The following is a 69,452-nucleotide window of genomic DNA, read 5'->3' on the forward strand; positions in this document are numbered from 1 at the left end:
GCCCTTCCAAAGCTGCACTGGTGCTGCTTGCAAGCTTCACACTGCACCAAAGAAAGGCTCACATGAACTCAGAAAGGGAGTTTATTTGGGGGGAAAAAGACATTTCTCCCGGACACTTCCAGCTTGTGGCCCCGCTGCTCTTTCTTCTGGAGGCTGCTCATCACTGAAGCACTGAGGGGTAGAGGAGAAAGATGCTGAGTGTGTCATGACATGCAGGTGCCTCCTGAAAATCCAGTGGCACATCCCAGCCCCCACCCCGTTTCCGTGCAAGGGATGGCTGGGCCAGGCACAGGCGAGGCCAAGCTCCAAGGGCACTTGTGTGCCCTGGCGTAGGGGGCAGCGAAAGGCCCTCTTTCCCCCAGGCCTTGGCACAAAGGGCTTGGCAGGAGCAGGGACCCTGCCTGCCTTGGGAGCCACTTACCGGCGAGCCTCCTCCTGCAGCTGCAGCCTCTGGCGGTTTTGGACCACCTTCTCCCTCCAGCGATCCCGGAGGACTTTGTAGGATTCCAGGAGCTGCAAGGTCTGCTTTGCTCGTGGCGAGAGATACCTGCAAAGGATCAACAAAGTCCTGCTGCTGCTCCCTGGGGGCCCCTTGGGGCTTCTTCTCTCCTCAGCCCCTGCACATCCCCACCAGCTGAAAGGAGGGCCTGTCGTCTGCTGTGCTCAGCAGCTGAGTGGCAGCACCTGCACAGGGTCAGGAGCCACCATGGTGCCAGGCCCTGCCTGGCAGCTGGCATGCCAGTGCACACTCACTTGTCAGGGGGCACCCCTCTGTGTGGGGAACAGTGCTGCTCAGGGTGGCGTGCAGGCTTCAGCACTCGGATCTGTATTGCAAGAGCAAGAAGAAGAAAAGGTTTCAGTGGGGAGGAGAGAACGGGGGAGAGAGCACTAGCCCACTCATAGAGGAGGCACCTAAGCCTTCCAGAGCCGTGCTCAGGCTATACAAGCAGCTGATGCAACGGGCTACAAGAGCTGGCTTCCTGGATGATACGCCCTGTTCTGAGGGCTGTCAAAGGCATCCCATAGGATCTCTTTTCAAGCAGGGTCCACACTGGGACATTGGGGAATTGTTGGCTGTTGCTCTTCCCCCTCCCTTACACTTCTGCTCTTGAGCCTCCCTGGCTCCTAGTCCTGTGTCAGCACAGTGGGAATATGGCTCTCTGCTGCCCTAACTGATCAGGGCCGAAAGATGCACCGGCATCTTTCCAATGCCTTCGAGGGCAAACCCACCCATTTCTGCGATTAACAAAGCCCCAGAAGACGTTATAGATGTTATATCAGTAGGCAGATGCTTGCAAGTGTGGATATAATTTGCATCATTGCTGGACACATGCCAAAGAGCCCACTGGGCGTTGTAGGGAGCCCGCGCTCAGGGCCCTTTCCGCGACATCCCATCACACACCTGTGCGGCAGCCCTGGGAGCAGCACGGGCAGCAGAAGTCCGAGGAGCAGATGGAGGATGTGGGCGGTGCTCCACTTTCCCCTCCTTCTGCCCCAAAGGCTCCTTCATGTGCCCCACTTGTTTGATCAAGTTGCTGAGAAGACACCATGAGAGGCAAGAGGTTTAGGACAGGGAGCATTTGTTCCCACAAGGAAAAGGATGGGATTCCCTGCAATCTCGAGGGACTCCTTCCTGGACAAACACTCCTGCACTAGGCATTTCCATTTGGCTCCCCAAGATATCCTGACGCTGGAGGAAAGCTATGGCCATGGGAGGCTCCCACGCAAAGTGCTACACGCTTGCCTTCCAGCAGGAGAACAGCCTTAAGTGGGGTGTGTGTCGGGGGCATTTTGGAGGCCCTAGGCCCAGCATGTGCAAAGGGGCCTGCTCTGGTGCAGAGGTCCAAACAAGCGCAGCCCTCGTCCCTTCCGCCTCCGCCAAGGCTCTCACCTGGCAGCAGGCTGCTTCTCGGGGCCTTGCCGCCTCCTGCCTGCCCCCCAGCTTGGCAGCATGGGCAGACACAGCTCCTTGCGCTGCTGCAGGAGCTTTCTAGGCTGCCACTCTGCAAGGAGGAAGGGAGGAAGCTCTTGAGCAGAGCCTGCTGAGCAGCACCTTTCCAGGTGGCTGCTGTGAGGCAGCGTGGGGGGACAGGGAACCAACGTGCCCCGCAGGCCGGCAGCTTTGGCCTTACCTTTGTTGGCCCTGGGACACTGGGGCACCTCAGGCTTTTTCTGCGTGCGTGGAGGGGCAGCAGGAGCAGCCTTGGCTTCTGGGCTGTCTTCCTCCAGAAGCTGAAACCTGGAAAGCAGAAGACAAGGCACGATTGAAGAAAGGGGGCTGTCTGCCCCTGGCCTCTTGCTGGCACTAATGCTCCTCCCTGTTGTCGGAGAACACCTTGCCTGCCATCTGCTTCTTGGAGGGTTTTTGCCAGAGTCTGTCCAAAGGCAGAGGACGTGGCTTAAATTCTTGTGAGCACTGAGCATGGGCAGTGCAGAGTGCGAGCAGCATCTAGGGGCCGGCCCTGTCAGCAAAGCTAAGGGCTGCAGAGGAAACGCACTCACCTGGGGAACACGTGGACTCGGCTAGACCTGGTTCCAGGAGTATCGATGTTTCCGCTTGGCTCAACAGGATCCGCTGGCCAAGGGACCTGCAAGACAACCCAGGCCCGTTGGGAGGTTTCTGAGGCAGCTCCCTGCCTGCTGACAAAGGCAGCAGCCCCTCATCCTGCTACAGGAGGAGCCTGCTGCTGCAAATCCCTCTTCTGAGTCCTCTGCCATGCACATTAGCCCCTAGTTGTGGAGCGGAGATGCTCCACAGCAAAGACTTGCAAGTGCTCAATAGTCATGCCAAGCATTTAATAGAGACAGGCATCCAGGAAGACAGGGAGTGTTTTCCTTGGGAGTGGGGAATTTGGCGGGGGGAAACACACTGCGGAAGGTGTTTGTGTAGCCCGCCACATGCAGGATGGCCACGGAGGCTTCCCAAAGCAATGGAAGTAGGCCTGGGAAGATGAGCAACTTACACTGCGAAGGGCCGCAAAGAGGCTTACCCTTCTCCTCAGCCGTTGGATGCAGCTGTCGTAAAACATCATGCAGAGCGTGTCTCCCTGGCAGCTCAGCACACCCATGTCCCGGAAGGCAAAGATCACATTCTGCTTGTTCTCCAAGTGCAAAGAGAATAAGTGGATGGTCTCTTCCACACAGGCTTCCACCACACGCCGTGGCAAGGACGTCACCAGGGACAAGAGCTGGTAGTTCAGTGGCTCAATTTGGATGTCGTCTGCAAGGAAGTCAAACAGTGTCAGTGCTGCAGCAGGTGCAATTTCCAGGAGTAGGTGAGAAAGACATGGGAGTGGCAGAGAGATGAAAGTGGGGGCAGGTCAGGGCAAGAGAGCCCGACTTGCTGCAACACTTGCAGCAGAAGACTCCAGAGAAGGTCCTTCCCAAGAAAGAGATCTCTGTGTGGGGGCTTGCGTGGGGGAAGCTCTGTGTGTTCCCCCAGCTGTGGAGGGCATTGCCTGCTTCTGGCAGCTCCTGCAAAGCGCAGGGAGCACACTCCCAGCCCGGGTACAGTGGCAAGGGGAAGCAGAGGGTGGTCCCTGCTGTCTCACCAGGGAGATTCACTTCGGGGCACGTGAGCCCACGCGGCCAGACCATCTGCATGCCCAACTTGAAAATGGGTGTTCGAACCCAGAGCACCTGTTCTGCACCCAGGTACAATGGCTCTTCAACTGTACAGAAGGTGCCAAGACCCTCCAGCAGGACACCCTGCACACGGAAAAGACAAAAACATGACGAGTAAGCACTGTGTTGGTGGAAAAGGGGAGGACTCTGCAAGCACGGGCAGGCTGCTCTGTGCTCTCCCTGCTGCTGCTGCTGCAGCTGCACGAAGGAGCACTGTGGAAAGCTTTGGAGGAGAGCTCCTTGCTGCGATGTTGTCTTCACCCTCCTCTGCACACATGGCCCTCCTTGTCCTCCAAGTATTTCCTAGCATCTCAGAGCACAAGAAGATGCCGGAGCTCTCTCAGAGCACCAAGGGAGGAAACTGCCTCTGTCTCTCTGCTTGATCTCTCCATTCTGGCCACAGCCAAAAGAGAAGGCCCACGAGGTGCCGACTGGTTTCTCCCACAAGCTCTGCACGTGCTTTCTCCCCAAGTTAGCTAAGGAGCTGCTCTGCCGCACGCTGGCCGGTGGCAGTGCGCTGCCATGGCGCTGGGGGAAGGGTCATTCCCAGGGCCCAGGACAGCCTGGGAAACTGCAATGCTGCAGGGCGAGGGGAGCAGGACGCCAGCCCACCTTGCCAATCACAAGCTGCTGCAGGATGTATCGGGAAACAACATCCCAAACCATGACAATCTCTGTGAAGCAAGGGAAAGAAGTGTCAGGCAGCTCCAAGCTCTGCGAAAGCTTCTCCTCCCAGGGTGACAGAGGCACGCACATTCAAATCAACCAAAAAGCCACTCCTCCAGCTGCGAGCTGGCCTATGGCACCGTTGCAGGCTGCCGGCCTCCCGCTGATCCCCGTGGAGGTGCAGAGAAGAAAGCGGGACAAGGGAAGGGTTTGGCAGAAGGGCAGCGGCCACCTGCCTCCTGGCCAAGGATGCCATCTCCAAGCTCAAGCTATGTTCTGCCCACTGGAGGCCCACGAGGATACAGGAGGAAGAAACAGAGCTTGCACCAAACAAGAAGAGAGGTGGCATTGGTGGCAGGCTCTTGAGAGACCCGTGGGAATGCCGGGACACCTGCAGCCCCTGGAGGAAGGACCCCTTCCCACCCAGAGCCAGTCCCCAGAGGGCCTCCCCCTTCCCACGCAGATCTGACCCCACACTGCAACTCCCTGAGCAGAGGGAGCTCTGCCCAAAGGAGCTTGGGGCTCAGGGCAGCAGCACGACCAAGAATCATGAGTCCCGCACAACACTCTGTCTCCCAAGCGGGACAGGATCCTCGGACCAGACTCTTACAACAGCCCCCAGCCCTCTGCAGGCTACAGCCCCGGAGCCACAGCTGCTTTGACAACTAACATGGTCTGCGGCACCTGCTGCAGCAGCGCCCAAAGCCCTTACCCTCAGCAGAGAGCTGCAGGAGCACAGGGAACAAAACAGAGTACGCCGGACTGATGATCTGAGTCCAGAAGCCCTCCATCTTGGCTTCCCACCTGTCCTTGGTTCGCTGGTCAAGCAGGGAAGAAGGATTCTCTTCCCGTGACCTCGCCAAGGACTCCTCTCTCTCCAACGAGCCCCTTGTTCTCAGCCCGTGAGGGAGAGCTTCCCCGAGCACTCTCACTGCCTCCTGTGTGCGCTCCTCGTCACCGAGAAGCTCCAAAGGGCAGCAGTGGAGCAGAGCACGGCGAGCAGTGACCAGCAGCGCGCGTGCCTGGCAGGGAAGTGACGGGGCCCTGCCGGTCGCTGGGGTCACCTCCTTGTGATGCAGCACAAGCCAGTGTGACCTCAGCGCGTGTCACCAGGGGCTGCATGAGGGGAGCGGCAGCTGAAACACCCAGCGAAGGCGGCGATTCCTCCCAGGGAAGGAGATTTTAGTGAGGTGGGGGGGGCTTCATCTCTTCTCCAGAATTACCACAGCTAGGACAAGAGGAAATGGCCTCAAGCAGCACCACGGGAGGTTCAGTTAAGACCGTAGGAGGAATGTCTATAGTGTAAGACGAGCCAAGCATTGGAACAGGCTGCCCAGGAACATCATGGAGTCACAGTCCCTGGCAGTGCTCAGGACGTGTGTGGATGAGGTACTTAAGGACATGGTTTAGCAGGTGTGGTATTGAACTGTTTATAGTTCAACTCAGTGATCTAAAAAGGTGTTTTCTAACCAAAACAGGTCTCTGATTCTATGATTCTAAGGTTTGGGCACTAGCAATGATCAAGGCGGAGCTGGTGTGGAACAGAAGGGGAACATGCCCTTCACACACAGTGTCTGCAGGTGTTTGCCCAGGCTCCTGGGCCCAGCACGAGGCAGCGGGTCCCACTCCATGGCTGTCCCCCATGTCCCGGCAGTGGAGGTTGTGCACGTGGCCTGGGCGCCGTGGTCCTCATGCCTGGTGTAGTGTGATGGCCAAGACTGGGGATGCTGGGGCAGATGTTTTTTCTGGGGGGAGCACTGCCGGATTAGGGGGTGTTTGTGGGGATGCTGGTAGTCTGGGGTGTTGGCCCATTTTGTGGAATATTTCCGTGCTTCAGGGATGTTCCAGTCTTTGTGGACTGGTGCCAATTGAAGCGGGTGGTTCCCATTGCAGTGTTGCTGGTGTTTTGAGGGTGCTGGCCCTGCTCCTTGGAGGCCCTGGGAAATGCTGCTCGAGACTGGCCCATGCAGCTCTGCAGTTGGTTTTGCACGGCTGGCTCCCATAGGCAGCGCCCGGAGCTCCATGGCTTTTGTGTGTACAGGTGCTCAGCGTGTTTGAAGGGAAGAAAGGCAGAGCAGGGTGGGAAGGTCCTCCCTGCGCTGGGGTCGGTCCCTGTTGCAAATGTCCCATTACATTTTTAGGTGTGAGGGGCTCTTTCTGCATGGGTCCTTGGTCTCAGTACAGGAGGAGAGTCAGACTTTTCCTGGAAAAGTGATGACTGCTTCTGCCACTCCGTGCCGCTCTGTGTCCGTGGAAGGGCCCCAGCTGCCATCTTGCGTGTCCTGGGCTCATCTCAAGTGGCTGAGGCCAGGAGCTGCAAGGCCCCCAGACACTCCGGTTGCTGCTAGGAAATGGCCTGTGGTGCTGGGAATGGCCCTTAGGCAGCAGGACAGATGGAGCACCTGGCCCCGGCCAGCAGCATCTCCTCCCTCTGTGAGACAGGGAGAGCTCATGTGCTCTGCATGGTGCAGAGAGAGGGTCCAAAATGCCTGTGCCCGAGCACTGCAGGATTTGTGTGGCCACACACTGAGGCAACAGAGCCCCGCTCTCTGCGGAGCGCCAGTCTCCTTCCCTTGCTTGCAACTGGCTGCACAACTGTTCTGAATGGTGGGCATGCATGTCTTAGGGCACGTGCACTCTGCTGCACAATCATCTGCCAACAGGAAGGGAGAAAGATCTTGGTGGGCTCGTCTGGATATGACGTCCCATTGCCAGGGGAGCAGGGCATGCTGGCGAGTCCTGAGAGGAAGAGTTAAGTTTCCAAATCCATTCCCTGCACCTTTCTGGCTAAGGAAGTCACCTGGGCAATTCCACCCCAAGAAGAGCCTTGAGCATATGGTGCTTCTTGAGTATCCGGCTCCTTTATCCAAGATGCTCTCGAGCCTGAAAGGGACTCAAAGGTGAAGAGCAGGACGAAGAATGGCAGCAGCATCCCTCATCGGAGGAGGGAGTTTAGGCCTTCCCACCTGCTGCACCCCGTTTGTGTAACTCACATATCATCTTCTTCCATTTTGCCATCCAGAACATAAGACGCTTTGTTTCCCACTGCGTATGAATTGGCATGTCTCAGAGCAGGATTTAGGCAAGTTTTTCCCCATGCTACGGTCTCCCGGAGCAGGGAAGGGTCTTTCTTAGAGCCAAGGAAGCTGCCCGCAGGTAGGAGCTGCCAGGCTGCGCAGGACTGCCCCACAGGCATGCCGACTTTGCTTTTGGCTACTGATGGGGGATAGCTTGTGCCTCGCAAGCACGTCCTCTCCCTGCAGGAGCCCGCCTGCCCTTGCTCAAGGCTTGTCCCAGGGTGCAAAAAGCAGTGTTGCAGCGCCCAGCGTCATCTCAGAAACAGCTGCCCTGGAGGGCCTTTCCAATGGCCTTTCTTCTTCCTTTTCTCTGGTCAAGACAGGCATGGCTCAGAGCGAGAGTGTCCCGGGATGGAGGCTCCACGCTCCCCCTGCTACCCTGTGCCCCCTGCCTGCCCTTCCAAAGCTGCCCTGGTGCTGCTTGCAAGCTTCACACTGCACCAAAGAAAGGCTCACATGAACTCAGAAAGGGAGTTTATTTGGGGGGAAAAAGACATTTCTCCCGGACACGTCCAGCTTGTGGCCCCGCTGCTCTTTCTTCTGGAGGCTGCTCATCACTGAAGCACTGAGGGGTAGAGGAGAAAGATGCTGAGTGTGTCATGACATGCAGGTGCCTCCTGAAAATCCAGTGGCACATCCCAGCCCCCACCTCATTTCCGTGCAAGGGATGGCTGGGCCAGGCACAGGCGAGGCCAAGCTCCAAGGGCACTTGTGTGCCCTGGCGTAGGGGGCAGCGAAAGGCCCTCTTTCCCCCAGGCCTTGGCACAAAGGGCTTGGCAGGAGCAGGGACCCTGCCTGCCTTGGGAGCTACTTACCGGCGAGCCTCCTCCTGCAGCTGCAGCCTCTGGCGGTTTTGGACCACCTTCTCCCTCCAGCGATCCCGGAGGACTTTGTAGGATTCCAGGAGCTGCAAGGTCTGCTTTGCTCGTGGCGAGAGATACCTGCAAAGGATCAACAAAGTCCTGCTGCTGCTCCCTGGGGGCCCCTTGGGGCTTCTTCTCTCCTCAGCCCCTGCACATCCCCACCAGCTGAAAGGAGGGCCTGTCGTCTGCTGTGCTCAGCAGCTGAGTGGCAGCACCTGCACAGGGTCAGGAGCCACCATGGTGCCAGGCCCTGCCTGGCAGCTGGCATGCCAGTGCACACTCACTTGTCAGGGGGCACCCCTCTGTGTGGGGAACAGTGCTGCTCAGGGTGGCGTGCAGGCTTCAGCACTCGGATCTGTATTGCAAGAGCAAGAAGAAGAAAAGGTTTCAGTGGGGAGGAGAGAACGGGGGAGAGAGCACTAGCCCACTCATAGAGGAGGCACCTAAGCCTTCCAGAGCCGTGCTCAGGCTATACAAGCAGCTGATGCAACGGGCTACAAGAGCTGGCTTCCTGGATGATACGCCCTGTTCTGAGGGCTGTCAAAGGCATCCCATAGGATCTCTTTTCAAGCAGGGTCCACACTGGGACATTGGGGAATTGTTGGCTGTTGCTCTTCCCCCTCCCTTACACTTCTGCTCTTGAGCCTCCCTGGCTCCTAGTCCTGTGTCAGCACAGTGGGAATATGGCTCTCTGCTGCCCTAACTGATCAGGGCCGAAAGATGCACCGGCATCTTTCCAATGCCTTCGAGGGCAAACCCACCCATTTCTGCGATTAACAAAGCCCCAGAAGACGTTATAGATGTTATATCAGTAGGCAGATGCTTGCAAGTGTGGATATAATTTGCATCATTGCTGGACACATGCCAAAGAGCCCACTGGGCGTTGTAGGGAGCCCGCGCTCAGGGCCCTTTCCGCGACATCCCATCACACACCTGTGCGGCAGCCCTGGGAGCAGCACGAGCAGCAGAAGTCCGAGGAGCAGATGGAGGATGTGGGCGGTGCTCCACTTTCCCCTCCTTCTGCCCCAAAGGCTCCTTCATGTGCCCCACTTGTTTGATCAAGTTGCTGAGAAGACACCATGAGAGGCAAGAGGTTTAGGACAGGGAGCATTTGTTCCCACAAGGAAAAGGATGGGATTCCCTGCAATCTCGAGGGACTCCTTCCTGGACAAACACTCCTGCACTAGGCATTTCCATTTGGCTCCCCAAGATATCCTGACGCTGGAGGAAAGCTATGGCCATGGGAGGCTCCCACGCAAAGTGCTACACGCTTGCCTTCCAGCAGGAGAACAGCCTTAAGTGGGGTGTGTGTCGGGAGCCTTTTGGAGGCCGTAGGGCCAGCATGTGCAAAGGGGCCTGCTCTGGTGCAGAGGTCCAAACAAGCGCAGCCCTCGTCCCTTCCGCCTCCGCCAAGGCTCTCACCTGGCAGCAGGCTGCTTCTCGGGGCCTTGCCGCCTCCTGCCTGCCCCCCAGCTTGGCAGCATGGGCAGACACAGCTCCTTGCGCTGCTGCAGGATCTTTCTAGGCTGCCATTCTGCAAGGAGGAAGGGAGAAAGCTCTTGAGCAGAGCCTGCTGAGCAGCACCTTTCCAGCTGGCTGCTGTGAGGCAGCGTGGGGGGACAGGGAGCCAACGTGCCCCGCAGGCCGGCAGCTTTGGCCTTACCTTTGTTGGCCCTGGGACACTGGGGCACCTCAGGCTTCTTCTGCGTGCATGGAGGGGCAGCGGGAGCAGCCTTGGCTTCTGGGCTGCTTTCCTGCAGAAGCTGAAACCTGGAAAGCAGAAGACAAGGCACGTTTGAAGAAAGGGGGCTGTCTGCCCCTGGCCTCTTGCTGGCACTAATGCTCCTCCCTGTTGTCGGAGAACACCTTGCCTGCCATCTGCTTCTTGGAGGGTTTTTGCCAGAGTCTGTCCAAAGGCAGAGGACGTGGCTTAAATTCTTGTGAGCACTGAGCATGGGCAGTGCAGAGTGCGAGCAGCATCTAGGGGCCGGCCCTGTCAGCAAAGCTAAGGGCTGCAGAGGAAACGCACTCACCTGGGGAACACGTGGACTCGGCTAGACCTGGTTCCAGGAGTATCGATGTTTCCGCTTGGCTCAACAGGATCCGCTGGCCAAGGGACCTGCAAGACAACCCAGGCCCGTTGGGAGGTTTCCAGGGCAGCTCCCTGCCTGCTGACAAAGGCAGCAGCCCCTCATCCTGCTACAGGAGGAGCCTGCTGCTGCAAATCCCTCTTCTGAGTCCTCTGCCATGCACATTAGCCCCTAATTGTGGAGCGGAGATGCTCCACAGCAAAGACTTGCAAGTGCTCAATAGTCATGCCAAGCATTTAATAGAGACAGGCATCCAGGAAGACAGGCAGTGTTTTCCTTGGGAGTGGGGAATTTGGCGGGGGGAAACACACTGCGGAAGGTGTTTGTGTAGCCCACCACATGCAGGATGGCCACGGAGGCTTCCCAAAGCAATGGAAGTAGGCCTGGGAAGATGAGCAACTTACACTGCGAAGGGCCGCAAAGAGGCTTACCCTTCTCCTCAGCCGTTGGATGCAGCTGTCGTAAAACATCATGCAGAGCGTGTCTCCCTGGCAGCTCAGCACACCCAAGTCCCGGAACGCAAAGACCACATTCTGCTTGTTCTCCAAGTGCAAAGAGAATAAGTGGATGGTCTCTTCCACACAGGCTTCAACCACACGCCGTGGCAAGGACGTCACCAGGGACAAGAGCTGGTAGTTCAGTGGCTCAATTTGGATGTCGTCTGCAAGGAAGTCAAACAGTGTCAGTGCTGCAGCAGGTGCAATTTCCAGGAGTAGGTGAGAAAGACATGGGAGTGGCAGAGAGATGAAAGTGGGGGCAGGTCAGGGCAAGAGAGCCCGACTTGCTGCAACACTTGCAGCAGAAGACTCCAGAGAAGGTCCTTCCCAAGAAAGAGATCTCTCTGTGGGGGCTTGCGTGGGGGAAGCTCTGTGTGTTCCCCCAGCTGTGGAGGGCATTGCCTGCTTCTGGCAGCTCCTGCAAAGCGCAGGGAGCACACTCCCAGCCCGGGTACAGTGGCAAGGGGAAGCAGAGGGTGGTCCCTGCTGTCTCACCAGGGAGATTCACTTCGGGGCACGTGAGCCCACGCGGCCAGACCATCTGCATGCCCAACTTGAAAATGGGTGTTCGAACCCAGAGCACCTGTTCTGCACCCAGGTACAATGGCTCTTCAACTGTACAGAAGGTGCCAAGACCCTCCAGCAGGACACCCTGCACACGGAAAAGACAAAAACATGACGAGTAAGCACTGTGTTGGTGGAAAAGGGGAGGACTCTGCAAGCACGGGCAGGCTGCTCTGTGCTCTCCCTGCTGCTGCTGCTGCAGCTGCACGAAGGAGCACTGTGGAAAGCTTTGGAGGAGAGCTCCTTGCTGCAATGTTGTCTTCACCCTCCTCTGCACACATGGCCCTCCCTGTCCTCCAAGTATTTCCTAGCATCTCAGAGCACAAGAAGATGCCGGAGCTCTCTCAGAGCACCAAGGGAGGAAACTGCCTCCGTCTCTCTGCTTGATCTCTCCATTCTGGCCACAGCCAAAAGAGAAGGCCCACGAGGTGCCGACTGGTTTCTCCCACAAGCTCTGCACGTGCTTTCTCCCCAAGTTAGCTAAGGAGCTGCTCTGCCGCATGCTGGCCGGTGGCAGTGCGCTGCCATTGCGCTGGGGGAAGGATCATTCCCAGGGCCCAGGACGCCCTGGGAAACTGCAATGCTGCAGGGCGAGGGGAGCAGGACGCCAGCCCACCTTGCCAATCACAAGCTGCTGCAGGATGTATCGGGAAACAACATCCCAAACCATGACAATCTCTGTGAAGCAAGGGAAAGAAGTGTCAGGCAGCTCCAAGCTCTGCGCAAGCTTCTCCTCCCGGGGTGACAGAGGCACGCACATTCAAATCAACCAAAAAGCCACTCCGCCAGCTGCGAGCTGGCCTATGGCACCGTTGCAGGCTGCCCGCCTCCCGCTGATCCCCATGGAGGTGCAGAGAAGAAAGCGGGACAAGGGAAGGGTTTGGCAGAAGGGCAGCGGCCACCTGCCTCCTGGCCAAGGATGCCATCTCCAAGCTCAAGCTATGTTCTGCCCACTGGAGGCCCACGAGGATACAGGAGGAAGAAACAGAGCTTGCACCAAACAAGAAGAGAGGCGGCATTGGTGGCAGGCTCTTGAGAGACCCATGGGAATGCCGGGACACCTTCTGCCCCTGGAGGAAGGACCCCTTCCCACCCAGAGCCAGTCCCCAGAGGGCCTCCCCCTTCCCACGCAGATCTGACCCCACACTGCAACTCCCTGAGCAGAGGGAGCTCTGCCCAAAGGAGCTTGGGGCTCAGGGCAGCAGCACGACCAAGAATCATGAGTCCCGCACAACACTCTGTCTCCCAAGCGGGACAGGATCCTCGGACCAGACTCTTACAACAGCCCCCAGCCCTCTGCAGGCTACAGCCCCGGAGCCACAGCTGCTTTGACAACTAACATGGTCTGCGGCACCTGCTGCAGCAGCGCCCAAAGCCCTTACCCTCAGCAGAGAGCTGCAGGAGCACAGGGAACAAAACGGAGTACGCCGGACTGATGATCTGAGTCCAGAAGCCCTCCATCTTGGCTTCCCACCTGTCCTTGGTTCGCTGGTCAAGCAGGGAAGAAGGATTCTCTTCCCGTGACCTCGCCAAGGACTCCTCTCTCTCCAACGAGCCCCTTGTTCTCAGCCCGTGAGGGAGAGCTTCCCCGAGCACTCTCACTGCCTCCTGTGTGCGCTCCTCGTCACCGAGAAGCTCCAAAGGGCAGCAGTGGAGCAGAGCACGGCGAGCAGTGACCAGCAGCGCGCGTGCCTGGCAGGGAAGTGACGGGGCCCTGCCGGTCGCTGGGGTCACCTCCTTGTGATGCAGCACAAGCCAGTGTGACCTCAGCGCGTGTCACCAGGGGCTGCATGAGGGGAGCGGCAGCTGAAACACCCAGGGAAGGCGGCGATTCCTCCCAGGGAAGGAGATTTTAGTGAGGTGGGGGGGGGTTCATCTCTTCTCCAGAATTACCACAGCTAGGACAAGAGGAAATGGCCTCAAGCAGCACCACGGGAGGTTCAGTTAAGACCGTAGGAGGAATGTCTACAGGGTAAGAGTAGCCAAGTGTTGGAACAGGCTGCCCAGGAACATCATGGAGTCACAGTCCCTGGCAGTGCTCAGGACGTGTGTGGATGAGGTACTTAAGGACATGGTTTAGCAGGTGTGGTATTGAACTGTTTATAGTTCAACTCAGTGATCTAAAAAGGTGTTTTCTAACCAAAACAGGTCTCTGATTCTATGATTCTAAGGTTTGGGCACTAGCAATGATCAAGGCGGAGCTGGTGTGGAACAGAAGGGGAACATGCCCTTCACACACAGTGTCTGCAGGTGTTTGCCCAGGCTCCTGGGCCCAGCACGAGGCAGCGGGTCCCACTCCATGGCTGTCCCCCATGTCCCGGCAGTGGAGGTTGTGCACGTGGCCTGGGCGCCGTGGTCCTCATGCCTGGTGTAGTGTGATGGCCAAGACTGGGGATGCTGGGGCAGATGTTTTTTCTGGGGGGAGCACTGCCGGATTAGGGGGTGTTTGTGGGGATGCTGGTAGTCTGGGGTGTTGGCCCATTTTGTGGAATATTTCTGTGCTTCAGGGATGTTCCAGTCTTTGTGGACTGGTGCCAATTGAAGCGGGTGGTTCCCATTGCAGTGTTGCTGGTGTTTTGAGGGTGCTGGCCCTGCTCCTTGGAGGCCCTGGGAAATGCTGCTCGAGACTGGCCCATGCAGCTCTGCAGTTGGTTTTGCACGGCTGGCTCCCATAGGCAGCGCCCGGAGCTCCATGGCTTTTGTGTGTACAGGTGCTCAGCGTGATTGAAGGGAAGAAAGGCAGAGCGAGGTGGGAAGGTCCTCCCTGCGCTGGGGTCGGTCCCTGTTGCAAATGTCCCATTACATTTTTAGGTGTGAGGGGCTCTTTCTGCATGGGTCCTTGGTCTCAGTACAGGAGGAGAGTCAGACTTTTCCTGGAAAAGTGATGACTGCTTCTGCCACTCCGTGCCGCTCTGTGTCCATGGAAGGGCCCCAGCTGCCATCTTGCGTGTCCTGGGCTCATCTCAAGTGGCTGAGGCCAGGAGCTGCAAGGCCCCCAGACACTCCGGTTGCTGCTAGGAAATGGCCTGTGGTGCTGGGAATGGCCCTTAGGCAGCAGGACAGATGGAGCACCTGGCCCCGGCCAGCAGCATCTCCTCCCTCTGTGAGACAGGGAGAGCTCGTGTGCTCTGCATGGTGCAGAGAGAGGGTCCAAAATGCCTGTGCCCGAGCACTGCAGGATTTGTGTGGCCACACACTGAGGCAACAGAGCCCCGCTCTCTGCGGAGCGCCAGTCTCCTTCCCTTGCTTGCAACTGGCTGCACAACTGTTCTGAATGGTCGGCATGCATGTCTTAGGGCACGTGCACTCTGCTGCACAATCATCTGCCAACAGGAAGGGAGAAAGATCTTGGTGGGCTCGTCTGGATATGACGTCCCATTGCCAGGGGAGCAGGGCATGCTGGCGAGTCCTGAGAGGAAGAGTTAAGTTTCCAAATCCATTCCCTGCACCTTTCTGGCTAAGGAAGTCACCTGGGCAATTCCACCCCAAGAAGAGCCTTGAGCATATGGTGCTTCTCGAGTATCCGGCTCCTTTATCCAAGATGCTCTCGAGCCTGAAAGGGACTCAGAGGTGGAGAAGACCAGGAGGAAGAATGGCATTCTGTGCTAGAACTGGAGGAGGGCTCTCCCTCATGGCTGTTTCTTCGCCAGCCCTAAAGAGCGATGCAGGCATCCTGGCAGCAGCATCCCCCATCCGGGGAAGGAGTTTAGGCCTTCCCACCTGCTGAACCCCGGTGTGTGTAACTCACCAAACATCTTCTTCCATTTTGCCATCCAGAACATAAGACGCTTTGTTTCCCACTGCATATGAATTGACATGTCTCAGAGCAGGATTTAGGCAAGGTTTTCCCCATGCTACGGTCTCCCGGAGCTGGGAAGGGTCTTTCTTAGAGCCAAGGAAGCTGCCCGCAGGGAGGAGCTGCCAGGCTGCGCAGGACTGCCCCACAGACGTGCCGACTTTGCTTTTGGCTACTGATGGGGGATAGCTTGTGCCTCGCAAGCACGTCCTCTCCCTGCGGGAGCCCGCCTGCCCTTGCTCAAGGCTTGTCCCAGGGTGCAAAAAGCAGTGTTGCAGCGCCCAGCGTCATCTCAGAAACAGCTGCCCTGGAGGGCCTTTCCAATGGCCTTTCTTCTTCCTTTTCTCTGGTCAAGACAGGCATGGCTCAGAGCGAGAGTGTCCCGGGATGGAGGCTCCACGCTCCCCCTGCTACCCTGTGCCCCCTGCCTGCCCTTCCAAAGCTGCCCTGGTGCTGCTTGCAAGCTTCACACTGCACCAAAGAAAGGCTCACATGAACTCAGAAAGGGAGTTTATTTGGGGGGAAAAAGACATTTCTCCCGGACACTTCCAGCTTGTGGCCCCGCTGCTCTTTCTTCTGGAGGCTGCTCATCACTGAAGCACTGAGGGGTAGAGGAGAAAGATGCTGAGTGTGTCATGACATGCAGGTGCCTCCTGAAAATCCAGTGGCACATCCCAGCCCCCACCTCATTTCCGTGCAAGGGATGGCTGGGCCAGGCACAGGCGAGGCCAAGCTCCAAGGGCACTTGTGTGCCCTGGCGTAGGGGGCAGCGAAAGGCCCTCTTTCCCCCAGGCCTTGGCACAAAGGGCTTGGCAGGAGCAGGGACCCTGCCTGCCTTGGGAGCTACTTACCGGCGAGCCTCCTCCTGCAGCTGCAGCCTCTGGCGGTTTTGGACCACCTTCTCCCTCCAGCGATCCCGGAGGACTTTGTAGGATTCCAGGAGCTGCAAGGTCTGCTTTGCTCGTGGCGAGAGATACCTGCAAAGGATCAACAAAGTCCTGCTGCTGCTCCCTGGGGGCCCCTTGGGGCTTCTTCTCTCCTCAGCCCCTGCACATCCCCACCAGCTGAAAGGAGGGCCTGTCGTCTGCTGTGCTCAGCAGCTGAGTGGCAGCACCTGCACAGGGTCAGGAGCCACCATGGTGCCAGGCCCTGCCTGGCAGCTGGCATGCCAGGGCACACTCACTTGTCAGGGGGCACCCCTCTGTGTGGGGAACAGTGCTGCTCAGGGTGGCGTGCAGGCTTCAGCACTCGGATCTGTATTGCAAGAGCAAGAAGAAGAAAAGGTTTCAGTGGGGAGGAGAGAACGGGGGAGAGAGCACTAGCCCACTCATAGAGGAGGCGCCTAAGCGTTCCAGAGCTGTGCTCAGGCTATTCAAGCAGCTGATGCAACGGGCTACAAGAGCTGGCTTCCTGGATTATATGCCCTGTTCTGAGGGCTGTCAAAGGCATCCCATAGGATCTCTTTTCAAGCAGGGTCCACACTGGGACATTGGGGAATTGTTGGCTGTTGCTCTTCCCCCTCCCTTACACTTCTGCTCTTGAGCCTCCCTGGCTCCTAGTCCTGTGTCAGCACAGTGGGAATATGGCTCTCTGCTGCCCTAACTGATCAGGGCCGAAAGATGCACCGGCATCTTTCCAATGCCTTCGAGGGCAAACCCACCCATTTCTGCGATTAACAAAGCCCCAGAAGACGTTATAGATGTTATATCAGTAGGCAGATGCTTGCAAGTGTGGATATAATTTGCATCATTGCTGGACACATGCCAAAGAGCCCACTGGGCGTTGTAGGGAGCCCGCGCTCAGGGCCCTTTCCGCGACATCCCATCACACACCTGTGCGGCAGCCCTGGGAGCAGCACGGGCAGCAGAAGTCCGAGGAGCAGATGGAGGATGTGGGCGGTGCTCCACTTTCCCCTCCTTCTGCCCCAAAGGCTCCTTCATGTGCCCCACTTGTTTGATCAAGTTGCTGAGAAGACACCATGAGAGGCAAGAGGTTTAGGACAGGGAGCATTTGTTCCCACAAGGAAAAGGATGGGATTCCCTGCAATCTCGAGGGACTCCTTCCTGGACAAACACTCCTGCACTAGGCATTTCCATTTGGCTCCCCAAGATATCCTGACGCTGGAGGAAAGCTATGGCCATGGGAGGCTCCCACGCAAAGTGCTACACGCTTGCCTTCCAGCAGGAGAACAGCCTTAAGTGGGGTGTGTGTCGGGAGCCTTTTGGAGGCCGTAGGGCCAGCATGTGCAAAGGGGCCCGCTCTGGTGCAGAGGTCCAAACAAGCGCAGCCCTCGTCCCTTCCGCCTCCGCCAAGGCTCTCACCTGGCAGCAGGCTGCTTCTCAGGGCCTTGCCGCCTCCTGCCTGCCCCCCAGCTTGGCAGCATGGGCAGACACAGCTCCTTGCGCTGCTGCAGGATCTTTCTAGGCTGCCATTCTGCAAGGAGGAAGGGAGGAAGCTCTTGAGCAGAGCCTGCTGAGCAGCACCTTTCCAGCTGGCTGCTGTGAGGCAGCGTGGGGGGACAGGGAGCCAACGTGCCCCGCAGGCCGGCAGCTTTGGCCTTACCTTTGTTGGCCCTGGGACACTGGGGCACCTCAGGCTTCTTCTGCGTGCATGGAGGGGCAGCGGGAGCAGCCTTGGCTTCTGGGCTGCTTTCCTGCAGAAGCTGAAACCTGGAAAGCAGAAGACAAGGCACGTTTGAAGAAAGGGGGCTGTCTGCCCCTGGCCTCTTGCTGGCACTAATGCTCCTCCCTGTTGTCGGAGAACACCTTGCCTGCCATCTGCTTCTTGGAGGGTTTTTGCCAGAGTCTGTCCAAAGGCAGAGGACGTGGCTTAAATTCTTGTGAGCACTGAGCATGGGCAGTGCAGAGTGCGAGCAGCATCTAGGGGCCGGCCCTGTCAGCAAAGCTAAGGGCTGCAGAGGAAACGCACTCACCTGGGGAACACGTGGACTCGGCTAGACCTGGTTCCAGGAGTATCGATGTTTCCGCTTGGCTCAACAGGATCCGCTGGCCAAGGGACCTGCAAGACAACCCAGGCCCGTTGGGAGGTTTCCAGGGCAGCTCCCTGCCTGCTGACAAAGGCAGCAGCCCCTCATCCTGCTACAGGAGGAGCCTGCTGCTGCAAATCCCTCTTCTGAGTCCTCTGCCATGCACATTAGCCCCTAATTGTGGAGCGGAGATGCTCCACAGCAAAGACTTGCAAGTGCTCAATAGTCATGCCAAGCATTTAATAGAGACAGGCATCCAGGAAGACAGGCAGTGTTTTCCTTGGGAGTGGGGAATTTGGCGGGGGGAAACACACTGCGGAAGGTGTTTGTGTAGCCCACCACATGCAGGATGGCCACGGAGGCTTCCCAAAGCAATGGAAGTAGGCCTGGGAAGCTGAGCAACTTACACTGCGAAGGGCCGCAAAGAGGCTTACCCTTCTCCTCAGCCGTTGGATGCAGCTGTCGTAAAACATCATGCAGAGCGTGTCTCCCTGGCAGCTCAGCACACCCAAGTCCCGGAACGCAAAGACCACATTCTGCTTGTTCTCCAAGTGCAAAGAGAATAAGTGGATGGTCTCTTCCACACAGGCTTCAACCACACGCCGTGGCAAGGACGTCACCAGGGACAAGAGCTGGTAGTTCAGTGGCTCAATTTGGATGTCGTCTGCAAGGAAGTCAAACAGTGTCAGTGCTGCAGCAGGTGCAATTTCCAGGACTAGGTGAGAAAGACATGGGAGTGGCAGAGAGATGAAAGTGGGGGCAGGTCAGGGCAAGAGAGCCCGACTTGCTGCAACACTTGCAGCAGAAGACTCCAGAGAAGGTCCTTCCCAAGAAAGAGATCTCTGTGTGGGGGCTTGCGTGGGGGAAGCTCTGTGTGTTCCCCCAGCTGTGGAGGGCATTGCCTGCTTCTGGCAGCTCCTGCAAAGCGCAGGGAGCACACTCCCAGCCCGGGTACAGTGGCAAGGGGAAGCAGAGGGTGGTCCCTGCTGTCTCACCAGGGAGATTCACTTCGGGGCACGTGAGCCCACGCGGCCAGACCATCTGCATGCCCAACTTGAAAATGGGTGTTCGAACCCAGAGCACCTGTTCTGCACCCAGGTACAATGGCTCTTCAACTGTACAGAAGGTGCCAAGACCCTCCAGCAGGACACCCTGCACACGGAAAAGACAAAAACATGACGAGTAAGCACTGTGTTGGTGGAAAAGGGGAGGACTCTGCAAGCACGGGCAGGCTGCTCTGTGCTCTCCCTGCTGCTGCTGCTGCAGCTGCACGAAGGAGCACTGTGGAAAGCTTTGGAGGAGAGCTCCTTGCTGCAATGTTGTCTTCACCCTCCTCTGCACACATGGCCCTCCCTGTCCTCCAAGTATTTCCTAGCATCTCAGAGCACAAGAAGATGCCGGAGCTCTCTCAGAGCACCAAGGGAGGAAACTGCCTCCGTCTCTCTGCTTGATCTCTCCATTCTGGCCACAGGCAAAAGAGAAGGCCCACGAGGTGCCGACTGGTTTCTCCCACAAGCTCTGCACGTGCTTTCTCCCCAAGTTAGCTAAGGAGCTGCTCTGCCGCATGCTGGCCGGTGGCAGTGCGCTGCCATGGCGCTGGGGAAAGGATCATTCCCAGGGCCCAGGACGCCCTGGGAAACTGCAATGCTGCAGGGCGAGGGGAGCAGGACGCCAGCCCACCTTGCCAATCACAAGCTGCTGCAGGATGTATCGGGAAACAACATCCCAAACCATGACAATCTCTGTGAAGCAAGGGAAAGAAGTGTCAGGCAGCTCCAAGCTCTGCGCAAGCTTCTCCTCCCGGGGTGACAGAGGCACGCACATTCAAATCAACCAAAAAGCCACTCCGCCAGCTGCGAGCTGGCCTATGGCACCGTTGCAGGCTGCCCGCCTCCCGCTGATCCCCATGGAGGTGCAGAGAAGAAAGCGGGACAAGGGAAGGGTTTGGCAGAAGGGCAGCGGCCACCTGCCTCCTGGCCAAGGATGCCATCTCCAAGCTCAAGCTATGTTCTGCCCACTGGAGGCCCACGAGGATACAGGAGGAAGAAACAGAGCTTGCACCAAACAAGAAGAGAGGCGGCATTGGTGGCAGGCTCTTGAGAGACCCATGGGAATGCCGGGACACCTTCTGCCCCTGGAGGAAGGACCCCTTCCCACCCAGAGCCAGTCCCCAGAGGGCCTCCCCCTTCCCACGCAGATCTGACCCCACACTGCAACTCCCTGAGCAGAGGGAGCTCTGCCCAAAGGAGCTTGGGGCTCAGGGCAGCAGCACGACCAAGAATCATGAGTCCCGCACAACACTCTGTCTCCCAAGCGGGACAGGATCCTCGGACCAGACTCTTACAACAGCCCCCAGCCCTCTGCAGGCTACAGCCCCGGAGCCACAGCTGCTTTGACAACTAACATGGTCTGCGGCACCTGCTGCAGCAGCGCCCAAAGCCCTTACCCTCAGCAGAGAGCTGCAGGAGCACAGGGAACAAAACGGAGTACGCCGGACTGATGATCTGAGTCCAGAAGCCCTCCATCTTGGCTTCCCACCTGTCCTTGGTTCGCTGGTCAAGCAGGGAAGAAGGATTCTCTTCCCGTGACCTCGCCAAGGACTCCTCTCTCTCCAACGAGCCCCTTGTTCTCAGCCCGTGAGGGAGAGCTTCCCCGAGCACTCTCACTGCCTCCTGTGTGCGCTCCTCGTCACCGAGAAGCTCCAAAGGGCAGCAGTGGAGCAGAGCACGGCGAGCAGTGACCAGCAGCGCGCGTGCCTGGCAGGGAAGTGACGGGGCCCTGCCGGTCGCTGGGGTCACCTCCTTGTGATGCAGCACAAGCCAGTGTGACCTCAGCGCGTGTCACCAGGGGCTGCATGAGGGGAGCGGCAGCTGAAACACCCAGGGAAGGCGGCGATTCCTCCCAGGGAAGGAGATTTTAGTGAGGTGGGGGGGGGTTCATCTCTTCTCCAGAATTACCACAGCTAGGACAAGAGGAAATGGCCTCAAGCAGCACCACGGGAGGTTCAGTTAAGACCGTAGGAGGAATGTCTATAGTGTAAGACGAGCCAAGCATTGGAACAGGCTGCCCAGGAACATCATGGAGTCACAGTCCCTGGCAGTGCTCAGGACGTGTGTGGATGAGGTACTTAAGGACATGGTTTAGCAGGTGTGGTATTGAACTGTTTATAGTTCAACTCAGTGATCTAAAAAGGTGTTTTCTAACCAAAACAGGTCTCTGATTCTATGATTCTAAGGTTTGGGCACTAGCAATGATCAAGGCGGAGCTGGTGTGGAACAGAAGGGGAACATGCCCTTCACACACAGTGTCTGCAGGTGTTTGCCCAGGCTCCTGGGCCCAGCACGAGGCAGCGGGTCCCACTCCATGGCTGTCCCCCATGTCCCGGCAGTGGAGGTTGTGCACGTGGCCTGGGCGCCGTGGTCCTCATGCCTGGTGTAGTGTGATGGCCAAGACTGGGGATGCTGGGGCAGATGTTTTTTCTGGGGGGAGCACTGCCGGATTAGGGGGTGTTTGTGGGGATGCTGGTAGTCTGGGGTGTTGGCCCATTTTGTGGAATATTTCTGTGCTTCAGGGATGTTCCAGTCTTTGTGGACTGGTGCCAATTGAAGCGGGTGGTTCCCATTGCAGTGTTGCTGGTGTTTTGAGGGTGCTGGCCCTGCTCCTTGGAGGCCCTGGGAAATGCTGCTCGAGACTGGCCCATGCAGCTCTGCAGTTGGTTTTGCACGGCTGGCTCCCATAGGCAGCGCCCGGAGCTCCATGGCTTTTGTGTGTACAGGTGCTCAGCGTGATTGAAGGGAAGAAAGGCAGAGCGAGGTGGGAAGGTCCTCCCTGCGCTGGGGTCGGTCCCTGTTGCAAATGTCCCATTACATTTTTAGGTGTGAGGGGCTCTTTCTGCATGGGTCCTTGGTCTCAGTACAGGAGGAGAGTCAGACTTTTCCTGGAAAAGTGATGACTGCTTCTGCCACTCCGTGCCGCTCTGTGTCCATGGAAGGGCCCCAGCTGCCATCTTGCGTGTCCTGGGCTCATCTCAAGTGGCTGAGGCCAGGAGCTGCAAGGCCCCCAGACACTCCGGTTGCTGCTAGGAAATGGCCTGTGGTGCTGGGAATGGCCCTTAGGCAGCAGGACAGATGGAGCACCTGGCCCCGGCCAGCAGCATCTCCTCCCTCTGTGAGACAGGGAGAGCTCGTGTGCTCTGCATGGTGCAGAGAGAGGGTCCAAAATGCCTGTGCCCGAGCACTGCAGGATTTGTGTGGCCACACACTGAGGCAACAGAGCCCCGCTCTCTGCGGAGCGCCAGTCTCCTTCCCTTGCTTGCAACTGGCTGCACAACTGTTCTGAATGGTGGGCATGCATGTCTTAGGGCACGTGCACTCTGCTGCACAATCATCTGCCAACAGGAAGGGAGAAAGATCTTGGTGGGCTCGTCTGGATATGACGTCCCATTGCCAGGGGAGCAGGGCATGCTGGCGAGTCCTGAGAGGAAGAGTTAAGTTTCCAAATCCATTCCCTGCACCTTTCTGGCTAAGGAAGTCACCTGGGCAATTCCACCCCAAGAAGAGCCTTGAGCATATGGTGCTTCTCGAGTATCCGGCTCCTTTATCCAAGATGCTCTCGAGCCTGAAAGGGACTCAGAGGTGGAGAAGACCAGGAGGAAGAATGGCATTCTGTGCTAGAACTGGAGGAGGGCTCTCCCTCGTGGCTGTTTCTTCGCCAGCCCTAAAGAGCGATGCAGGCATCCTGGCAGCAGCATCCCCCATCCGGGGAAGGAGTTTAGGCCTTCCCACCTGCTGAACCCCGGTGTGTGTAACTCACCAAACATCTTCTTCCATTTTGCCATCCAGAACATAAGACGCTTTGTTTCCCACTGCATATGAATTGACATGTCTCAGAGCAGGATTTAGGCAAGGTTTTCCCCATGATATGGTCTCCCGGAGCTGGGAAGGGTCTTTCTTAGAGCCAAGGAAGCTGCCCGCAGGGAGGAGCTGCCAGGCTGCGCAGGACTGCCCCACAGACGTGCCGACTTTGCTTTTGGCTACTGATGGGGGATAGCTTGTGCCTCGCAAGCACGTCCTCTCCCTGCGGGAGCCCGCCTGCCCTTGCTCAAGGCTTGTCCCAGGGTGCAAAAAGCAGTGTTGCAGCGCCCAGCGTCATCTCAGAAACAGCTGCCCTGGAGGGCCTTTCCAATGGCCTTTCTTCTTCCTTTTCTCTGGTCAAGACAGGCATGGCTCAGAGCGAGAGTGTCCCGGGATGGAGGCTCCACGCTCCCCCTGCTACCCTGTGCCCCCTGCCTGCCCTTCCAAAGCTGCCCTGGTGCTGCTTGCAAGCTTCACACTGCACCAAAGAAAGGCTCACATGAACTCAGAAAGGGAGTTTATTTGGGGGGAAAAAGACATTTCTCCCGGACACTTCCAGCTTGTGGCCCCGCTGCTCTTTCTTCTGGAGGCTGCTCATCACTGAAGCACTGAGGGGTAGAGGAGAAAGATGCTGAGTGTGTCATGACATGCAGGTGCCTCCTGAAAATCCAGTGGCACATCCCAGCCCCCACCTCATTTCCGTGCAAGGGATGGCTGGGCCAGGCACAGGCGAGGCCAAGCTCCAAGGGCACTTGTGTGCCCTGGCGTAGGGGGCAGCGAAAGGCCCTCTTTCCCCCAGGCCTTGGCACAAAGGGCTTGGCAGGAGCAGGGACCCTGCCTGCCTTGGGAGCTACTTACCGGCGAGCCTCCTCCTGCAGCTGCAGCCTCTGGCGGTTTTGGACCACCTTCTCCCTCCAGCGATCCCGGAGGACTTTGTAGGATTCCAGGAGCTGCAAGGTCTGCTTTGCTCGTGGCGAGAGATACCTGCAAAGGATCAACAAAGTCCTGCTGCTGCTCCCTGGGGGCCCCTTGGGGCTTCTTCTCTCCTCAGCCCCTGCACATCCCCACCAGCTGAAAGGAGGGCCTGTCGTCTGCTGTGCTCAGCAGCTGAGTGGCAGCACCTGCACAGGGTCAGGAGCCACCATGGTGCCAGGCCCTGCCTGGCAGCTGGCATGCCAGGGCACACTCACTTGTCAGGGGGCACCCCTCTGTGTGGGGAACAGTGCTGCTCAGGGTGGCGTGCAGGCTTCAGCACTCGGATCTGTATTGCAAGAGCAAGAAGAAGAAAAGGTTTCAGTGGGGAGGAGAGAACGGGGGAGAGAGCACTAGCCCACTCATAGAGGAGGCGCCTAAGCGTTCCAGAGCTGTGCTCAGGCTATTCAAGCAGCTGATGCAACGGGCTACAAGAGCTGGCTTCCTGGATTATATGCCCTGTTCTGAGGGCTGTCAAAGGCATCCCATAGGATCTCTTTTCAAGCAGGGTCCACACTGGGACATTGGGGAATTGTTGGCTGTTGCTCTTCCCCCTCCCTTACACTTCTGCTCTTGAGCCTCCCTGGCTCCTAGTCCTGTGTCAGCACAGTGGGAATATGGCTCTCTGCTGCCCTAACTGATCAGGGCCGAAAGATGCACCGGCATCTTTCCAATGCCTTCGAGGGCAAACCCACCCATTTCTGCGATTAACAAAGCCCCAGAAGACGTTATAGATGTTATATCAGTAGGCAGATGCTTGCAAGTGTGGATATAATTTGCATCATTGCTGGACACATGCCAGAGAGCCCACTGGGCGTTGTAGGGAGCCTGCGCTCAGGGCCCTTTCCGCGACATCCCATCACACACCTGTGCGGCAGCCCTGGGAGCAGCACGGGCAGCAGAAGTCCGAGGAGCAGATGGAGGATGTGGGCGGTGCTCCACTTTCCCCTCCTTCTGCCCCAAAGGCTCCTTCATGTGCCCCACTTGTTTGATCAAGTTGCTGAGAAGACACCATGAGAGGCAAGAGGTTTAGGACAGGGAGCATTTGTTCCCACAAGGAAAAGGATGGGATTCCCTGCAATCTCGAGGGACTCCTTCCTGGACAAACACTCCTGCACTAGGCATTTCCATTTGGCTCCCCAAGATATCCTGACGCTGGAGGAAAGCTATGGCCATGGGAGGCTCCCACGCAAAGTGCTACACGCTTGCCTTCCAGCAGGAGAACAGCCTTAAGTGGGGTGTGTGTCGGGAGCCTTTTGGAGGCCGTAGGGCCAGCATGTGCAAAGGGGCCTGCTCTGGTGCAGAGGTCCAAACAAGCGCAGCCCTCGTCCCTTCCGCCTCCGCCAAGGCTCTCACCTGGCAGCAGGCTGCTTCTCGGGGCCTTGCCGCCTCCTGCCTGCCCCCCAGCTTGGCAGCATGGGCAGACACAGCTCCTTGCGCTGCTGCAGGATCTTTCTAGGCTGCCATTCTGCAAGGAGGAAGGGAGGAAGCTCTTGAGCAGAGCCTGCTGAGCAGCACCTTTCCAGCTGGCTGCTGTGAGGCAGCGTGGGGGGACAGGGAGCCAACGTGCCCCGCAGGCCGGCAGCTTTGGCCTTACCTTTGTTGGCCCTGGGACACTGGGGCACCTCAGGCTTCTTCTGCGTGCATGGAGGGGCAGCGGGAGCAGCCTTGGCTTCTGGGCTGCTTTCCTGCAGAAGCTGAAACCTGGAAAGCAGAAGACAAGGCACGTTTGAAGAAAGGGGGCTGTCTGCCCCTGGCCTCTTGCTGGCACTAATGCTCCTCCCTGTTGTCGGAGAACACCTTGCCTGCCATCTGCTTCTTGGAGGGTTTTTGCCAGAGTCTGTCCAAAGGCAGAGGACGTGGCTTAAATTCTTGTGAGCACTGAGCATGGGCAGTGCAGAGTGCGAGCAGCATCTAGGGGCCGGCCCTGTCAGCAAAGCTAAGGGCTGCAGAGGAAACGCACTCACCTGGGGAACACGTGGACTCGGCTAGACCTGGTTCCAGGAGTATCGATGTTTCCGCTTGGCTCAACAGGATCCGCTGGCCAAGGGACCTGCAAGACAACCCAGGCCCGTTGGGAGGTTTCCAGGGCAGCTCCCTGCCTGCTGACAAAGGCAGCAGCCCCTCATCCTGCTACAGGAGGAGCCTGCTGCTGCAAATCCCTCTTCTGAGTCCTCTGCCATGCACATTAGCCCCTAATTGTGGAGCGGAGATGCTCCACAGCAAAGACTTGCAAGTGCTCAATAGTCATGCCAAGCATTTAATAGAGACAGGCATCCAGGAAGACAGGCAGTGTTTTCCTTGGGAGTGGGGAATTTGGCGGGGGGAAACACACTGCGGAAGGTGTTTGTGTAGCCCACCACATGCAGGATGGCCACGGAGGCTTCCCAAAGCAATGGAAGTAGGCCTGGGAAGCTGAGCAACTTACACTGCGAAGGGCCGCAAAGAGGCTTACCCTTCTCCTCAGCCGTTGGATGCAGCTGTCGTAAAACATCATGCAGAGCGTGTCTCCCTGGCAGCTCAGCACACCCAAGTCCCGGAACGCAAAGACCACATTCTGCTTGTTCTCCAAGTGCAAAGAGAATAAGTGGATGGTCTCTTCCACACAGGCTTCAACCACACGCCGTGGCAAGGACGTCACCAGGGACAAGAGCTGGTAGTTCAGTGGCTCAATTTGGATGTCGTCTGCAAGGAAGTCAAACAGTGTCAGTGCTGCAGCAGGTGCAATTTCCAGGACTAGGTGAGAAAGACATGGGAGTGGCAGAGAGATGAAAGTGGGGGCAGGTCAGGGCAAGAGAGCCCGACTTGCTGCAACACTTGCAGCAGAAGACTCCAGAGAAGGTCCTTCCCAAGAAAGAGATCTCTCTGTGGGGGCTTGCGTGGGGGAAGCTCTGTGTGTTCCCCCAGCTGTGGAGGGCATTCCCTGCTTGTGGCAGCCCCTGCAAAGCGCAGGGAGCACACTCCCAGCCCGGGTACAGTGGCAAGGGGAAGCAGAGGGTGGTCCCTGCTGTCTCACCAGGGAGATTCACTTCGGGGCACGTGAGCCCACGCGGCCAGACCATCTGCATGCCCAACTTGAAAATGGGTGTTCGAACCCAGAGCACCTGTTCTGCACCCAGGTACAATGGCTCTTCAACTGTACAGAAGGTGCCAAGACCCTCCAGCAGGACACCCTGCACACGGAAAAGACAAAAACATGACGAGTAAGCACTGTGTTGGTGGAAAAGGGGAGGACTCTGCAAGCACGGGCAGGCTGCTCTGTGCTCTCCCTGCTGCTGCTGCTGCAGCTGCATGAAGGAGCACTGTGGAAAGCTTTGGAGGAGAGCTCCTTGCTGCAATGTTGTCTTCACCCTCCTCTGCACACATGGCCCTCCCTGTCCTCCAAGTATTTCCTAGCATCTCAGAGCACAAGAAGATGCCGGAGCTCTCTCAGAGCACCAAGGGAGGAAACTGCCTCCGTCTCTCTGCTTGATCTCTCCATTCTGGCCACAGCCAAAAGAGAAGGCCCACGAGGTGCCGACTGGTTTCTCCCACAAGCTCTGCACGTGCTTTCTCCCCAAGTTAGCTAAGGAGCTGCTCTGCCGCATGCTGGCCGGTGGCAGTGCGCTGCCATGGCGCTGGGGGAAGGATCATTCCCAGGGCCCAGGACGCCCTGGGAAACTGCAATGCTGCAGGGCGAGGGGAGCAGGACGCCAGCCCACCTTGCCAATCACAAGCTGCTGCAGGATGTATCGGGAAACAACATCCCAAACCATGACAATCTCTGTGAAGCAAGGGAAAGAAGTGTCAGGCAGCTCCAAGCTCTGCGCAAGCTTCTCCTCCCGGGGTGACAGAGGCACGCACATTCAAATCAACCAAAAAGCCACTCCGCCAGCTGCGAGCTGGCCTATGGCATCGTTGCAGGCTGCCCACCTCCCGCTGATCCCCATGGAGGTGCAGAGAAGAAAGCGGGACAAGGGAAGGGTTTGGCAGAAGGGCAGCGGCCACCTGCCTCCTGGCCAAGGATGCCATCTCCAAGCTCAAGCTATGTTCTGCCCACTGGAGGCCCACGAGGATACAGGAGGAAGAAACAGAGCTTGCACCAAACAAGAAGAGAGGCGGCATTGGTGGCAGGCTCTTGAGAGACCCATGGGAATGCCGGGACACCTTCTGCCCCTGGAGGAAGGACCCCTTCCCACCCAGAGCCAGTCCCCAGGGGGCCTCCCCCTTCCCACGCAGATCTGACCCCACACTGCAACTCCCTGAGCAGAGGGAGCTCTGCCCAAAGGAGCTTGGGGCTCAGGGCAGCAGCACGACCAAGAATCATGAGTCCCGCACAACACTCTGTCTCCCAAGCGGGACAGGATCCTCGGACCAGACTCTTACAACAGCCCCCAGCCCTCTGCAGGCTACAGCCCCGGAGCCACAGCTGCTTTGACAACTAACATGGTCTGCGGCACCTGCTGCAGCAGCGCCCAAAGCCCTTACCCTCAGCAGAGAGCTGCAGGAGCACAGGGAACAAAACGGAGTACGCCGGACTGATGATCTGAGTCCAGAAGCCCTCCATCTTGGCTTCCCACCTGTCCTTGGTTCGCTGGTCAAGCAGGGAAGAAGGATTCTCTTCCCGTGACCTCGCCAAGGACTCCTCTCTCTCCAACGAGCCCCTTGTTCTCAGCCCGTGAGGGAGAGCTTCCCCGAGCACTCTCACTGCCTCCTGTGTGCGCTCCTCGTCACCGAGAAGCTCCAAAGGGCAGCAGTGGAGCAGAGCACGGCGAGCAGTGACCAGCAGCGCGCGTGCCTGGCAGGGAAGTGACGGGGCCCTGCCAGTCGCTGGGGTCACCTCCTTGTGATGCAGCACAAGCCAGTGTGACCTCAGCGCGTGTCACCAGGGGCTGCATGAGGGGAGCGGCAGCTGAAACACCCAGGGAAGGCGGCGATTCCTCCCAGGGAAGGAGATTTTAGTGAGGTGGGGGGGGGTTCATCTCTTCTCCAGAATTACCACAGCTAGGACAAGAGGAAATGGCCTCAAGCAGCACCACGGGAGGTTCAGTTAAGACCGTAGGAGGAATGTCTATAGTGTAAGACGAGCCAAGCATTGGAACAGGCTGCCCAGGAACATCATGGAGTCACAGTCCCTGGCAGTGCTCAGGACGTGTGTGGATGAGGTACTTAAGGACATGGTTTAGCAGGTGTGGTATTGAACTGTTTATAGTTCAACTCAGTGATCTAAAAAGGTGTTTTCTAACCAAAACAGGTCTCTGATTCTATGATTCTAAGGTTTGGGCACTAGCAATGATCAAGGCGGAGCTGGTGTGGAACAGAAGGGGAACATGCCCTTCACACACAGTGTCTGCAGGTGTTTGCCCAGGCTCCTGGGCCCAGCACGAGGCAGCGGGTCCCACTCCATGGCTGTCCCCCATGTCCCGGCAGTGGAGGTTGTGCACATGGCCTGGGCGCCGTGGTCCTCATGCCTGGTGTAGTGTGATGGCCAAGACTGGGGATGCTGGGGCAGATGTTTTTTCTGGGGGGAGCACTGCCGGATTAGGGGGTGTTTGTGGGGATGCTGGTAGTCTGGGGTGTTGGCCCATTTTGTGGAATATTTCTGTGCTTCAGGGATGTTCCAGTCTTTGTGGACTGGTGCCAATTGAAGCGGGTGGTTCCCATTGCAGTGTTGCTGGTGTTTTGAGGGTGCTGGCCCTGCTCCTTGGAGGCCCTGGGAAATGCTGCTCGAGACTGGCCCATGCAGCTCTGCAGTTGGTTTTGCACGGCTGGCTCCCATAGGCAGCGCCCGGAGCTCCATGGCTTTTGTGTGTACAGGTGCTCAGCGTGATTGAAGGGAAGAAAGGCAGAGCGAGGTGGGAAGGTCCTCCCTGCGCTGGGGTCGGTCCCTGTTGCAAATGTCCCATTACATTTTTAGGTGTGAGGGGCTCTTTCTGCATGGGTCCTTGGTCTCAGTACAGGAGGAGAGTCAGACTTTTCCTGGAAAAGTGATGACTGCTTCTGCCACTCCGTGCCGCTCTGTGTCCATGGAAGGGCCCCAGCTGCCATCTTGCGTGTCCTGGGCTCATCTCAAGTGGCTGAGGCCAGGAGCTGCAAGGCCCCCAGACACTCCGGTTGCTGCTAGGAAATGGTCTGTGGTGCTGGGAATGGCCCTTAGGCAGCAGGACAGATGGAGCACCTGGCCCCGGCCAGCAGCATCTCCTCCCTCTGTGAGACAGGGAGAGCTCGTGTGCTCTGCATGGTGCAGAGAGAGGGTCCAAAATGCCTGTGCCCGAGCACTGCAGGATTTGTGTGGCCACACACTGAGGCAACAGAGCCCCGCTCTCTGCGGAGCGCCAGTCTCCTTCCCTTGCTTGCAACTGGCTGCACAACTGTTCTGAATGGTGGGCATGCATGTCTTAGGGCACGTGCACTCTGCTGCACAATCATCTGCCAACAGGAAGGGAGAAAGATCTTGGTGGGCTCGTCTGGATATGACGTCCCATTGCCAGGGGAGCAGGGCATGCTGGCGAGTCCTGAGAGGAAGAGTTAAGTTTCCAAATCCATTCCCTGCACCTTTCTGGCTAAGGAAGTCACCTGGGCAATTCCACCCCAAGAAGAGCCTTGAGCATATGGTGCTTCTCGAGTATCCGGCTCCTTTATCCAAGATGCTCTCGAGCCTGAAAGGGACTCAGAGGTGGAGAAGACCAGGAGGAAGAATGGCATTCTGTGCTAGAACTGGAGGAGGGCTCTCCCTCGTGGCTGTTTCTTCGCCAGCCCTAAAGAGCGATGCAGGCATCCTGGCAGCAGCATCCCCCATCCGGGGAAGGAGTTTAGGCCTTCTCACCTGCTGAACCCCGGTGTGTGTAACTCACCAAACATCTTCTTCCATTTTGCCATCCAGAACATAAGACGCTTTGTTTCCCACTGCATATGAATTGACATGTCTCAGAGCAGGATTTAGGCAAGGTTTTCCCCATGATATGGTCTCCCGGAGCTGGGAAGGGTCTTTTTTAGAGCCAAGGAAGCTGCCCGCAGGTAGGAGCTGCCAGGCTGCGCAGGACTGCCCCACAGACGTGCCGACTTTGCTTTTGGCTACTGATGGGGGATAGCTTGTGCCTCGCAAGCACGTCCTCTCCCTGCAGGAGCCCGCCTGCCCTTGCTCAAGGCTTGTCCCAGGGTACAGAAAGGAGTGTCACAGTGCCCAGCATCATCTAAGAAACGTCTGCCTTGGAGGGCCTTTTCAATGGCCTTTCTTCTTCCCTTTCTCTGGTCAAGACACCCATGGCCCAGAGCGAGAGTGTCCCGGGATGGGGGCTCCACGCTCCCCCTGCTACCCTGTGCCCCCTGCCTGCCCTTCCAAAGCTGCCCTGGTGCTGCTTGCAAGCTTCACACTGCACCAAAGAAAGGCTCACATGAACTCAGAAAGGGAGTTTATTTGGGGGGAAAAAGACATTTCTCCCGGACACGTCCAGCTTGTGGCCCCGCTGCTCTTTCTTCTGGAGGCTGCTCATCACTGAAGCACTGAGGGGTAGAGGAGAAAGATGCTGAGTGTGTCATGACATGCAGGTGCCTCCTGAAAATCCAGTGGCACATCCCAGCCCCCACCCCGTTTCCGTGCAAGGGATGGCTGGGCCAGGCACAGGCGAGGCCAAGCTCCAAGGGCACTTGTGTGCCCTGGCGTAGGGGGCAGCGAAAGGCCCTCTTTCCCCCAGGCCTTGGCACAAAGGGCTTGGCAGGAGCAGGGACCCTGCCTGCCTTGGGAGCTACTTACCGGCGAGCCTCCTCCTGCAGCTGCAGCCTCTGGCGGTTTTGGACCACCTTCTCCCTCCAGCGATCCCGGAGGACTTTGTAGGATTCCAGGAGCTGCAAGGTCTGCTTTGCTCGTGGCGAGAGATACCTGCAAAGGATCAACAAAGTCCTGCTGCTGCTCCCTGGGGGCCCCTTGGGGCTTCTTCTCTCCTCAGCCCCTGCACATCCCCACCAGCTGAAAGGAGGGCCTGTCGTCTGCTGTGCTCAGCAGCTGAGTGGCAGCACCTGCACAGGGTCAGGAGCCACCATGGTGCCAGGCCCTGCCTGGCAGCTGGCATGCCAGGGCACACTCACTTGTCAGGGGGCACCCCTCTGTGTGGGGAACAGTGCTGCTCAGGGTGGCGTGCAGGCTTCAGCACTCGGATCTGTATTGCAAGAGCAAGAAGAAGAAAAGGTTTCAGTGGGGAGGAGAGAACGGGAGAGAGAGCACTAGCCCACTCATAGAGGAGGCGCCTAAGCGTTCCAGAGCTGTGCTCAGGCTATTCAAGCAGCTGATGCAACGGGCTACAAGAGCTGGCTTCCTGGATTATATGCCCTGTTCTGAGGGCTGTCAAAGGCATCCCATAGGATCTCTTTTCAAGCAGGGTCCACACTGGGACATTGGGGAATTGTTGGCTGTTGCTCTTCCCCCTCCCTTACACTTCTGCTCTTGAGCCTCCCTGGCTCCTAGTCCTGTGTCAGCACAGTGGGAATATGGCTCTCTGCTGCCCTAACTGATCAGGGCCGAAAGATGCACCGGCATCTTTCCAATGCCTTCGAGGGCAAAGCCACCCATTTCTGCGATTAACAAAGCCCCAGAAGACGTTATAGATGTTATATCAGTAGGCAGATGCTTGCAAGTGTGGATATAATTTGCATCATTGCTGGACACATGCCAGAGAGCCCACTGGGCGTTGTAGGGAGCCCGCGCTCAGGGCCCTTTCCGCGACATCCCATCACACACCTGTGCGGCAGCCCTGGGAGCAGCACGGGCAGCAGAAGTCCGAGGAGCAGATGGAGGATGTGGGCGGTGCTCCACTTTCCCCTCCTTCTGCCCCAAAGGCTCCTTCATGTGCCCCACTTGTTTGATCAAGTTGCTGAGAAGACACCATGAGAGGCAAGAGGTTTAGGACAGGGAGCATTTGTTCCCACAAGGAAAAGGATGGGATTCCCTGCAATCTCGAGGGACTCCTTCCTGGACAAACACTCCTGCACTAGGCATTTCCATTTGGCTCCCCAAGATATCCTGACGCTGGAGGAAAGCTATGGCCATGGGAGGCTCCCACGCAAAGTGCTACACGCTTGCCTTCCAGCAGGAGAACAGCCTTAAGTGGGGTGTGTGTCGGGAGCCTTTTGGAGGCCGTAGGGCCAGCATGTGCAAAGGGGCCTGCTCTGGTGCAGAGGTCCAAACAAGCGCAGCCCTCGTCCCTTCCGCCTCCGCCAAGGCTCTCACCTGGCAGCAGGCTGCTTCTCGGGGCCTTGCCGCCTCCTGCCTGCCCCCCAGCTTGGCAGCATGGGCAGACACAGCTCCTTGCGCTGCTGCAGGATCTTTCTAGGCTGCCATTCTGCAAGGAGGAAGGGAGGAAGCTCTTGAGCAGAGCCTGCTGAGCAGCACCTTTCCAGCTGGCTGCTGTGAGGCAGCGTGGGGGGACAGGGAGCCAACGTGCCCCGCAGGCCGGCAGCTTTGGCCTTACCTTTGTTGGCCCTGGGACACTGGGGCACCTCAGGCTTCTTCTGCGTGCATGGAGGGGCAGCGGGAGCAGCCTTGGCTTCTGGGCTGCTTTCCTGCAGAAGCTGAAACCTGGAAAGCAGAAGACAAGGCACGTTTGAAGAAAGGGGGCTGTCTGCCCCTGGCCTCTTGCTGGCACTAATGCTCCTCCCTGTTGTCGGAGAACACCTTGCCTGCCATCTGCTTCTTGGAGGGTTTTTGCCAGAGTCTGTCCAAAGGCAGAGGATGTGGCTTAAATTCTTGTGAGCACTGAGCATGGGCAGTGCAGAGTGCGAGCAGCATCTAGGGGCCGGCCCTGTCAGCAAAGCTAAGGGCTGCAGAGGAAACGCACTCACCTGGGGAACACGTGGACTCGGCTAGACCTGGTTCCAGGAGTATCGATGTTTCCGCTTGGCTCAACAGGATCCGCTGGCCAAGGGACCTGCAAGACAACCCAGGCCCGTTGGGAGGTTTCCAGGGCAGCTCCCTGCCTGCTGACAAAGGCAGCAGCCCCTCATCCTGCTACAGGAGGAGCCTGCTGCTGCAAATCCCTCTTCTGAGTCCTCTGCCATGCACATTAGCCCCTAGTTGTGGAGCGGAGATGCTCCACAGCAAAGACTTGCAAGTGCTCAATAGTCATGCCAAGCATTTAATAGAGACAGGCATCCAGGAAGACAGGCAGTGTTTTCCTTGGGAGTGGGGAATTTGGCGGGGGGAAACACACTGCGGAAGGTGTTTGTGTAGCCCACCACATGCAGGATGGCCACGGAGGCTTCCCAAAGCAATGGAAGTAGGCCTGGGAAGCTGAGCAACTTACACTGCGAAGGGCCGCAAAGAGGCTTACCCTTCTCCTCAGCCGTTGGATGCAGCTGTCGTAAAACATCATGCAGAGCGTGTCTCCCTGGCAGCTCAGCACACCCAAGTCCCGGAACGCAAAGACCACATTCTGCTTGTTCTCCAAGTGCAAAGAGAATAAGTGGATGGTCTCTTCCACACAGGCTTCAACCACACGCCGTGGCAAGGACGTCACCAGGGACAAGAGCTGGTAGTTCAGTGGCTCAATTTGGATGTCGTCTGCAAGGAAGTCAAACAGTGTCAGTGCTGCAGCAGGTGCAATTTCCAGGACTAGGTGAGAAAGACATGGGAGTGGCAGAGAGATGAAAGTGGGGGCAGGTCAGGGCAAGAGAGCCCGACTTGCTGCAACACTTGCAGCAGAAGACTCCAGAGAAGGTCCTTCCCAAGAAAGAGATCTCTGTGTGGGGGCTTGCGTGGGGGAAGCTCTGTGTGTTCCCCCAGCTGTGGAGGGCATTGCCTGCTTCTGGCAGCTCCTGCAAAGCGCAGGGAGCACACTCCCAGCCCGGGTACAGTGGCAAGGGGAAGCAGAGGGTGGTCCCTGCTGTCTCACCAGGGAGATTCACTTCGGGGCACGTGAGCCCACGCGGCCAGACCATCTGCATGCCCAACTTGAAAATGGGTGTTCGAACCCAGAGCACCTGTTCTGCACCCAGGTACAATGGCTCTTCAACTGTACAGAAGGTGCCAAGACCCTCCAGCAGGACACCCTGCACACGGAAAAGACAAAAACATGACGAGTAAGCACTGTGTTGGTGGAAAAGGGGAGGACTCTGCAAGCACGGGCAGGCTGCTCTGTGCTCTCCCTGCTGCTGCTGCTGCAGCTGCACGAAGGAGCACTGTGGAAAGCTTTGGAGGAGAGCTCCTTGCTGCAATGTTGTCTTCACCCTCCTCTGCACACATGGCCCTCCCTGTCCTCCAAGTATTTCCTAGCATCTCAGAGCACAAGAAGATGCCGGAGCTCTCTCAGAGCACCAAGGGAGGAAACTGCCTCCGTCTCTCTGCTTGATCTCTCCATTCTGGCCACAGCCAAAAGAGAAGGCCCACGAGGTGCCGACTGGTTTCTCCCACAAGCTCTGCACGTGCTTTCTCCCCAAGTTAGCTAAGGAGCTGCTCTGCCGCATGCTGGCCGGTGGCAGTGCGCTGCCATGGCGCTGGGGGAAGGATCATTCCCAGGGCCCAGGACGCCCTGGGAAACTGCAATGCTGCAGGGCGAGGGGAGCAGGACGCCAGCCCACCTTGCCAATCACAAGCTGCTGCAGGATGTATCGGGAAACAACATCCCAAACCATGACAATCTCTGTGAAGCAAGGGAAAGAAGTGTCAGGCAGCTCCAAGCTCTGCGCAAGCTTCTCCTCCCAGGGTGACAGAGGCACGCACATTCAAATCAACCAAAAAGCCACTCCGCCAGCTGCGAGCTGGCCTATGGCATCGTTGCAGGCTGCCCACCTCCCGCTGATCCCCATGGAGGTGCAGAGAAGAAAGCGGGACAAGGGAAGGGTTTGGCAGAAGGGCAGCGGCCACCTGCCTCCTGGCCAAGGATGCCATCTCCAAGCTCAAGCTATGTTCTGCCCACTGGAGGCCCACGAGGATACAGGAGGAAGAAACAGAGCTTGCACCAAACAAGAAGAGAGGCGGCATTGGTGGCAGGCTCTTGAGAGACCCATGGGAATGCCGGGACACCTTCTGCCCCTGGAGGAAGGACCCCTTCCCACCCAGAGCCAGTCCCCAGAGGGCCTCCCCCTTCCCACGCAGATCTGACCCCACACTGCAACTCCCTGAGCAGAGGGAGCTCTGCCCAAAGGAGCTTGGGGCTCAGGGCAGCAGCACGACCAAGAATCATGAGTCCCGCACAACACTCTGTCTCCCAAGCGGGACAGGATCCTCGGACCAGACTCTTACAACAGCCCCCAGCCCTCTGCAGGCTACAGCCCCGGAGCCACAGCTGCTTTGACAACTAACATGGTCTGCGGCACCTGCTGCAGCAGCGCCCAAAGCCCTTACCCTCAGCAGAGAGCTGCAGGAGCACAGGGAACAAAACGGAGTACGCCGGACTGATGATCTGAGTCCAGAAGCCCTCCATCTTGGCTTCCCACCTGTCCTTGGTTCGCTGGTCAAGCAGGGAAGAAGGATTCTCTTCCCGTGACCTCGCCAAGGACTCCTCTCTCTCCAACGAGCCCCTTGTTCTCAGCCCGTGAGGGAGAGCTTCCCCGAGCACTCTCACTGCCTCCTGTGTGCGCTCCTCGTCACCGAGAAGCTCCAAAGGGCAGCAGTGGAGCAGAGCACGGCGAGCAGTGACCAGCAGCGCGCGTGCCTGGCAGGGAAGTGACGGGGCCCTGCCAGTCGCTGGGGTCACCTCCTTGTGATGCAGCACAAGCCAGTGTGACCTCAGCGCGTGTCACCAGGGGCTGCATGAGGGGAGCGGCAGCTGAAACACCCAGGGAAGGCGGCGATTCCTCCCAGGGAAGGAGATTTTAGTGAGGTGGGGGGGGGTTCATCTCTTCTCCAGAATTACCACAGCTAGGACAAGAGGAAATGGCCTCAAGCAGCACCACGGGAGGTTCAGTTAAGACCGTAGGAGGAATGTCTATAGTGTAAGACGAGCCAAGCATTGGAACAGGCTGCCCAGGAACATCATGGAGTCACAGTCCCTGGCAGTGCTCAGGACGTGTGTGGATGAGGTACTTAAGGACATGGTTTAGCAGGTGTGGTATTGAACTGTTTATAGTTCAACTCAGTGATCTAAAAAGGTGTTTTCTAACCAAAACAGGTCTCTGATTCTATGATTCTAAGGTTTGGGCACTAGCAATGATCAAGGCGGAGCTGGTGTGGAACAGAAGGGGAACATGCCCTTCACACACAGTGTCTGCAGGTGTTTGCCCAGGCTCCTGGGCCCAGCACGAGGCAGCGGGTCCCACTCCATGGCTGTCCCCCATGTCCCGGCAGTGGAGGTTGTGCACGTGGCCTGGGCGCCGTGGTCCTCATGCCTGGTGTAGTGTGATGGCCAAGACTGGGGATGCTGGGGCAGATGTTTTTTCTGGGGGGAGCACTGCCGGATTAGGGGGTGTTTGTGGGGATGCTGGTAGTCTGGGGTGTTGGCCCATTTTGTGGAATATTTCTGTGCTTCAGGGATGTTCCAGTCTTTGTGGACTGGTGCCAATTGAAGCGGGTGGTTCCCATTGCAGTGTTGCTGGTGTTTTGAGGGTGCTGGCCCTGCTCCTTGGAGGCCCTGGGAAATGCTGCTCGAGACTGGCCCATGCAGCTCTGCAGTTGGTTTTGCACGGCTGGCTCCCATAGGCAGCGCCCGGAGCTTCATGGCTTTTGTGTGTACAGGTGCTCAGCGTGATTGAAGGGAAGAAAGGCAGAGCGAGGTGGGAAGGTCCTCCCTGCGCTGGGGTCGGTCCCTGTTGCAAATGTCCCATTACATTTTTAGGTGTGAGGGGCTCTTTCTGCATGGGTCCTTGGTCTCAGTACAGGAGGAGAGTCAGACTTTTCCTGGAAAAGTGATGACTGCTTCTGCCACTCCGTGCCGCTCTGTGTCCATGGAAGGGCCCCAGCTGCCATCTTGCGTGTCCTGGGCTCATCTCAAGTGGCTGAGGCCAGGAGCTGCAAGGCCCCCAGACACTCCGGTTGCTGCTAGGAAATGGCCTGTGGTGCTGGGAATGGCCCTTAGGCAGCAGGACAGATGGAGCACCTGGCCCCGGCCAGCAGCATCTCCTCCCTCTGTGAGACAGGGAGAGCTCGTGTGCTCTGCATGGTGCAGAGAGAGGGTCCAAAATGCCTGTGCCCGAGCACTGCAGGATTTGTGTGGCCACACACTGAGGCAACAGAGCCCCGCTCTCTGCGGAGCGCCAGTCTCCTTCCCTTGCTTGCAACTGGCTGCACAACTGTTCTGAATGGTGGGCATGCATGTCTTAGGGCACGTGCACTCTGCTGCACAATCATCTGCCAACAGGAAGGGAGAAAGATCTTGGTGGGCTCGTCTGGATATGACGTCCCATTGCCAGGGGAGCAGGGCATGCTGGCGAGTCCTGAGAGGAAGAGTTAAGTTTCCAAATCCATTCCCTGCACCTTTCTGGCTAAGGAAGTCACCTGGGCAATTCCACCCCAAGAAGAGCCTTGAGCATATGGTGCTTCTCGAGTATCCGGCTCCTTTATCCAAGATGCTCTCGAGCCTGAAAGGGACTCAGAGGTGGAGAAGACCAGGAGGAAGAATGGCATTCTGTGCTAGAACTGGAGGAGGGCTCTCCCTCGTGGCTGTTTCTTCGCCAGCCCTAAAGAGCGATGCAGGCATCCTGGCAGCAGCATCCCCCATCCGGGGAAGGAGTTTAGGCCTTCCCACCTGCTGAACCCCGGTGTGTGTAACTCACCAAACATCTTCTTCCATTTTGCCATCCAGAACATAAGACGCTTTGTTTCCCACTGCATATGAATTGACATGTCTCAGAGCAGGATTTAGGCAAGGTTTTCCCCATGATATGGTCTCCCGGAGCTGGGAAGGGTCTTTCTTAGAGCCAAGGAAGCTGCCCGCAGGTAGGAGCTGCCAAGCTGCGCAGGACTGCCCCACAGACGTGCCGACTTTGCTTTTGGCTACTGATGGGGGATAGCTTGTGCCTCGCAAGCACGTCCTCTCCCTGCGGCAGCCCGCCTGCCCTTGCTCAAGGCTTGTCCCAGGGTACAGAAAGCAGTGTCACAGCGCCCAGCGTCATCTCAGGAACGGCTGCCCTGGAGGGCCTTTCCAATGGCCTTTCTTCTTCCTTTTCTCTGGTCAAGACAGGCATGGCTCAGAGCGAGAGTGTCCCGGGATGGAGGCTCCACGCTCCCCCTGCTACCCTGTGCCCCCTGCCTGCCCTTCCAAAGCTGCCCTGGTGCTGCTTGCAAGCTTCACACTGCACCAAAGAAAGGCTCACATGAACTCAGAAAGGGAGTTTATTTGGGGGGAAAAAGACATTTCTCCCGGACACTTCCAGCTTGTGGCCCCGCTGCTCTTTCTTCTGGAGGCTGCTCATCACTGAAGCACTGAGGGGTAGAGGAGAAAGATGCTGAGTGTGTCATGACATGCAGGTGCCTCCTGGAAATCCAATGGCACATCCCAGCCCCCACCTCATTTCCGTGCAAGGGATGGCTGGGCCAGGCACAGGCGAGGCCAAGCTCCAAGGGCACTTGTGTGCCCTGGCGTAGGGGGCAGCGAAAGGCCCTCTTTCCCCCAGGCCTTGGCACAAAGGGCTTGGCAGGAGCAGGGACCCTGCCTGCCTTGGGAGCTACTTACCGGCGAGCCTCCTCCTGCAGCTGCAGCCTCTGGCGGTTTTGGACCACCTTCTCCCTCCAGCGATCCCGGAGGACTTTGTAGGATTCCAGGAGCTGCAAGGTCTGCTTTGCTCGTGGCGAGAGATACCTGCAAAGGATCAACAAAGTCCTGCTGCTGCTCCCTGGGGGCCCCTTGGGGCTTCTTCTCTCCTCAGCCCCTGCACATCCCCACCAGCTGAAAGGAGGGCCTGTCGTCTGCTGTGCTCAGCAGCTGAGTGGCAGCACCTGCACAGGGTCAGGAGCCACCATGGTGCCAGGCCCTGCCTGGCAGCTGGCATGCCAGGGCACACTCACTTGTCAGGGGGCACCCCTCTGTGTGGGGAACAGTGCTGCTCAGGGTGGCGTGCAGGCTTCAGCACTCGGATCTGTATTGCAAGAGCAAGAAGAAGAAAAGGTTTCAGTGGGGAGGAGAGAACGGGAGAGAGAGCACTAGCCCACTCATAGAGGAGGCGCCTAAGCGTTCCAGAGCTGTGCTCAGGCTATTCAAGCAGCTGATGCAACGGGCTACAAGAGCTGGCTTCCTGGATTATATGCCCTGTTCTGAGGGCTGTCAAAGGCATCCCATAGGATCTCTTTTCAAGCAGGGTCCACACTGGGACATTGGGGAATTGTTGGCTGTTGCTCTTCCCCCTCCCTTACACTTCTGCTCTTGAGCCTCCCTGGCTCCTAGTCCTGTGTCAGCACAGTGGGAATATGGCTCTCTGCTGCCCTAACTGATCAGGGCCGAAAGATGCACCGGCATCTTTCCAATGCCTTCGAGGGCAAACCCACCCATTTCTGCGATTAACAAAGCCCCAGAAGACGTTATAGATGTTATATCAGTAGGCAGATGCTTGCAAGTGTGGATATAATTTGCATCATTGCTGGACACATGCCAGAGAGCCCACTGGGCGTTGTAGGGAGCCCGCGCTCAGGGCCCTTTCCGCGACATCCCATCACACACCTGTGCGGCAGCCCTGGGAGCAGCACGGGCAGCAGAAGTCCGAGGAGCAGATGGAGGATGTGGGCGGTGCTCCACTTTCCCCTCCTTCTGCCCCAAAGGCTCCTTCATGTGCCCCACTTGTTTGATCAAGTTGCTGAGAAGACACCATGAGAGGCAAGAGGTTTAGGACAGGGAGCATTTGTTCCCACAAGGAAAAGGATGGGATTCCCTGCAATCTCGAGGGACTCCTTCCTGGACAAACACTCCTGCACTAGGCATTTCCATTTGGCTCCCCAAGATATCCTGACGCTGGAGGAAAGCTATGGCCATGGGAGGCTCCCACGCAAAGTGCTACACGCTTGCCTTCCAGCAGGAGAACAGCCTTAAGTGGGGTGTGTGTCGGGAGCCTTTTGGAGGCCGTAGGGCCAGCATGTGCAAAGGGGCCTGCTCTGGTGCAGAGGTCCAAACAAGCGCAGCCCTCGTCCCTTCCGCCTCCGCCAAGGCTCTCACCTGGCAGCAGGCTGCTTCTCGGGGCCTTGCCGCCTCCTGCCTGCCCCCCAGCTTGGCAGCATGGGCAGACACAGCTCCTTGCGCTGCTGCAGGATCTTTCTAGGCTGCCATTCTGCAAGGAGGAAGGGAGGAAGCTCTTGAGCAGAGCCTGCTGAGCAGCACCTTTCCAGCTGGCTGCTGTGAGGCAGCGTGGGGGGACAGGGAGCCAACGTGCCCCGCAGGCCGGCAGCTTTGGCCTTACCTTTGTTGGCCCTGGGACACTGGGGCACCTCAGGCTTCTTCTGCGTGCATGGAGGGGCAGCGGGAGCAGCCTTGGCTTCTGGGCTGCTTTCCTGCAGAAGCTGAAACCTGGAAAGCAGAAGACAAGGCACGTTTGAAGAAAGGGGGCTGTCTGCCCCTGGCCTCTTGCTGGCACTAATGCTCCTCCCTGTTGTCGGAGAACACCTTGCCTGCCATCTGCTTCTTGGAGGGTTTTTGCCAGAGTCTGTCCAAAGGCAGAGGATGTGGCTTAAATTCTTGTGAGCACTGAGCATGGGCAGTGCAGAGTGCGAGCAGCATCTAGGGGCCGGCCCTGTCAGCAAAGCTAAGGGCTGCAGAGGAAACGCACTCACCTGGGGAACACGTGGACTCGGCTAGACCTGGTTCCAGGAGTATCGATGTTTCCGCTTGGCTCAACAGGATCCGCTGGCCAAGGGACCTGCAAGACAACCCAGGCCCGTTGGGAGGTTTCCAGGGCAGCTCCCTGCCTGCTGACAAAGGCAGCAGCCCCTCATCCTGCTACAGGAGGAGCCTGCTGCTGCAAATCCCTCTTCTGAGTCCTCTGCCATGCACATTAGCCCCTAATTGTGGAGCGGAGATGCTCCACAGCAAAGACTTGCAAGTGCTCAATAGTCATGCCAAGCATTTAATAGAGACAGGCATCCAGGAAGACAGGCAGTGTTTTCCTTGGGAGTGGGGAATTTGGCGGGGGGAAACACACTGCGGAAGGTGTTTGTGTAGCCCACCACATGCAGGATGGCCACGGAGGCTTCCCAAAGCAATGGAAGTAGGCCTGGGAAGCTGAGCAACTTACACTGCGAAGGGCCGCAAAGAGGCTTACCCTTCTCCTCAGCCGTTGGATGCAGCTGTCGTAAAACATCATGCAGAGCGTGTCTCCCTGGCAGCTCAGCACACCCAAGTCCCGGAACGCAAAGACCACATTCTGCTTGTTCTCCAAGTGCAAAGAGAATAAGTGGATGGTCTCTTCCACACAGGCTTCAACCACACGCCGTGGCAAGGACGTCACCAGGGACAAGAGCTGGTAGTTCAGTGGCTCAATTTGGATGTCGTCTGCAAGGAAGTCAAACAGTGTCAGTGCTGCAGCAGGTGCAATTTCCAGGACTAGGTGAGAAAGACATGGGAGTGGCAGAGAGATGAAAGTGGGGGCAGGTCAGGGCAAGAGAGCCCGACTTGCTGCAACACTTGCAGCAGAAGACTCCAGAGAAGGTCCTTCCCAAGAAAGAGATCTCTGTGTGGGGGCTTGCGTGGGGGAAGCTCTGTGTGTTCCCCCAGCTGTGGAGGGCATTCCCTGCTTGTGGCAGCCCCTGCAAAGCGCAGGGAGCACACTCCCAGCCCGGGTACAGTGGCAAGGGGAAGCAGAGGGTGGTCCCTGCTGTCTCACCAGGGAGATTCACTTCGGGGCACGTGAGCCCACGCGGCCAGACCATCTGCATGCCCAACTTGAAAATGGGTGTTCGAACCCAGAGCACCTGTTCTGCACCCAGGTACAATGGCTCTTCAACTGTACAGAAGGTGCCAAGACCCTCCAGCAGGACACCCTGCACACGGAAAAGACAAAAACATGACGAGTAAGCACTGTGTTGGTGGAAAAGGGGAGGACTCTGCAAGCACGGGCAGGCTGCTCTGTGCTCTCCCTGCTGCTGCTGCTGCAGCTGCACGAAGGAGCACTGTGGAAAGCTTTGGAGGAGAGCTCCTTGCTGCGATGTTGTCTTCACCCTCCTCTGCACACATGGCCCTCCCTGTCCTCCAAGTATTTCCTAGCATCTCAGAGCACAAGAAGATGCCGGAGCTCTCTCAGAGCACCAAGGGAGGAAACTGCCTCCGTCTCTCTGCTTGATCTCTCCATTCTGGCCACAGCCAAAAGAGAAGGCCCACGAGGTGCCGACTGCTTTCTCCCACAAGCTCTGCACGTGCTTTCTCCCCAAGTTAGCTAAGGAGCTGCTCTGCCGCATGCTGGCCGGTGGCAGTGCGCTGCCATGGCGCTGGGGGAAGGATCATTCCCAGGGCTCAGGACGCCCTGGGAAACTGCAATGCTGCAGGGCGAGGGGAGCAGGACGCCAGCCCACCTTGCCAATCACAAGCTGCTGCAGGATGTATCGGGAAACAACATCCCAAACCATGACAATCTCTGTGAAGCAAGGGAAAGAAGTGTCAGGCAGCTCCAAGCTCTGCGCAAGCTTCTCCTCCCGGGGTGACAGAGGCACGCACATTCAAATCAACCAAAAAGCCACTCCGCCAGCTGCGAGCTGGCCTATGGCATCGTTGCAGGCTGCCCACCTCCCGCTGATCCCCATGGAGGTGCAGAGAAGAAAGCGGGACAAGGGAAGGGTTTGGCAGAAGGGCAGCGGCCACCTGCCTCCTGGCCAAGGATGCCATCTCCAAGCTCAAGCTATGTTCTGCCCACTGGAGGCCCACGAGGATACAGGAGGAAGAAACAGAGCTTGCACCAAACAAGAAGAGAGGCGGCATTGGTGGCAGGCTCTTGAGAGACCCATGGGAATGCCGGGACACCTTCTGCCCCTGGAGGAAGGACCCCTTCCCACCCAGAGCCAGTCCCCAGAGGGCCTCCCCCTTCCCACGCAGATCTGACCCCACACTGCAACTCCCTGAGCAGAGGGAGCTCTGCCCAAAGGAGCTTGGGGCTCAGGGCAGCAGCACGACCAAGAATCATGAGTCCCGCACAACACTCTGTCTCCCAAGCGGGACAGGATCCTCGGACCAGACTCTTACAACAGCCCCCAGCCCTCTGCAGGCTACAGCCCCGGAGCCACAGCTGCTTTGACAATTAACATGGTCTGCGGCACCTGCTGCAGCAGCGCCCAAAGCCCTTACCCTCAGCAGAGAGCTGCAGGAGCACAGGGAACAAAACGGAGTACGCCGGACTGATGATCTGAGTCCAGAAGCCCTCCATCTTGGCTTCCCACCTGTCCTTGGTTCGCTGGTCAAGCAGGGAAGAAGGATTCTCTTCCCGTGACCTCGCCAAGGACTCCTCTCTCTCCAACGAGCCCCTTGTTCTCAGCCCGTGAGGGAGAGCTTCCCCGAGCACTCTCACTGCCTCCTGTGTGCGCTCCTCGTCACCGAGAAGCTCCAAAGGGCAGCAGTGGAGCAGAGCACGGCGAGCAGTGACCAGCAGCGCGCGTGCCTGGCAGGGAAGTGACGGGGCCCTGCCGGTCGCTGGGGTCACCTCCTTGTGATGCAGCACAAGCCAGTGTGACCTCAGCGCGTGTCACCAGGGGCTGCATGAGGGGAGCGGCAGCTGAAACACCCAGGGAAGGCGGCGATTCCTCCCAGGGAAGGAGATTTTAGTGAGGTGGGGGGGGGTTCATCTCTTCTCCAGAATTACCACAGCTAGGACAAGAGGAAATGGCCTCAAGCAGCACCACGGGAGGTTCAGTTAAGACCGTAGGAGGAATGTCTATAGTGTAAGACGAGCCAAGCATTGGAACAGGCTGCCCAGGAACATCATGGAGTCACAGTCCCTGGCAGTGCTCAGGACGTGTGTGGATGAGGTACTTAAGGACATGGTTTAGCAGGTGTGGTATTGAACTGTTTATAGTTCAACTCAGTGATCTAAAAAGGTGTTTTCTAACCAAAACAGGTCTCTGATTCTATGATTCTAAGGTTTGGGCACTAGCAATGATCAAGGCGGAGCTGGTGTGGAACAGAAGGGGAACATGCCCTTCACACACAGTGTCTGCAGGTGTTTGCCCAGGCTCCTGGGCCCAGCACGAGGCAGCGGGTCCCACTCCATGGCTGTCCCCCATGTCCCGGCAGTGGAGGTTGTGCACGTGGCCTGGGCGCCGTGGTCCTCATGCCTGGTGTAGTGTGATGGCCAAGACTGGGGATGCTGGGGCAGATGTTTTTTCTGGGGGGAGCACTGCCGGATTAGGGGGTGTTTGTGGGGATGCTGGTAGTCTGGGGTGTTGGCCCATTTTGTGGAATATTTCTGTGCTTCAGGGATGTTCCAGTCTTTGTGGACTGGTGCCAATTGAAGCGGGTGGTTCCCATTGCAGTGTTGCTGGTGTTTTGAGGGTGCTGGCCCTGCTCCTTGGAGGCCCTGGGAAATGCTGCTCGAGACTGGCCCATGCAGCTCTGCAGTTGGTTTTGCACGGCTGGCTCCCATAGGCAGCGCCCGGAGCTCCATGGCTTTTGTGTGTACAGGTGCTCAGCGTGATTGAAGGGAAGAAAAGCAGAGCGAGGTGGGAAGGTCCTCCCTGCGCTGGGGTCGGTCCCTGTTGCAAATGTCCCATTACATTTTTAGGTGTGAGGGGCTCTTTCTGCATGGGTCCTTGGTCTCAGTACAGGAGGAGAGTCAGACTTTTCCTGGAAAAGTGATGACTGCTTCTGCCACTCCGTGCCGCTCTGTGTCCATGGAAGGGCCCCAGCTGCCATCTTGCGTGTCCTGGGCTCATCTCAAGTGGCTGAGGCCAGGAGCTGCAAGGCCCCCAGACACTCCGGTTGCTGCTAGGAAATGGCCTGTGGTGCTGGGAATGGCCCTTAGGCAGCAGGACAGATGGAGCACCTGGCCCCGGCCAGCAGCATCTCCTCCCTCTGTGAGACAGGGAGAGCTCGTGTGCTCTGCATGGTGCAGAGAGAGGGTCCAAAATGCCTGTGCCCGAGCACTGCAGGATTTGTGTGGCCACACACTGAGGCAACAGAGCCCCGCTCTCTGCGGAGCGCCAGTCTCCTTCCCTTGCTTGCAACTGGCTGCACAACTGTTCCGAATGGTGGGCATGCATGTCTTAGGGCACGTGCACTCTGCTGCACAATCATCTGCCAACAGGAAGGGAGAAAGATCTTGGTGGGCTCGTCTGGATATGACGTCCCATTGCCAGGGGAGCAGGGCATGCTGGCGAGTCCTGAGAGGAAGAGTTAAGTTTCCAAATCCATTCCCTGCACCTTTCTGGCTAAGGAAGTCACCTGGGCAATTCCACCCCAAGAAGAGCCTTGAGCATATGGTGCTTCTCGAGTATCCGGCTCCTTTATCCAAGATGCTCTCGAGCCTGAAAGGGACTCAGAGGTGGAGAAGACCAGGAGGAAGAATGGCATTCTGTGCTAGAACTGGAGGAGGGCTCTCCCTCGTGGCTGTTTCTTCGCCAGCCCTAAAGAGCGATGCAGGCATCCTGGCAGCAGCATCCCCCATCCGGGGAAGGAGTTTAGGCCTTCCCACCTGCTGAACCCCGGTGTGTGTAACTCACCAAACATCTTCTTCCATTTTGCCATCCAGAACATAAGACGCTTTGTTTCCCACTGCATATGAATTGACATGTCTCAGAGCAGGATTTAGGCAAGGTTTTCCCCATGATATGGTCTCCCGGAGCTGGGAAGGGTCTTTCTTAGAGCCAAGGAAGCTGCCCGCAGGTAGGAGCTGCCAGGCTGCGCAGGACTGCCCCACAGACGTGCCGACTTTGCTTTTGGCTACTGATGGGGGATAGCTTGTGCCTCGCAAGCACGTCCTCTCCCTGCGGGAGCCCGCCTGCCCTTGCTCAAGGCTTGTCCCAGGGTGCAAAAAGCAGTGTTGCAGCGCCCAGCGTCATCTCAGAAACAGCTGCCCTGGAGGGCCTTTCCAATGGCCTTTCTTCTTCCTTTTCTCTGGTCAAGACAGGCATGGCTCAGAGCGAGAGTGTCCCGGGATGGAGGCTCCACGCTCCCCCTGCTACCCTGTGCCCCCTGCCTGCCCTTCCAAAGCTGCCCTGGTGCTGCTTGCAAGCTTCACACTGCACCAAAGAAAGGCTCACATGAACTCAGAAAGGGAGTTTATTTGGGGGGAAAAAGACATTTCTCCCGGACACTTCCAGCTTGTGGCCCCGCTGCTCTTTCTTCTGGAGGCTGCTCATCACTGAAGCACTGAGGGGTAGAGGAGAAAGATGCTGAGTGTGTCATGACATGCAGGTGCCTCCTGAAAATCCAGTGGCACATCCCAGCCCCCACCTCATTTCCGTGCAAGGGATGGCTGGGCCAGGCACAGGCGAGGCCAAGCTCCAAGGGCACTTGTGTGCCCTGGCGTAGGGGGCAGCGAAAGGCCCTCTTTCCCCCAGGCCTTGGCACAAAGGGCTTGGCAGGAGCAGGGACCCTGCCTGCCTTGGGAGCTACTTACCGGCGAGCCTCCTCCTGCAGCTGCAGCCTCTGGCGGTTTTGGACCACCTTCTCCCTCCAGCAATCCCGGAGGACTTTGTAGGATTCCAGGAGCTGCAAGGTCTGCTTTGCTCGTGGCGAGAGATACCTGCAAAGGATCAACAAAGTCCTGCTGCTGCTCCCTGGGGGCCCCTTGGGGCTTCTTCTCTCCTCAGCCCCTGCACATCCCCACCAGCTGAAAGGAGGGCCTGTCGTCTGCTGTGCTCAGCAGCTGAGTGGCAGCACCTGCACAGGGTCAGGAGCCACCATGGTGCCAGGCCCTGCCTGGCAGCTGGCATGCCAGGGCACACTCACTTGTCAGGGGGCACCCCTCTGTGTGGGGAACAGTGCTGCTCAGGGTGGCGTGCAGGCTTCAGCACTCGGATCTGTATTGCAAGAGCAAGAAGAAGAAAAGGTTTCAGTGGGGAGGAGAGAACGGGGGAGAGAGCACTAGCCCACTCATAGAGGAGGCGCCTAAGCGTTCCAGAGCTGTGCTCAGGCTATTCAAGCAGCTGATGCAACGGGCTACAAGAGCTGGCTTCCTGGATTATATGCCCTGTTCTGAGGGCTGTCAAAGGCATCCCATAGGATCTCTTTTCAAGCAGGGTCCACACTGGGACATTGGGGAATTGTTGGCTGTTGCTCTTCCCCCTCCCTTACACTTCTGCTCTTGAGCCTCCCTGGCTCCTAGTCCTGTGTCAGCACAGTGGGAATATGGCTCTCTGCTGCCCTAACTGATCAGGGCCGAAAGATGCACCGGCATCTTTCCAATGCCTTCGAGGGCAAACCCACCCATTTCTGCGATTAACAAAGCCCCAGAAGACGTTATAGATGTTATATCAGTAGGCAGATGCTTGCAAGTGTGGATATAATTTGCATCATTGCTGGACACATGCCAGAGAGCCCACTGGGCGTTGTAGGGAGCCCGCGCTCAGGGCCCTTTCCGCGACATCCCATCACACACCTGTGCGGCAGCCCTGGGAGCAGCACGGGCAGCAGAAGTCCGAGGAGCAGATGGAGGATGTGGGCGGTGCTCCACTTTCCCCTCCTTCTGCCCCAAAGGCTCCTTCATGTGCCCCACTTGTTTGATCAAGTTGCTGAGAAGACACCATGAGAGGCAAGAGGTTTAGGACAGGGAGCATTTGTTCCCACAAGGAAAAGGATGGGATTCCCTGCAATCTCGAGGGACTCCTTCCTGGACAAACACTCCTGCACTAGGCATTTCCATTTGGCTCCCCAAGATATCCTGACGCTGGAGGAAAGCTATGGCCATGGGAGGCTCCCACGCAAAGTGCTACACGCTTGCCTTCCAGCAGGAGAACAGCCTTAAGTGGGGTGTGTGTCGGGAGCCTTTTGGAGGCCGTAGGGCCAGCATGTGCAAAGGGGCCTGCTCTGGTGCAGAGGTCCAAACAAGCGCAGCCCTCGTCCCTTCCGCCTCCGCCAAGGCTCTCACCTGGCAGCAGGCTGCTTCTCGGGGCCTTGCCGCCTCCTGCCTGCCCCCCAGCTTGGCAGCATGGGCAGACACAGCTCCTTGCGCTGCTGCAGGATCTTTCTAGGCTGCCATTCTGCAAGGAGGAAGGGAGGAAGCTCTTGAGCAGAGCCTGCTGAGCAGCACCTTTCCAGCTGGCTGCTGTGAGGCAGCGTGGGGGGACAGGGAGCCAACGTGCCCCGCAGGCCGGCAGCTTTGGCCTTACCTTTGTTGGCCCTGGGACACTGGGGCACCTCAGGCTTCTTCTGCGTGCATGGAGGGGCAGCGGGAGCAGCCTTGGCTTCTGGGCTGCTTTCCTGCAGAAGCTGAAACCTGGAAAGCAGAAGACAAGGCACGTTTGAAGAAAGGGGGCTGTCTGCCCCTGGCCTCTTGCTGGCACTAATGCTCCTCCCTGTTGTCGGAGAACACCTTGCCTGCCATCTGCTTCTTGGAGGGTTTTTGCCAGAGTCTGTCCAAAGGCAGAGGACGTGGCTTAAATTCTTGTGAGCACTGAGCATGGGCAGTGCAGAGTGCGAGCAGCATCTAGGGGCCGGCCCTGTCAGCAAAGCTAAGGGCTGCAGAGGAAACGCACTCACCTGGGGAACACGTGGACTCGGCTAGACCTGGTTCCAGGAGTATCGATGATTCCGCTTGGCTCAACAGGATCCGCTGGCCAAGGGACCTGCAAGACAACCCAGGCCCGTTGGGAGGTTTCCAGGGCAGCTCCCTGCCTGCTGACAAAGGCAGCAGCCCCTCATCCTGCTACAGGAGGAGCCTGCTGCTGCAAATCCCTCTTCTGAGTCCTCTGCCATGCACATTAGCCCCTAATTGTGGAGCGGAGATGCTCCACAGCAAAGACTTGCAAGTGCTCAATAGTCATGCCAAGCATTTAATAGAGACAGGCATCCAGGAAGACAGGCAGTGTTTTCCTTGGGAGTGGGGAATTTGGCGGGGGGAAACACACTGCGGAAGGTGTTTGTGTAGCCCACCACATGCAGGATGGCCACGGAGGCTTCCCAAAGCAATGGAAGTAGGCCTGGGAAGCTGAGCAACTTACACTGCGAAGGGCCGCAAAGAGGCTTACCCTTCTCCTCAGCCGTTGGATGCAGCTGTCGTAAAACATCATGCAGAGCGTGTCTCCCTGGCAGCTCAGCACACCCAAGTCCCGGAACGCAAAGACCACATTCTGCTTGTTCTCCAAGTGCAAAGAGAATAAGTGGATGGTCTCTTCCACACAGGCTTCAACCACACGCCGTGGCAAGGACGTCACCAGGGACAAGAGCTGGTAGTTCAGTGGCTCAATTTGGATGTCGTCTGCAAGGAAGTCAAACAGTGTCAGTGCTGCAGCAGGTGCAATTTCCAGGACTAGGTGAGAAAGACATGGGAGTGGCAGAGAGATGAAAGTGGGGGCAGGTCAGGGCAAGAGAGCCCGACTTGCTGCAACACTTGCAGCAGAAGACTCCAGAGAAGGTCCTTCCCAAGAAAGAGATCTCTGTGTGGGGGCTTGCGTGGGGGAAGCTCTGTGTGTTCCCCCAGCTGTGGAGGGCATTCCCTGCTTGTGGCAGCCCCTGCAAAGCGCAGGGAGCACACTCCCAGCCCGGGTACAGTGGCAAGGGGAAGCAGAGGGTGGTCCCTGCTGTCTCACCAGGGAGATTCACTTCGGGGCACGTGAGCCCACGCGGCCAGACCATCTGCATGCCCAACTTGAAAATGGGTGTTCGAACCCAGAGCACCTGTTCTGCACCCAGGTACAATGGCTCTTCAACTGTACAGAAGGTGCCAAGACCCTCCAGCAGGACACCCTGCACACGGAAAAGACAAAAACATGACGAGTAAGCACTGTGTTGGTGGAAAAGGGGAGGACTCTGCAAGCACGGGCAGGCTGCTCTGTGCTCTCCCTGCTGCTGCTGCTGCAGCTGCACGAAGGAGCACTGTGGAAAGCTTTGGAGGAGAGCTCCTTGCTGCAATGTTGTCTTCACCCTCCTCTGCACACATGGCCCTCCCTGTCCTCCAAGTATTTCCTAGCATCTCAGAGCACAAGAAGATGCCGGAGCTCTCTCAGAGCACCAAGGGAGGAAACTGCCTCCGTCTCTCTGCTTGATCTCTCCATTCTGGCCACAGCCAAAAGAGAAGGCCCACGAGGTGCCGACTGCTTTCTCCCACAAGCTCTGCACGTGCTTTCTCCCCAAGTTAGCTAAGGAGCTGCTCTGCCGCATGCTGGCCGGTGGCAGTGCGCTGCCATGGCGCTGGGGGAAGGATCATTCCCAGGGCCCAGGACGCCCTGGGAAACTGCAATGCTGCAGGGCGAGGGGAGCAGGACGCCAGCCCACCTTGCCAATCACAAGCTGCTGCAGGATGTATCGGGAAACAACATCCCAAACCATGACAATCTCTGTGAAGCAAGGGAAAGAAGTGTCAGGCAGCTCCAAGCTCTGCGCAAGCTTCTCCTCCCGGGGTGACAGAGGCACGCACATTCAAATCAACCAAAAAGCCACTCCGCCAGCTGCGAGCTGGCCTATGGCATCGTTGCAGGCTGCCCACCTCCCGCTGATCCCCATGGAGGTGCAGAGAAGAAAGCGGGACAAGGGAAGGGTTTGGCAGAAGGGCAGCGGCCACCTGCCTCCTGGCCAAGGATGCCATCTCCAAGCTCAAGCTATGTTCTGCCCACTGGAGGCCCACGAGGATACAGGAGGAAGAAACAGAGCTTGCACCAAACAAGAAGAGAGGCGGCATTGGTGGCAGGCTCTTGAGAGACCCATGGGAATGCCGGGACACCTTCTGCCCCTGGAGGAAGGACCCCTTCCCACCCAGAGCCAGTCCCCAGAGGGCCTCCCCCTTCCCACGCAGATCTGACCCCACACTGCAACTCCCTGAGCAGAGGGAGCTCTGCCCAAAGGAGCTTGGGGCTCAGGGCAGCAGCACGACCAAGAATCATGAGTCCCGCACAACACTCTGTCTCCCAAGCGGGACAGGATCCTCGGACCAGACTCTTACAACAGCCCCCAGCCCTCTGCAGGCTACAGCCCCGGAGCCACAGCTGCTTTGACAATTAACATGGTCTGCGGCACCTGCTGCAGCAGCGCCCAAAGCCCTTACCCTCAGCAGAGAGCTGCAGGAGCACAGGGAACAAAACGGAGTACGCCGGACTGATGATCTGAGTCCAGAAGCCCTCCATCTTGGCTTCCCACCTGTCCTTGGTTCGCTGGTCAAGCAGGGAAGAAGGATTCTCTTCCCGTGACCTCGCCAAGGACTCCTCTCTCTCCAACGAGCCCCTTGTTCTCAGCCCGTGAGGGAGAGCTTCCCCGAGCACTCTCACTGCCTCCTGTGTGCGCTCCTCGTCACCGAGAAGCTCCAAAGGGCAGCAGTGGAGCAGAGCACGGCGAGCAGTGACCAGCAGCGCGCGTGCCTGGCAGGGAAGTGACGGGGCCCTGCCGGTCGCTGGGGTCACCTCCTTGTGATGCAGCACAAGCCAGTGTGACCTCAGCGCGTGTCACCAGGGGCTGCATGAGGGGAGCGGCAGCTGAAACACCCAGCGAAGGCGGCGATTCCTCCCAGGGAAGGAGATTTTAGTGAGGTGGGGGGGGGTTCATCTCTTCTCCAGAATTACCACAGCTAGGACAAGAGGAAATGGCCTCAAGCAGCACCACGGGAGGTTCAGTTAAGACCGTAGGAGGAATGTCTATAGTGTAAGACGAGCCAAGCATTGGAACAGGCTGCCCAGGAACATCATGGAGTCACAGTCCCTGGCAGTGCTCAGGACGTGTGTGGATGAGGTACTTAAGGACATGGTTTAGCAGGTGTGGTATTGAACTGTTTATAGTTCAACTCAGTGATCTAAAAAGGTGTTTTCTAACCAAAACAGGTCTCTGATTCTATGATTCTAAGGTTTGGGCACTAGCAATGATCAAGGCGGAGCTGGTGTGGAACAGAAGGGGAACATGCCCTTCACACACAGTGTCTGCAGGTGTTTGCCCAGGCTCCTGGGCCCAGCACGAGGCAGCGGGTCCCACTCCATGGCTGTCCCCCATGTCCCGGCAGTGGAGGTTGTGCATGTGGCCTGGGCGCCGTGGTCCTCATGCCTGGTGTAGTGTGATGGCCAAGACTGGGGATGCTGGGGCAGATGTTTTTTCTGGGGGGAGCACTGCCGGATTAGGGGGTGTTTGTGGGGATGCTGGTAGTCTGGGGTGTTGGCCCATTTTGTGGAATATTTCTGTGCTTCAGGGATGTTCCAGTCTTTGTGGACTGGTGCCAATTGAAGCGGGTGGTTCCCATTGCAGTGTTGCTGGTGTTTTGAGGGTGCTGGCCCTGCTCCTTGGAGGCCCTGGGAAATGCTGCTCGAGACTGGCCCACGCAGCTCTGCAGTTGGTTTTGCACGGCTGGCTCCCATAGGCAGCGCCCGGAGCTCCATGGCTTTTGTGTGTACAGGTGCTCAGCGTGATTGAAGGGAAGAAAGGCAGAGCAGGGTGGGAAGGTCCTCCCTGCGCTGGGGTCAGTCCCTGTTGCAAATGTCCCATTACATTTTTAGGTGTGAGGGGCTCTTTCTGCATGGGTCCTTGGTCTCAGTACAGGAGGAGAGTCAGACTTTTCCTGGAAAAGTGATGACTGCTTCTGCCACTCCGTGCCGCTCTGTGTCCATGGAAGGGCCCCAGCTGCCATCTTGCGTGTCCTGGGCTCATCTCAAGTGGCTGAGGCCAGGAGCTGCAAGGCCCCCAGACACTCCGGTTGCTGCTAGGAAATGGCCTGTGGTGCTGGGAATGGCCCTTAGGCAGCAGGACAGATGGAGCACCTGGCCCCGGCCAGCAGCATCTCCTCCCTCTGTGAGACAGGGAGAGCTCGTGTGCTCTGCATGGTGCAGAGAGAGGGTCCAAAATGCCTGTGCCCGAGCACTGCAGGATTTGTGTGGCCACACACTGAGGCAACAGAGCCCCGCTCTCTGCGGAGCGCCAGTCTCCTTCCCTTGCTTGCAACTGGCTGCACAACTGTTCCGAATGGTGGGCATGCATGTCTTAGGGCACGTGCACTCTGCTGCACAATCATCTGCCAACAGGAAGGGAGAAAGATCTTGGTGGGCTCGTCTGGATATGACGTCCCATTGCCAGGGGAGCAGGGCATGCTGGCGAGTCCTGAGAGGAAGAGTTAAGTTTCCAAATCCATTCCCTGCACCTTTCTGGCTAAGGAAGTCACCTGGGCAATTCCACCCCAAGAAGAGCCTTGAGCATATGGTGCTTCTCGAGTATCCGGCTCCTTTATCCAAGATGCTCTCGAGCCTGAAAGGGACTCAGAGGTGGAGAAGACCAGGAGGAAGAATGGCATTCTGTGCTAGAACTGGAGGAGGGCTCTCCCTCGTGGCTGTTTCTTCGCCAGCCCTAAAGAGCGATGCAGGCATCCTGGCAGCAGCATCCCCCATCCGGGGAAGGAGTTTAGGCCTTCCCACCTGCTGAACCCCGGTGTGTGTAACTCACCAAACATCTTCTTCCATTTTGCCATCCAGAACATAAGACGCTTTGTTTCCCACTGCATATGAATTGACATGTCTCAGAGCAGGATTTAGGCAAGGTTTTCCCCATGATATGGTCTCCCGGAGCTGGGAAGGGTCTTTCTTAGAGCCAAGGAAGCTGCCCGCAGGTAGGAGCTGCCAGGCTGCGCAGGACTGCCCCACAGACGTGCCGACTTTGCTTTTGGCTACTGATGGGGGATAGCTTGTGCCTCGCAAGCACGTCCTCTCCCTGCAGGAGCCCGCCTGCCCTTGCGCAAGGCTTGTCCCAGGGTACAGAAAGGAGTGTCACAGTGCCCAGCATCATCTAAGAAACGTCTGCCTTGGAGGGCCTTTTCAATGGCCTTTCTTCTTCCCTTTCTCTGGTCAAGACACCCATGGCCCAGAGCGAGAGTGTCCCGGGATGGGGGCTCCACGCTCCCCCTGCTACCCTGTGCCCCCTGGCTGCCCTTCCAAAGCTGCCCTGGTGCTGCTTGCAAGCTTCACACTGCACCAAAGAAAGGCTCACATGAACTCAGAAAGGGAGTTTATTTGGGGGGAAAAAGACATTTCTCCCGGACACGTCCAGCTTGTGGCCCCGCTGCTCTTTCTTCTGGAGGCTGCTCATCACTGAAGCACTGAGGGGTAGAGGAGAAAGATGCTGAGTGTGTCATGACATGCAGGTGCCTCCTGAAAATCCAGTGGCACATCCCAGCCCCCACCCCGTTTCCGTGCAAGGGATGGCTGGGCCAGGCACAGGCGAGGCCAAGCTCCAAGGGCACTTGTGTGCCCTGGCGTAGGGGGCAGCGAAAGGCCCTCTTTCCCCCAGGCCTTGGCACAAAGGGCTTGGCAGGAGCAGGGACCCTGCCTGCCTTGGGAGCCACTTACCGGCGAGCCTCCTCCTGCAGCTGCAGCCTCTGGCGGTTTTGGACCACCTTCTCCCTCCAGCGATCCCGGAGGACTTTGTAGGATTCCAGGAGCTGCAAGGTCTGCTTTGCTCGTGGCGAGAGATACCTGCAAAGGATCAACAAAGTCCTGCTGCTGCTCCCTGGGGGCCCCTTGGGGCTTCTTCTCTCCTCAGCCCCTGCACATCCCCACCAGCTGAAAGGAGGGCCTGTCGTCTGCTGTGCTCAGCAGCTGAGTGGCAGCACCTGCACAGGGTCAGGAGCCACCATGGTGCCAGGCCCTGCCTGGCAGCTGGCATGCCAGTGCACACTCACTTGTCAGGGGGCACCCCTCTGTGTGGGGAACAGTGCTGCTCAGGGTGGCGTGCAGGCTTCAGCACTCGGATCTGTATTGCAAGAGCAAGAAGAAGAAAAGGTTTCAGTGGGGAGGAGAGAACGGGGGAGAGAGCACTAGCCCACTCATAGAGGAGGCACCTAAGCCTTCCAGAGCCGTGCTCAGGCTATACAAGCAGCTGATGCAACGGGCTACAAGAGCTGGCTTCCTGGATGATACGCCCTGTTCTGAGGGCTGTCAAAGGCATCCCATAGGATCTCTTTTCAAGCAGGGTCCACACTGGGACATTGGGGAATTGTTGGCTGTTGCTCTTCCCCCTCCCTTACACTTCTGCTCTTGAGCCTCCCTGGCTCCTAGTCCTGTGTCAGCACAGTGGGAATATGGCTCTCTGCTGCCCTAACTGATCAGGGCCGAAAGATGCACCGGCATCTTTCCAATGCCTTCGAGGGCAAACCCACCCATTTCTGCGATTAACAAAGCCCCAGAAGACGTTATAGATGTTATATCAGTAGGCAGATGCTTGCAAGTGTGGATATAATTTGCATCATTGCTGGACACATGCCAAAGAGCCCACTGGGCGTTGTAGGGAGCCCGCGCTCAGGGCCCTTTCCGCGACATCCCATCACACACCTGTGCGGCAGCCCTGGGAGCAGCACGGGCAGCAGAAGTCCGAGGAGCAGATGGAGGATGTGGGCAGTGCTCCACTTTCCCCTCCTTCTGCCCCAAAGGCTCCTTCATGTGCCCCACTTGTTTGATCAAGTTGCTGAGAAGACACCATGAGAGGCAAGAGGTTTAGGACAGGGAGCATTTGTTCCCACAAGGAAAAGGATGGGATTCCCTGCAATCTCGAGGGACTCCTTCCTGGACAAACACTCCTGCACTAGGCATTTCCATTTGGCTCCCCAAGATATCCTGACGCTGGAGGAAAGCTATGGCCATGGGAGGCTCCCACGCAAAGTGCTACACGCTTGCCTTCCAGCAGGAGAACAGCCTTAAGTGGGGTGTGTGTCGGGGGCATTTTGGAGGCCCTAGGCCCAGCATGTGCAAAGGGGCCTGCTCTGGTGCAGAGGTCCAAACAAGCGCAGCCCTCGTCCCTTCCGCCTCCGCCAAGGCTCTCACCTGGCAGCAGGCTGCTTCTCAGGGCCTTGCCGCCTCCTGCCTGCCCCCCAGCTTGGCAGCATGGGCAGACACAGCTCCTTGCGCTGCTGCAGGATCTTTCTAGGCTGCCACTCTGCAAGGAGGAAGGGAGGAAGCTCTTGAGCAGAGCCTGCTGAGCAGCACCTTTCCAGGTGGCTGCTGTGAGGCAGCGTGGGGGGACAGGGAACCAACGTGCCCCGCAGGCCGGCAGCTTTGGCCTTACCTTTGTTGGCCCTGGGACACTGGGGCACCTCAGGCTTTTTCTGCGTGCGTGGAGGGGCAGCAGGAGCAGCCTTGGCTTCTGGGCTGTCTTCCTCCAGAAGCTGAAACCTGGAAAGCAGAAGACAAGGCACGATTGAAGAAAGGGGGCTGTCTGCCCCTGGCCTCTTGCTGGCACTAATGCTCCTCCCTGTTGTCGGAGAACACCTTGCCTGCCATCTGCTTCTTGGAGGGTTTTTGCCAGAGTCTGTCCAAAGGCAGAGGACGTGGCTTAAATTCTTGTGAGCACTGAGCATGGGCAGTGCAGAGTGCGAGCAGCATCTAGGGGCCGGCCCTGTCAGCAAAGCTAAGGGCTGCAGAGGAAACGCACTCACCTGGGGAACACGTGGACTCGGCTAGACCTGGTTCCAGGAGTATCGATGTTTCCGCTTGGCTCAACAGGATCCGCTGGCCAAGGGACCTGCAAGACAACCCAGGCCTGTTGGGAGGTTTCTGAGGCAGCTCCCTGCCTGCTGACAAAGGCAGCAGCCCCTCATCCTGCTACAGGAGGAGCCTGCTGCTGCAAATCCCTCTTCTGAGTCCTCTGCCATGCACATTAGCCCCTAGTTGTGGAGCGGAGATGCTCCACAGCAAAGACTTGCAAGTGCTCAATAGTCATGCCAAGCATTTAATAGAGACAGGCATCCAGGAAGACAGGGAGTGTTTTCCTTGGGAGTGGGGAATTTGGCGGGGGGAAACACACTGCGGAAGGTGTTTGTGTAGCCCGCCACATGCAGGATGGCCACGGAGGCTTCCCAAAGCAATGGAAGTAGGCCTGGGAAGCTGAGCAACTTACACTGCGAAGGGCCGCAAAGAGGCTTACCCTTCTCCTCAGCCGTTGGATGCAGCTGTCGTAAAACATCATGCAGAGCGTGTCTCCCTGGCAGCTCAGCACACCCATGTCCCGGAAGGCAAAGATCACATTCTGCTTGTTCTCCAAGTGCAAAGAGAATAAGTGGATGGTCTCTTCCACACAGGCTTCCACCACACGCCGTGGCAAGGACGTCACCAGGGACAAGAGCTGGTAGTTCAGTGGCTCAATTTGGATGTTGTCTGCAAGGAAGTCAAACAGTGTCAGTGCTGCAGCAGGTGCAATTTCCAGGACTAGGTGAGAAAGACATGGGAGTGGCAGAGAGATGAAAGTGGGGGCAGGTCAGGGCAAGAGAGCCCGACTTGCTGCAACACTTGCAGCAGAAGACTCCAGAGAAGGTCCTTCCCAAGAAAGAGATCTCTGTGTGGGGGCTTGCGTGGGGGAAGCTCTGTGTGTTCCCCCAGCTGTGGAGGGCATTGCCTGCTTCTGGCAGCTCCTGCAAAGCGCAGGGAGCACACTCCCAGCCCGGGTACAGTGGCAAGGGGAAGCAGAGGGTGGTCCCTGCTGTCTCACCAGGGAGATTCACTTCGGGGCACGTGAGCCCACGCGGCCAGACCATCTGCATGCCCAACTTGAAAATGGGTGTTCGAACCCAGAGCACCTGTTCTGCACCCAGGTACAATGGCTCTTCAACTGTACAGAAGGTGCCAAGACCCTCCAGCAGGACACCCTGCACACGGAAAAGACAAAAACATGACGAGTAAGCACTGTGTTGGTGGAAAAGGGGAGGACTCTGCAAGCACGGGCAGGCTGCTCTGTGCTCTCCCTGCTGCTGCTGCTGCAGCTGCACGAAGGAGCACTGTGGAAAGCTTTGGAGGAGAGCTCCTTGCTGCGATGTTGTCTTCACCCTCCTCTGCACACATGGCCCTCCTTGTCCTCCAAGTATTTCCTAGCATCTCAGAGCACAAGAAGATGCCGGAGCTCTCTCAGAGCACCAAGGGAGGAAACTGCCTCTGTCTCTCTGCTTGATCTCTCCATTCTGGCCACAGCCAAAAGAGAAGGCCCACGAGGTGCCGACTGCTTTCTCCCACAAGCTCTGCACGTGCTTTCTCCCCAAGTTAGCTAAGGAGCTGCTCTGCCGCACGCTGGCCGGTGGCAGTGCGCTGCCATGGCGCTGGGGGAAGGGTCATTCCCAGGGCCCAGGACAGCCTGGGAAACTGCAATGCTGCAGGGCGAGGGGAGCAGGACGCCAGCCCACCTTGCCAATCACAAGCTGCTGCAGGATGTATCGGGAAACAGCATCCCAAACCATGACAATCTCTGTGAAGCAAGGGAAAGAAGTGTCAGGCAGCTCCAAGCTCTGCGCAAGCTTCTCCTCCCAGGGTGACAGAGGCACGCACATTCAAATCAACCAAAAAAGCCACTCCTCCAGCTGCGAGCTGGCCTATGGCACCGTTGCAGGCTGCCCGCCTCCCGCTGATCCCCGTGGAGGTGCAGAGAAGAAAGCGGGACAAGGGAAGGGTTTGGCAGAAGGGCAGCGGCCACCTGCCTCCTGGCCAAGGATGCCATCTCCAAGCTCAAGCTATGTTCTGCCCACTGGAGGCCCACGAGGATACAGGAGGAAGAAACAGAGCTTGCACCAAACAAGAAGAGAGGTGGCATTGGTGGCAGGCTCTTGAGAGACCCGTGGGAATGCCGGGACACCTGCAGCCCCTGGAGGAAGGACCCCTTCCCACCCAGAGCCAGTCCCCAGAGGGCCTCCCCCTTCCCAGGCAGATCTGACCCCACACTGCAATTCCCTGAGCAGAGGGAGCTCTGCCCAAAGGAGCTTGGGGCTCAGGGCAGCAGCACGACCAAGAACCATGAGTCCCGCACAACACTCTGTCTCCCAAGCGGGACAGGATCCTCGGACCAGACTCTTACAACAGCCCCCAGCCCTCTGCAGGCTACAGCCCCGGAGCCACAGCTGCTTTGACAACTAACATGGTCTGCGGCACCTGCTGCAGCAGCGCCCAAAGCCCTTACCCTCAGCAGAGAGCTGCAGGAGCACAGGGAACAAAACGGAGTACGCCGGACTGATGATCTGAGTCCAGAAGCCCTCCATCTTGGCTTCCCACCTGTCCTTGGTTCGCTGGTCAAGCAGGGAAGAAGGATTCTCTTCCCGTGACCTCGCCAAGGACTCCTCTCTCTCCAACGAGCCCCTTGTTCTCAGCCCGTGAGGGAGAGCTTCCCCGAGCACTCTCACTGCCTCCTGTGTGCGCTCCTCGTCACCGAGAAGCTCCAAAGGGCAGCAGTGGAGCAGAGCACGGCGAGCAGTGACCAGCAGCGCGCGTGCCTGGCAGGGAAGTGACGGGGCCCTGCCGGTCGCTGGGGTCACCTCCTTGTGATGCAGCACAAGCCAGTGTGACCTCAGCGCGTGTCACCAGGGGCTGCATGAGGGGAGCGGCAGCTGAAACACCCAGCGAAGGCGGCGATTCCTCCCAGGGAAGGAGATTTTAGTGAGGTGGGGGGGGGGTTCATCTCTTCTCCAGAATTACCACAGCTAGGACAAGAGGAAATGGCCTCAAGCAGCACCACGGGAGGTTCAGTTAAGACCGTAGGAGGAATGTCTATAGTGTAAGACGAGCCAAGCATTGGAACAGGCTGCCCAGGAACATCATGGAGTCACAGTCCCTGGCAGTGCTCAGGACGTGTGTGGATGAGGTACTTAAGGACATGGTTTAGCAGGTGTGGTATTGAACTGTTTATAGTTCAACTCAGTGATCTAAAAAGGTGTTTTCTAACCAAAACAGGTCTCTGATTCTATGATTCTAAGGTTTGGGCACTAGCAATGATCAAGGCGGAGCTGGTGTGGAACAGAAGGGGAACATGCCCTTCACACACAGTGTCTGCAGGTGTTTGCCCAGGCTCCTGGGCCCAGCACGAGGCAGCGGGTCCCACTCCATGGCTGTCCCCCATGTCCCGGCAGTGGAGGTTGTGCACGTGGCCTGGGCGCCGTGGTCCTCATGCCTGGTGTAGTGTGATGGCCAAGACTGGGGATGCTGGGGCAGATGTTTTTTCTGGGGGGAGCACTGCCGGATTAGGGGGTGTTTGTGGGGATGCTGGTAGTCTGGGGTGTTGGCCCATTTTGTGGAATATTTCTGTGCTTCAGGGATGTTCCAGTCTTTGTGGACTGGTGCCAATTGAAGCGGGTGGTTCCCATTGCAGTGTTGCTGGTGTTTTGAGGGTGCTGGCCCTGCTCCTTGGAGGCCCTGGGAAATGCTGCTCGAGACTGGCCCATGCAGCTCTGCAGTTGGTTTTGCACGGCTGGCTCCCATAGGCAGCGCCCGGAGCTCCATGGCTTTTGTGTGTACAGGTGCTCAGCGTGTTTGAAGGGAAGAAAGGCAGAGCAGGGTGGGAAGGTCCTCCCTGCGCTGGGGTCGGTCCCTGTTGCAAATGTCCCATTACATTTTTAGGTGTGAGGGGCTCTTTCTGCATGGGTCCTTGGTCTCAGTACAGGAGGAGAGTCAGACTTTTCCTGGAAAAGTGATGACTGCTTCTGCCACTCCGTGCCACTCTGTGTCCGTGGAAGGGCCCCAGCTGCCATCTTGCGTGTCCTGGGCTCATCTCAAGTGGCTGAGGCCAGGAGCTGCAAGGCCCCCAGACACTCCGGTTGCTGCTAGGAAATGGCCTGTGGTGCTGGGAATGGCCCTTAGGCAGCAGGACAGATGGAGCACCTGGCCCCGGCCAGCAGCATCTCCTCCCTCTGTGAGACAGGGAGAGCTCGTGTGCTCTGCATGGTGCAGAGAGAGGGTCCAAAATGCCTGTGCCCGAGCACTGCAGGATTTGTGTGGCCACACACTGAGGCAACAGAGCCCCGCTCTCTGCGGAGCGCCAGTCTCCTTCCCTTGCTTGCAACTGGCTGCACAACTGTTCTGAATGGTGGGCATGCATGTCTTAGGGCACGTGCACTCTGCTGCACAATCATCTGCCAACAGGAAGGGAGAAAGATCTTGGTGGGCTCGTCTGGATATGACGTCCCATTGCCAGGGGAGCAGGGCATGCTGGCGAGTCCTGAGAGGAAGAGTTAAGTTTCCAAATCCATTCCCTGCACCTTTCTGGCTAAGGAAGTCACCTGGGCAATTCCACCCCAAGAAGAGCCTTGAGCATATGGTGCTTCTCGAGTATCCGGCTCCTTTATCCAAGATGCTCTCGAGCCTGAAAGGGACTCAGAGGTGGAGAAGACCAGGAGGAAGAATGGCATTCTGTGCTAGAACTGGAGGAGGGCTCTCCCTCGTGGCTGTTTCTTCGCCAGCCCTAAAGAGCGATGCAGGCATCCTGGCAGCAGCATCCCCCATCCGGGGAAGGAGTTTAGGCCTTCCCACCTGCTGAACCCCGGTGTGTGTAACTCACCAAACATCTTCTTCCATTTTGCCATCCAGAACATAAGACGCTTTGTTTCCCACTGCATATGAATTGACATGTCTCAGAGCAGGATTTAGGCAAGGTTTTCCCCATGATATGGTCTCCCGGAGCTGGGAAGGGTCTTTCTTAGAGCCAAGGAAGCTGCCCGCAGGTAGGAGCTGCCAGGCTGCGCAGGACTGCCCCACAGACGTGCCGACTTTGCTTTTGGCTACTGATGGGGGATAGCTTGTGCCTCGCAAGCACGTCCTCTCCCTGCGGGAGCCCGCCTGCCCTTGCTCAAGGCTTGTCCCAGGGTGCAAAAAGCAGTGTTGCAGCGCCCAGCGTCATCTCAGAAACAGCTGCCCTGGAGGGCCTTTCCAATGGCCTTTCTTCTTCCTTTTCTCTGGTCAAGACAGGCATGGCTCAGAGCGAGAGTGTCCCGGGATGGAGGCTCCACGCTCCCCCTGCTACCCTGTGCCCCCTGCCTGCCCTTCCAAAGCTGCCCTGGTGCTGCTTGCAAGCTTCACACTGCACCAAAGAAAGGCTCACATGAACTCAGAAAGGGAGTTTATTTGGGGGGAAAAAGACATTTCTCCCGGACACTTCCAGCTTGTGGCCCCGCTGCTCTTTCTTCTGGAGGCTGCTCATCACTGAAGCACTGAGGGGTAGAGGAGAAAGATGCTGAGTGTGTCATGACATGCAGGTGCCTCCTGAAAATCCAGTGGCACATCCCAGCCCCCACCCCGTTTCCGTGCAAGGGATGGCTGGGCCAGGCACAGGCGAGGCCAAGCTCCAAGGGCACTTGTGTGCCCTGGCGTAGGGGGCAGCGAAAGGCCCTCTTTCCCCCAGGCCTTGGCACAAAGGGCTTGGCAAGAGCAGGGACCCTGCCTGCCTTGGGAGCTACTTACCGGCGAGCCTCCTCCTGCAGCTGCAGCCTCTGGCGGTTTTGGACCACCTTCTCCCTCCAGCGATCTCGGAGGACTTTGTAGGATTCCAGGAGCTGCAAGGTCTGCTTTGCTCGTGGCGAGAGATACCTGCAAAGGATCAACAAAGTCCTGCTGCTGCTCCCTGGGGGCCCCTTGGGGCTTCTTCTCTCCTCAGCCCCTGCACATCCCCACCAGCTGAAAGGAGGGCCTGTCGTCTGCTGTGCTCAGCAGCTGAGTGCCAGCACCTGCACAGGGTCAGGAGCCACCATGGTGCCAGGCCCTGCCTGGCAGCTGGCATGCCAGTGCACACTCACTTGTCAGGGGGCACCCCTCTGTGTGGGGAACAGTGCTGCTCAGGGTGGCGTGCAGGCTTCAGCACTCGGATCTGTATTGCAAGAGCAAGAAGAAGAAAAGGTTTCAGTGGGGAGGAGAGAACGGGGGAGAGAGCACTAGCCCACTCATAGAGGAGGCACCTAAGCGTTCCAGAGCCGTGCTCAGGCTATACAAGCAGCTGATGCAACGGGCTACAAGAGCTGGCTTCCTGGATGATACGCCCTGTTCTGAGGGCTGTCAAAGGCATCCCATAGGATCTCTTTTCAAGCAGGGTCCACACTGGGACATTGGGGAATTGTTGGCTGTTGCTCTTCCCCCTCCCTTACACTTCTGCTCTTGAGCCTCCCTGGCTCCTAGTCCTGTGTCAGCACAGTGGGAATATGGCTCTCTGCTGCCCTAACTGATCAGGGCCGAAAGATGCACCGGCATCTTTCCAATGCCTTCGAGGGCAAACCCACCCATTTCTGCGATTAACAAAGCCCCAGAAGACGTTATAGATGTTATATCAGTAGGCAGATGCTTGCAAGTGTGGATATAATTTGCATCATTGCTGGACACATGCCAGAGAGCCCACTGGGCGTTGTAGGGAGCCCGCGCTCAGGGCCCTTTCCGCGACATCCCATCACACACCTGTGCGGCAGCCCTGGGAGCAGCACGGGCAGCAGAAGTCCGAGGAGCAGATGGAGGATGTGGGCGGTGCTCCACTTTCCCCTCCTTCTGCCCCAAAGGCTCCTTCATGTGCCCCACTTGTTTAATCAAGTTGCTGAGAAGACACCATGAGAGGCAAGAGGTTTAGGACAGGGAGCATTTGTTCCCACAAGGAAAAGGATGGGATTCCCTGCAATCTCGAGGGACTCCTTCCTGGACAAACACTCCTGCACTAGGCATTTCCATTTGGCTCCCCAAGATATCCTGACGCTGGAGGAAAGCTATGGCCATGGGAGGCTCCCACGCAAAGTGCTACACGCTTGCCTTCCAGCAGGAGAACAGCCTTAAGTGGGGTGTGTGTCGGGAGCCTTTTGGAGGCCGTAGGGCCAGCATGTGCAAAGGGGCCTGCTCTGGTGCAGAGGTCCAAACAAGCGCAGCCCTCGTCCCTTCCGCCTCCGCCAAGGCTCTCACCTGGCAGCAGGCTGCTTCTCGGGGCCTTGCCGCCTCCTGCCTGCCCCCCAGCTTGGCAGCATGGGCAGACACAGCTCCTTGCGCTGCTGCAGGATCTTTCTAGGCTGCCATTCTGCAAGGAGGAAGGGAGGAAGCTCTTGAGCAGAGCCTGCTGAGCAGCACCTTTCCAGGTGGCTGCTGTGAGGCAGCGTGGGGGGACAGGGAACCAACGTGCCCCGCAGGCCGGCAGCTTTGGCCTTACCTCTCTTGGCCCTGGGACACTGGGGCACCTCAGGCTTTTTCTGCGTGCGTGGAGGGGCAGCAGGAGCAGCCTTGGCTTCTGGGCTGCCTTCCTCCAGAAGCTGAAACCTGGAAAGCAGAAGACAAGGCACGATTGAAGAAAGGGGGCTGTCTGCCCCTGGCCTCTTGCTGGCACTAATGCTCCTCCCTGTTGTCGGAGAACACCTTGCCTGCCATCTGCTTCTTGGAGGGTTTTTGCCAGAGTCTGTCCAAAGGCAGAGGACGTGGCTTAAATTCTTGTGAGCACTGAGCATGGGCAGTGCAGAGTGCGAGCAGCATCTAGGGGCCGGCCCTGTCAGCAAAGCTAAGGGCTGCAGAGGAAACGCACTCACCTGGGGAACACGTGGACTCGGCTAGACCTGGTTTCACGAGTATCGATGTTTCCGCTTGGCTCAACAGGATCCGCTGGCCAAGGGACCTGCAAGACAACCCAGGCCCATTGGGAGGTTTCCAGGGCAGCTCCCTGCCTGCTGACAAAGGCAGCAGCCCCTCATCCTGCTACAGGAGGAGCCTGCTGCTGCAAATCCCTCTTCTGAGTCCTCTGCCATGCACATTAGCCCCTAGTTGTGGAGCGGAGATGCTCCACAGCAAAGACTTGCAAGTGCTCAATAGGCATGCCAAGCATTTAATAGAGACAGGCATCCAGGAAGACAGGGAGTGTTTTCCTTGGGAGTGGGGAATTTGGCGGGGGGAAACACACTGCGGAAGGTGTTTGTGTAGCCCGCCACATGCAGGATGGCCACGGAGGCTTCCCAAAGCAATGGAAGTAGGCCTGGGAAGCTGAGCAACTTACACTGCGAAGGGCCGCAAAGAGGCTTACCCTTCTCCTCAGCCGTTGTATGCAGCTGTCGTAAAACATCATGCAGAGCGTGTCTCCCTGGCGGCTCAGCACACCCAAGTCCCGGAACGCAAAGATCACATTCTGCATGTTCTCCATGTGCAAAGAGAATAAGTGGATGGTCTCTTCCACACAGGCTTCCACCACACGCCGTGGCAAGGACGTCACCAGGGACAAGAGCTGGTAGTTCAGTGGCTCAATTTGGATGTCGTCTGCAAGGAAGTCAAACAGTGTCAGTGCTGCAGCAGGTGCAATTTCCAGGACTAGGTGAGAAAGACATGGGAGTGGCAGAGAGATGAAAGTGGGGGCAGGTCAGGGCAAGAGAGCCCGACTTGCTGCAACACTTGCAGCAGAAGACTCCAGAGAAGGTCCTTCCCAAGAAAGAGATCTCTGTGTGGGGGCTTGCGCGGGGGAAGCTCTGTGTGTTCCCCTAGCTGTGGAGGGCATTGCCTGCTTCTGGCAGCTCCTGCAAAGCGCAGGGAGCACACTCCCAGCCCGGGTACAGTGGCAAGGGGAAGCAGAGGGTGGTCCCTGCTGTCTCACCAGGGAGATTCACTTCGGGGCACGTGAGCCCACGCGGCCAGACCATCTGCATGCCAAACTTGAAAATGGGTCTTCGAACCCAGAGCACCTGTTCTGCACCCAGGTACAATGGCTCTTCAACTGTACAGAAGGTTCCAAGACCCTCCAGCAGGACACCCTGCACACGGAAAAGACAAAAACATGACGAGTAAGCACTGTGTTGGTGGAAAAGGGGAGGACTCTGCAAGCACGGGCAGGCTGCTCTGTGCTCTCCCTGCTGCTGCTGCTGCAGCTGCACGAAGGAGCACTGTGGAAAGCTTTGGAGGAGAGCTCCTTGCTGCAATGTTGTCTTCACCCTCCTCTGCACACATGGCCCTCCCTGTCCTCCAAGTATTTCCTAGCATCTCAGAGCACAAGAAGATGCCGGAGCTCTCTCAGAGCACCAAGGGAGGAAACTGCCTCTGTCTCTCTGCTTGATCTCTCCATTCTGGCCACAGGCAAAAGAGAAGGCCCACGAGGTGCCGACTGGTTTCTCCCACAAGCTCTGCACGTGCTTTCTCCCCAAGTTAGCTAAGGAGCTGCTCTGCCGCATGCTGGCCGGTGGCAGTGCGCTGCCATGGCGCTGGGGGAAGGATCATTCCCAGGGCCCAGGACGGCCTGGGAAACTGCAATGCTGCAGGGCGAGGGGAGCAGGACGCCAGCCCACCTTGCCAATCACAAGCTGCTGCAGGATGTATCGGGAAACAACATCCCAAACCATGACAATCTCTGTGAAGCAAGGGAAAGAAGTGTCAGGCAGCTCCAAGCTCTGCGAAAGCTTCTCCTCCCAGGGTGACAGAGGCACGCACATTCAAATCAACCAAAAAGCCACTCCTCCAGCTGCGAGCTGGCCTATGGCACCGTTGCAGGCTGCCCGCCTCCCGCTGATCCCCGTGGAGGTGCAGAGAAGAAAGCGGGACAAGGGAAGGGTTTGGCAGAAGGGCAGCGGCCACCTGCCTCCTGGCCAAGGATGCCATCTCCAAGCTCAAGCTATGTTCTGCCCACTGGAGGCCCACAAGGATACAGGAGGAAGAAACAGAGCTTGCACCAAACAAGAAGAGAGGCGGCATTGGTGGCAGGCTCTTGAGAGACCCATGGGAATGCCGGGACACCTTCTGCCCCTGGAGGAAGGACCTCTTCCCACCCAGAGCCAGTCCCCAGAGGGCCTCCCCCTTCCCAGGCAGATCTGACCCCACACTGCAACTCCCTGAGCAGAGGGAGCTCTGCCCAAAGGAGCTTGGGGCTCAGGGCAGCAGCACGACCAAGAACCATGAGTCCCGCACAACACTCTGTCTCCCAAGCGGGATAGGGTCCTTGGGCCAGGCTCTTACAACAGCCCCCAGCCCTCTGCAGCCTACAGCCCCGGAGCCACAGCTGCTTTCATAGAATCATAGAATCATAGAATGCTTAGGGTTGGAAGGGACCTCTAGAGATCATCTAGTCCAACCCCCCTGCATACGCAGGGACACCTAAAGCACGTGGCACAGGACTGCATCCAAGCGGGTTTTGAAGATCTCCAGAGAAGGAGACTCCACAACCTCTCTGGGCAGCCTGTTCCAGTGCTCTGTCACCCTCACTGTTAAGAAATTTTTCCTTAAGTTCCTATGGAATTTTTGATGTTTCAGTTTCCGGCCATTTCCTCTAGTCCTATCAGTGGCCACCACTGAAAAGAGACCATGACCGTCCTCTGCACTCCCTCCCTTGAGGTATTTATATACACTGATTAGATCCCCTCTCAGCCTTCTCTTCTCCAGGCTGAACAGGCCCAGCTCCCTCAGCCTCTCCTCATAGGGCAGATGTTCCAGGCCCCTGATCATCCTTGTAGCCCTGCGCTGGACTCTCTCCAGCAGCTCCACATCCCTCTTGTACTGTGGAGCCCAGAACTGGACACAGTACTCCAGATGCGGCCTCACCAGGGCCGAGTAGAGGGGCAGGATCACCTCCCTCGACCTGCTGGAGACGCTCTTCTTAATGCAGCCCAGGATCCCATTGGCCTTCTTGGCCACGAGGGCACACTGCTGCCTCATGGTCAACTTGTCGTCCACCATGACACCCAGGTCTTTCTCCGCAGAGCTGCTCTCCACAAGCTCGGTCCCCAGCCTGTACTGGTGTCTGGGGTTATTCCTCCCCAGGTGCAGGACCTTGCACTTGGCCTTGTTGAACTGCATGAGGTTTTTCACCGCCCAGTTGTCCAGTCTGTCCAGGTCCCTCTGGATGGCAGCACAGCCCTCTGGGGTATCGGCTACTCCTCCCAGTTTGGTATCATCAGCAAACTTGCTGAGGGAGCACTCTGTGCCTTCATCCAGGTCATTGATGAATAAATTGAACAGGACTGGACCAAGGACTGACCCCTGGGGGACCCCACTAGCCACAGGCCTCCAACTAGACTCTGCACCGCTGATCACCACTCTCTGGGCCCTGCCATCCAGCCAGTAAAACAACTAACTTTGACAACTAACATGGTCTGCGGCACCTGCTGCAGCAGCGCCCAAAGCCCTTACCCTCAGCAGAGAGCTGCAGGAGCACAGGGAACAAAACGGAGTACGCCGGACTGATGATCTGAGTCCAGAAGCCCTCCATCTTGGCTTCCCACCTGTCCTTGGTTCGCTGGTCAAGCAGGGAAGAAGGATTCTCTTCCCGTGACCTCGCCAAGGACTCCTCTCTCTCCAACGAGCCCCTTGTTCTCAGCCCGTGAGGGAGAGCTTCCCCGAGCACTCTCACTGCCTCCTGTGTGCGCTCCTCGTCACCGAGAAGCTCCAAAGGGCAGCAGTGGAGCAGAGCACGGCGAGCAGTGACCAGCAGCGCGCGTGCCTGGCAGGGAAGTGACGGGGCCCTGCCGGTCGCTGGGGTCACCTCCTTGTGATGCAGCACAAGCCAGTGTGACCTCAGCGCGTGTCACCAGGGGCTGCATGAGGGGAGCGGCAGCTGAAACACCCAGGGAAGGCGGAGATTCCTCCCAGGGAAGGAGATTGTAGTGAGGTGGGGGGGTCCATCTCTTCTCCAGAATTACCACAGCTAGGACAAGAGGAAATGGCCTCAACCAGCACCACAGGAGGTTCAGTTAAGACCATAGGAGGAATGTCTACAGTGTAAGATGAGCCAAGCATTGGAACAGGCTGCCCAGGAACATCATGGAGTCACAGTCCCTGGCAGTGCTCAGGACGTGTGTGGATGAGGTACTTAAGGACATGGTTTAGC

Source organism: Tinamus guttatus, unplaced genomic scaffold (genome assembly GCF_059628265.1).
Source record: "Tinamus guttatus ecotype Peru unplaced genomic scaffold, ASM5962826v1 Tinamus_guttatus_pri_ptg000248l, whole genome shotgun sequence".
Taxonomy (NCBI): Eukaryota; Metazoa; Chordata; class Aves; order Tinamiformes; family Tinamidae; genus Tinamus; species Tinamus guttatus.